This window comes from Vidua chalybeata, chromosome 1 (genome assembly GCF_026979565.1).
Source record: "Vidua chalybeata isolate OUT-0048 chromosome 1, bVidCha1 merged haplotype, whole genome shotgun sequence".
Taxonomy (NCBI): domain Eukaryota; kingdom Metazoa; phylum Chordata; class Aves; order Passeriformes; family Viduidae; genus Vidua; species Vidua chalybeata.
Window position 1 is genome coordinate 47960378 of NC_071530.1, and position 71259 is coordinate 48031636.

General features: G+C 40.5%; 2 protein-coding genes and 1 long non-coding RNA gene across 8 annotated transcripts; 2 read left to right on the forward strand and 1 right to left on the reverse strand.

Annotated features, from left to right (window-relative positions):
- Positions 1 to 3313: 3313 nt before the first annotated feature.
- On the forward strand, positions 3314 to 27149 carry STARD3NL (STARD3 N-terminal like). 5 transcript variants are annotated; one of them, XM_053943177.1, is made up of 9 exons: positions 3314 to 3378; positions 15278 to 15574; positions 18304 to 18381; positions 20192 to 20269; positions 21948 to 22001; positions 22093 to 22210; positions 23748 to 23846; positions 25839 to 25908; positions 26660 to 27149. In XM_053943177.1, the coding sequence occupies exons 2-8, from the start codon at positions 15350 to 15352 to the stop codon at positions 25889 to 25891; spliced, it is 705 nt and encodes a 234-aa protein (XP_053799152.1). In that variant the 5' UTR covers positions 3314 to 3378; positions 15278 to 15349; the 3' UTR covers positions 25892 to 25908; positions 26660 to 27149. The 5 variants fall into 5 exon arrangements, with proteins under 5 accessions (XP_053799152.1, XP_053799167.1, XP_053799175.1 ...); XM_053943184.1 differs by lacking the exon at positions 3314 to 3378 and adding an exon at positions 3782 to 3873; XM_053943192.1 differs by lacking the exon at positions 21948 to 22001.
- A 2453-nt stretch (positions 27150 to 29602) lies between these two features.
- On the reverse strand, positions 29603 to 47504 carry MLH1 (mutL homolog 1). 2 transcript variants are annotated; one of them, XM_053943161.1, is made up of 19 exons: positions 47363 to 47504; positions 46008 to 46098; positions 45771 to 45869; positions 44595 to 44668; positions 43415 to 43487; positions 43052 to 43143; positions 41686 to 41728; positions 40946 to 41034; positions 38611 to 38723; positions 37965 to 38058; positions 37285 to 37438; positions 36210 to 36568; positions 35284 to 35432; positions 33749 to 33857; positions 32838 to 32901; positions 32127 to 32291; positions 31035 to 31127; positions 30549 to 30662; positions 29603 to 30029 (listed from the first exon to the last, which is right to left on the reverse strand). In XM_053943161.1, exons 1-19 carry the CDS (start codon positions 47467 to 47469, stop codon positions 29862 to 29864), a joined length of 2250 nt encoding a protein of 749 aa, XP_053799136.1. In that variant the 5' UTR covers positions 47470 to 47504; the 3' UTR covers positions 29603 to 29861. The 2 variants fall into 2 exon arrangements, with proteins under 2 accessions (XP_053799136.1, XP_053799144.1); XM_053943169.1 differs by lacking the exons at positions 37965 to 38058; positions 40946 to 41034; positions 41686 to 41728; ... (4 more) ...; positions 46008 to 46098; positions 47363 to 47504 and having other exon boundaries at positions 38611 to 38719.
- A 6846-nt stretch (positions 47505 to 54350) lies between these two features.
- Positions 54351 to 57620, forward strand: LOC128801471 (uncharacterized). The gene is made up of 2 exons (XR_008435192.1): positions 54351 to 55143; positions 57305 to 57620. It is a non-coding gene; the product is annotated as an uncharacterized LOC128801471 (long non-coding RNA).
- Positions 57621 to 71259: the final 13639 nt, after the last annotated feature.

A 71259-nucleotide genomic window follows, 5' to 3' on the forward strand; every position in this document is an offset into this window, starting at 1 on the left:
CTAAGGTGGGGGCATGGCCAGGACAGATGACCTGAACTGGCCAAAAGGATATTCCATACTATAGAACATCTTGGTTAATATTTAAACTCAGGGGAGTTGGCTGGGAGCTGCCAATTGCTGCTTGATGATGGGCTGGGCATTAGTCAGCAGGTGGTGAGCAATTGAAGTGAGCATCAGTTTTTTCTCTATTTTTTTATTTATCCTTTTACTTTTTCCTGTTGTTAAACTGCCCTTGTTTCAGCCCATGGGTTTTACATTTTTCCATTTCTCCTCTCTATCCCACTGGTTTGGAGGGTCTAGTGAAGAAGCAGCTGCATGGTACATAGTTGCCAACTGGAGCTAAACCACAACAGCGCTATTGAAGAAACTGTAGAGTCCTTCCTTACATGACCTAACCTTGTCTGTCCTTCCCTGTGTTCAGAACCACTGACAGTTAGGGAAATACCTCTACACAGTCTGGAAAAGATAGTCCATTAGTCCATGCTCAGCTCATTTTTTTCAAGTCTGCACTGCTAAACGTCCTCTCTTTGGACAGCATTACAAACACAAGATTACCTGTGCAAATTTCTTCAGAAGGACTTTCAAAGCCAACTTCTACATAATTTAATCTGTCTGAAGTCATGTCCTGAGTGGTTACTGAATGTAAATCCCCAAATCTCTCCATTCCCTATCCAAAAGCAGAAGATTACCAGCTTCCAAAATTAAGTTGTTGTTTAGTTCACTATTATGATCTGAAATTAGGGCACCTAGCAATAATACACTGTGTTATATGCAATGATATATTTTGATTCTCAAAGTTCTTAGTAGATTAGAAAACATAGCCTTAGCTTATTGTGCTAAGCACTTTAATTACTGACTGGGTTTAGTACAGCTTAATAAAGTCTTCTCAGCAAACCCTACTTGAATTTCCTTGATTAATGTAAGATGTGATGCTGTTGCAGTAGGGAGTGAAACAGTTCTTTACCCATCAGGTTCCCCTCCATACACCCTGTAGAACAGCAAAAGCAGAACACTTTTTTTTTTCTCCCCAGTGAGATTCTGTAAGACAGTATTTTGACAAAGCTAGCACAGGAGAGGAGATAGGCCATCCAGAAGGAGGTAGCAAACATTAGGCCAAACAGAAGTAGACTCAAACATTAATCTGACAGGTCTTAAACTATTAGTTCTTTATCTGAAGACAGATATTTCTAATCTCTGCTAGATTTTACCCAGGATCCCTTTCCCCCCTCCCTTCCATAGTTTTGTCATGCCTTTCCCTCAAAGCTGATAGTTCCTTTTCCAGAGTGGGCAGCCTCTAAATTGTGGCATATGAACTGTAACAACACTATTACAACATGGACTACAAACTGGCTGAAACTCCCACCAAAACCAACCTAAGGGGATGTAAAAATGATCACATAGCAATCACTTGGTAAAAAAACAATGAAAGGTGACAATACCACAGCCCCAATACGGCTGCTGCTCCAGACTGTCACATGATGGATAGAGAGATTACATTGTAAGGGTGTATTTGCCCAGGGATTTTTTTTCCCATGGTCCCTCTTTTCAGGCACTTGGCTGGAGCTACCAGGTATCATAACTGGTTGGTGCCAATAAACCTATCTAATGGAGATGAGAACCCGATGTGAAAAAATTCTATTACACCTAGATTTTAAGGAAATTAGATTTGGGGATTTTTTTGCTCTTCTTCTAATCCTGTGTCTATTGTAGCATAACTCCAAAACGGAAGAGCTACAATCTAATTGCCTTTTCTTGCAGTCAGATCTCTCTTTTCCCACTAACCAGCAGTCTGGCTGGTTCTGTGAGCATGCATGGCTATCATATCTGATAGCCACATTTTATTGAGATATGAGCCTCAGTTAGTTATAATTATCAAATATATAATATTTTTTAAATTGGATTATAACAAATCATTCAGTCAGGAACATGCAGGAATACTCAGGGTTTTGCTTTCCTCGTGATGTTAGTGGTTACACACAACCTGCACAGGCTTTAGTTATCTGAAATCTATCCTCTATTTATTGGCTATATTTCTAAGACATAACACTCATCTTTATATATAATTTCAACTACAGATGAGGCCTAAATAACAGTGGCTGTTCATGTGTTATCACAAATTATGCTCCTAACCTGTTCAGCTAAATTTCAACCACATTTTATTCCAAGCTATGTTTATTTCAAAACATGCTGTGGCAGAGGATTGCTGCCTTTGGTTTGCAATGTGTTAAACATCTTGTATCAAACCTATTTGGTGATAGGTAATTCAAACACAGACTGCCAACTGAGATCCAAGTCTTTCTCTTTGGACTTGCATGAAAAACAACAGTAATAAGTAAAAACAGTTACCTACTCTGCATGAATATCCCTGAAGACGCTGGGCTCTAGTGGAGTGAGCAAGGCAGGGTGGAGCGAGTGACCTTTATCTTGTTATTTCCTGGACCTATATTTTCACCTTTCTTCCTCTGTTTCCCTGCTACACATATTTCTTGTTAAAAGAGGTGGATCTAGCCTGCAGCACTGAACTACAGACAAACCTTACGACATATGTAAACATTCGACAAGCTCTAGGCTTCAATAAGGTTGGATACTGTGCTTCCCAAGGAATGGACGGCTTCCTACAGTGGCTGGTTGATTTATTCTCTGTTGTATTTTCACAATGACAGCAATCATGCCTAGATCCCTTCTCTGTGGTGACCAGTGGCAAGACCCAAGGGAATGACCTGAAGCTGTCAGGTTCAGGCAACGAGTAAAACCGAGAAGGTTTAGGTTGGATATAAAAAAAAAGGTTCTTTATCCAGAGTGTGGGGTTTGGTCACTGGAACAGGCTCTCCAGGGAAGTGGTCACAGCACCAAGCCTGATAGGGTTCAAGAAGCATTTGGACAATGCTCTTGGGCACACTGCGTGACTCTTGGGGTGTCCAGCACAGTGAGTTGGCGTTGGGAGTTGGGACTCGATGATCCTTGAGGATCGCTTCCAACTCTGCAATTTTGTGATTTTCTGGTGTTAATCCCTGCAAAGATAAGGACTGTGCTATGACAAGACACAAGTGGAATCCGGGCGAACGACAGCGAACCAGTCCCTCCGCTCGTTCCGACGGCTCCACTACAACTTGGGGGTGTTGAGGCTCAGAGATAAGAGCCTTATCTACCGGCCGCTCCCGCTGCCTCCGCCGGGGCTCTGCACCCACTGCCTTCTGCTCCCCGAGCCCTCGCAGCGGGGGCGGGCCGGGTGGCGGTGCCGCCGGTCCCGCGCTCCATGAGGCAGCGGGAGGCCGAGCCGGGCCCGCCCCCTGCCGCCGGGCCCCGCCCGTTCCTGCGGCCTGCGGCGCTGCCCGGTGCGGCGGGGCCGTCTCTGCGGGGCCGGAGCGGCGCGCCAGGGTGAGCTCGCTGCTCCCTCGCCCGGAGCGAGGGGAACGCAGCGGGGAATAGGCCGGGAGGGATGCGGGGCGTGTTGCTGGCAGAGGGGCGGCGGGGCCGCCGGTGCGGGCCGGCTCGGCCCTTCTTCCCTTCCTTCCTTTCCCTTCCCTCCCCTTTTCCCACTTCCTCCGGTGCCGGAGCCGCCGCTTTCTCCGGAGAAGGCGCGGGTTTGGCCCCCTCGGTACGCAGCCCGCTGCCCTGCTGGGGCGAGAGGGGGCAGGGAGAGGAAGAGGAGGAAGGCGATCACGTGCCGGGATCGGGCTGAGCTGGGCGGGGGTCCGTTTCTGGGAACGGGATCCCTCTCCGGGAGGCGGGTGCGTGCGGCGCTCGGGGGATGCTCTGTGGGCAAGGCCCCCTCTCCCACATGCCCAGGGTCTCTCCTGCTGGCGCACCCGGAGGAGGTTTGCTTTTCCTCTCTCCTTGCGATTCCAGCCCAGCAAATCCATCCTCACGGAGGTACGGCGACCTGTTTGTCCTGCTGGTAACGGTGTGAGCGAGCCGGGCCCTGCGGCCGCCCGGCTTCCATCGCGGGAAAATGTTGTGCTGAGGGTTAATTTTGGCGTCGGGCTGAATTTAGGCAGCTTCGGAGAGGCACTGGCTGCGTTCAGCGTCCGAATTTAAAGTGGGTCATACATTGCTGAAGTGCAGCGTTTTTAATCCGTGTTGAGGGTGACGCTGGTAGGTCTGCAGAGAGAATGGTTAAACCCGCAGCGTTCGGTCTCCAGCAGCAGTTCAAGTTACTCATTGATGGAGCGCTAACACTCAGCAGTTCCCAATTCACTGTGGTCAGGTATCAGTAGACACAGTGGTCGACTTTAACCTGAAAAATATTCACCACAAATACTAAACTTGGTTAAAGAGGTTGTTTGATTGTTTTAAAATTGTTTTAGTGTGCTTAAAGGCGTAAGACCATCACTGTATTTTTGCACAACGTTGTCAATACTTTTTACTGTGCAAGTTCATCATCTTGGCTTATATAATATCTATGTATTATATATATTGGATTGAATATTAATTGCTATGAGAACTGTCATTTTCTGCTGGAAATCATAGTGTTTTGGGGTATTGTTAGTGAATTCAACATTGCGAGAAGACTCATTTCTATTTATAAGTCCGTAGTGGCGCTACTATTTTTAGTATATGTTTTTCATCAGCTTTGCAGTTTTAAGTAGGCCAGATGCAGAGTGATTTGGGTTTTGTTTGTTTGTTTGTTGATGGTGTTCAGGGCCAGTTACTTTGCATAAAATGCACTAGTGATCCTCTTATTGTGGCACAAATCCATAATTTTTAAGTATTTTTTTTTATTCACGTGTTAAACTTTTACAGGATGAATGTTGCTTTCTATAGACTTGGTATGTTGAGAAAGATATATATGACCTTTTAGCAGTGCTGGAATTTATGAAGTAGTAAACTCTGTTCAGCTGGATTAGGCATTTGTTTTGGTGCGTTTGGGCTTGATTGTGGTTGTCTTGATGCAATGTGATCTAATTTTCATAAATTCTCAAGTGTTTAGCCATGATTTTTTCAAAATGAGTTTAGCACAATTGTTCTAGGCCTTCATTCATGAGAAAGAATATATTTAGACTTTACAATTTTAAACTTTGTCAGACCATCCTAGCTAAACATACAGTTATTAAAACATCTTTGTTAAAATGTTCTACGGGGCCAAACCTAGTTTTCTCATAAGCACGGCTAATGGATTTCACTCAGTGAATTAAGTCAGCATGAACAATATTACCAGTGATTTTGCAGAAGGTATTGATGGCATGATAATGGTAAATCACACTTATGATCAAAATCACAGCAGGGACTGTGATTTCTTGTGGTTAGGCAGCAGCATCCAGCAACTCAGATGAGTCATTTTGAAGGATCACAGATTTGTTGCTTGTTAAACATTCTCTAATTTAACTGTATGTGCTAAACATCTGTTCTTAATTTAGAATCATTAGCAACTGTGTTAAAAGACAGCTTGTACATTACCTCTCTGCCTTGCTGTCTTAAGTTCAGCTAGGAGTAGAATTAAAAATGAACAGTTGAAAAAAAGTAGTCTTAGAACTAAAAAGAATCAACTGAATATCTTCTAATGTCATTATGCTCTTCATATTAAGTTCAGCTACTCAGCATCCTAAAATTGCATCACTTCAGACATCAGAAGTTAATTTCCATCTTGCACTGACAGAAAAATTAGATAAATTATACGGAGATGTGTTAAAATAGGTATTTTCTCCTTAATGTTCAGATGTAGGTCTTTTCTAGAACTTGTTACTGCTTGGACTAGGTAATTGTTTCCTTACAATGTCCTTTAAGAAGAAAAGTAGAGCTAAAATGTGAAACCTGAAACTTCCTTTTGTTTTGAAGCACCTTCAAGAGCTGTACAAGAGGACTTATGAGTGAAAAAAATCTTATAAAAATTTATCCCATTTTGAAATGCATGTCAGTTTCTTGAAATGCTGTTTTCTTTAAGAGCTCTGAAGAATTTTCAGGGGTTGTTTGCCTGGAATAAACTTTTGCACCATTTTGTGGAATAGTTCTTGAGGGAGTGACAGAATCCTGAGTGTTTCTCACTAATACATAAAATGCCTGAGCTATTTCAGGAAGAGTCCCACAGTTCTGTGCTAGCAAAAGAATAGCTTTTCTTGTCCAAGTAGTAACTGGCTAGCAGCCTTGGGGCATATTTTTGTTGTTGATTTGGGAAAAAAAACAAATAAACATGTAGGAGTAGTCAGTGTTATAAACCAGTATCATACTTGATGTTTGAGGCAATCAGTGAGGTGTCTGGCATCTTTAAAAAATTGTGGTTTGTACTTAGAGAAATGCAGACATTATAAAATAGATGTGCTTTTGATATCTAAATGGTTTCTTTGTCTCACAGTTAACTCTGAGAAACTGAATGGATATTAAGCCCTTATTACTTATTTAGTGTTTAATGGAGAAAGTTTGCCATGAAATCTTCATTTCTGTGAGTTGGTGTTGGGTAGGCTACAAAATCAGCTTCAGAGAGCACATAACAGATGTGAAGAAGAGTTAGTACCAGATTCATTGGAGGTTTTTTAACTGTCTTTCCCTTATTTTTGTATCAGTTCCCCTTTATGCCCACCTCTCCCTCCCTGCTCTTGCAAGAAATAATTAGGGGTTTTTTTTTCTTCTTTTCTTTATATTTTTTTTATTACATGCAGATATTTCTTATGACTGGAATGTGTATGTATACATACAACATACAAAAATACTGTATGCATGTGTTAATACAACTGTGAGGAGCTGACTGTATTAAACCTTAAAATCCTTCAGGTCTTTGGCAAGATTAGTCCACAACATTTAAACCAAAAGAAAGGGATATGTTATTTTTAAGAAAATTACAGTTTTGGTTTGATAATTAATTAATTAAGAGTTGGAACTGGGTGATCTTCAAGGTCCATTCCAATCCATAGCATTCTCTGATTCTATGAAGTGAGTACTGTCGGTTGGAATGTATAGATTCTAAATGGGATGATGTATTGTCAGTTCTATAACTGGGATAATTTCTCTCTCTGTGTTCTAAGGACCTAACAATGATAATATGCACATGATTCAGTTTTGTAGTTTGCAATGTTTAAGTATCTTCAGTGCAGCTGAGATCTGAGGCAGATCTTTGGAACATGGTTATGTTGGTTACACCATGGTTATGGTGCATCCGTTTTGTTAGTTTTTAGTATTTTCTTAAAACAGGATATAGTTGCATATTAGCTCAGATGTTTAGAGCACTGTTCTAATAATGCCAGGGCACAGGTTTGAGCCCTGTATGGGCCATTTATTCTGGTTTGAGCTCATTTTAAAAGTAAAAGTCTGGGATATGCTCTTAAGAAGGACTCCAGAGGGGAAAAGACTATGGAAATGAAAGGGAGGGAGGAAGGACAATGCTGATGCCAAATTTACAAGCTGTTTACTCTGCCATTTTTCTCAGCTCTTGTAGAATAAAAAAGGAAGTGTTTGGAAAAGGACAATAGTGTTTTGCAGGACATGGCTCAGTAACAGGGATTCTTCCTCTGCAGGGAAAACTAGTCCAAGGTTGGAGCACTTTAATTTGACTTTCTGAATCTATGAGTTTCACTCTTGGGATGGAGAAAGGTGACACTGCTGTTTCCTCAGATGCTCTACTAATCTAAAAAATTTATTTCTTTTTTTTTCTTTCTCTTTTTCACCTTCTATCAAAGGTCTGAGAAAAATATTATTCAGTACATTTGTGGGCAATTGCTCTGTTACTTTTGCTAGGTCACCATTGGAGCATAGGAACTTGGGGAAACATTTTTCTGAAGGAAAATAGTGGTTTGTTGTTTTGGTTTTGTTCTTACAGGGACAAGTTACCTATGGTAAGAGCTGCTATTTCAGGGTAAAGCAGAGCTACTCGAGTTCTGAACACTCAGATAAAGCCAAACTCTTTGTAAGGAGTTCTCTCCTGTATGCTGGTTAATCTTGCCCTGCTCCTCCAGTGGGAAACCTTCCCAGTCCTTAAATGTGTTACATATTTGTAACTTGTAATTCCTGCTGTGTTGCCTAATTGAGAAGCTAGAGTATTGCCAAAGCACTCTGCAGTATCTTCTGCTTATGTTCGGGGAATTTTGTGGGGGTGCATCAGTTTGAATTTTTCATTCTTACTTTGATTAAAGTGTCTGGCCCAGGTTTGTTTTTGGTTGGTTTTTTTTGGTTGTTTTTTTCCTTTAATATCCCTTCATGTTCAGTAAAGGAACATTTGTTTTGAACAGAACAGTGCTTCAAACGGTGTTTTTAAAGGCATTCAAACATTAAAATGTTTCTGAGGCAATGATGTGTTGCAGCTAGAGACAAAATGAGTGCAGCTTGGAAGGGATTTAAGTGTCCTTAAGGAACAGGAGCAGTGACTATCAGGAGGTCACTAGTAATGTATCCACTGCAAGCAGATTTCAGGAAAATTAGTTCTTGCGGTTATATAAACAGAAGTGGAACAGTGTATGTCAGCAGAGTGGGTTTCATTCATTTATAGTGGAAAACTGTAAAAAATGTGTCTGGGTAAGCTTTGGAGACAGTCTCCAGCTCTTGGATTTTTTCATCACCCTGATTTATAGTCAGGATTACTTCATAGGTATTGGTTTTATCTGTGTTGTCTCTTAATCAGGGTGTGTGCTGATACTGTCAGAAAATACACTGAGAGTATTCTGCTAATACTCCTGCAGGTTAATACAGCTTCATCCCAGAAGTTTATTTGACTTCCAGTATGAAGTCTTTACAGATAATTGTATATTCTGTCCAAGGTGTTGGCTAGGGCAATTTGTGTCTGTTCCTAGATAAAGAATGGGGTGAAGCTTCATGATGGGGACAGAGCAAACAATGGTTCGAGACCATTTTCCTTGAGATATGTATCAATTACTGTATTTAGCTCTGTTCTTGTGAGAAATTTTGGGTTTATCTGTGCCGTGTAGTGTGCTCCTACAGAATAGCAGGTAGTGTAAGCAGCAATGTCAGCCCTTTTAGTAGAAAACAACTGCTTTAGTAAAGAACTGTCATGTTTTATTTTTCTCCCTATGAGGAAAGTTTTTAGCAAGGAAATGTGCTTTTTTTTGTTGTTTTGTTGAGGTTTTTTGGTTTGGTTCTTTTTTGTTATGAGTGAAAATTGCTGTTCTTTGGATGTCAGCTTTTCAGTAGAAAACTACCCTGTAGTTTTCATAGTACTTGAGCATCTTGGCCACTATACTGGCCATGTCATCCTATTTTACTCATTGGAAAGAAGAAACATTTTTAGATTTTTTTTTTAACATTCACAGAAAAGCTGTTTATGGTGGGAATGTTTGGGCCATATTTAGTGTTGTCCAGACATATATAAGTATTCTAGGTGTTCAGTATGTTTCAACAGCAGTTGTGACACAATGTTACATTGTGTGACTAGTTACTTTATGCAAACGTGACTTCTTTGATATTTTAACGTAACTTAGCATTGGCTTTTCCAAATTGCCTCCATGTGGCACTTTAATTTTTGATTTTGCTGAGCTGCTGATAGCCTTTGAGTAATCCTTTTTTTTTTAATTTTTAATCATGTCTTTTATCTCTTTGCAGTTAAGTTCTGCTGTGTGTTTTTTTTCCTTTTGAAAGAAAAATGTATCATATATAGTGCTATTGCTCATGTATGCTACAGTAATATAGTAAACAAAAATAATTTAAACCAAGGACAATAAACTGGAAGAATAGGGGTAGAATAGTGATAGAAAAGAGAAGTAGCATTCTGATGTTGCATCTCTAAGATATGTGTAAAATTGACACATGCTTCTGCTTCTGTCAATATGAATGAAAATAATGATGTTAATTGTAAATGTAGCTTGAAATCATGGGCAAGCTCTCACCGTGTATTGCTAAAGTCTTTATTAGTCTTTGAGGGCAGGGAAGGACTGCACTCCTAAGCTTGATAATTTTGATTCCTTTACTTTTCACTTATTATACTAGTTAAAACTATTAATAAGTGTAAAATCTGTATTTCACTAGAAAGCTTGAGAATTTAATTCTCTGTTTGGAAGCTTGGGTTACGGGCATAACGATTAGGTATTTAAAAAAAAAAAGCAAAACACACGCCTTTAATTTAAATAGATACGAACTTTGGAGGCTTTCTTTCAAGGAAAAATATGCCACTTTTGTCTATGACTTTGAATAGATCAGCATAGAAAATTTACTTAGTGGTATTTTAGTGGTATTTGAGTGAATATATGCAGTTATGAAGAAAACAAAAAAGCCCCATTAGAATCTTACATCTTTTGAAATCAATGGAAGTGAGAAGACGATATATCACAAATATTCTAATGTGGATTCTTATTTCAGAAGTTTTATTTTCCTCTTAAATATTTTGACACTTCAATAAGTTTGTAGATTCTGTCATTTCATCTGCCTAGTAGATGGAGGAAAGGTGGTGAATATAGTTTTCCTGGATTTTATTAAGGCGTTTGATACTGTACCTCCCAGCATCCTTCTGGACAAGTCTGACTGTGAAGTGAGCAGGTTGCTGGAAGAACTGGCTAAGGGCAGGGCTCAAAGGGTTGTAGAGAGTGGGGCTACACCTGGCTGGAGACCAGTCACCAGTGGTGTTCCTCAGGGCTCAGTCCCCGAGGCCTGTTCTGTTCAAAGTTTTTATCAGGGATCTGGAGGCAGAAGTCAAATACACTATTAGCAAGTTTGCTGATGATGCTAAAGTAGGAGGTGCTGTTGACACTCTCAAGGGACAAGAGGCCTTGCAGAGGGGTGTGGATGGATTGGAGTGCTGAGCAATCATCAATAGCATGAAACTGAACAAGGACAAATGCCAGACTCTGCACCTGGGATAGAGCATACCTTCCACAAGTACAAATTTCAAGAGTGGCTGGGAAGCAGCGCCACAGAAATGGGTCTGGGGATGCTGGCTTGACAGCAGGCTCAAAGTCAGCAGTAGCAAACCTTCAAATACAGCACAACCGTCTGGTCAAAAGGAGTGATCATCCCACTCTATTTAGCACTCTATTATGCTGCAACTTCATTTTGAGTACTCTGTGCATTTCTGGGCCCCAAAATTTAAAAGGGATGTGAAGGTCCTTAAATGTGTGCAAGAGGAGGGCACTGAAGCTGGTTGAAGAGCTAGAAGTAATGCCCTGTAAGAAGCATCTGAAGACAGGGTTCATCTTGTCTGGAGAGAAGGAGGCTGAGGGGTGGCCACACTGTTTTTTGCAGCTTTCTGAGGTGGTGGAGAGGGAAGTTGCTGATCTCTTCTCAGTAGTACCTAGTGCTAGGGTATGTGGGAATGGCTGGAAGCTGCATCCATCAGGGCAGGTTCAGACTTGATAGGAGGAAATATTTCTTTACCAATAGCATTGTCAAACCATGGAAAAGTTTTCTTTGAGAAGGGGTTGATGCCCCAAGCCTGTCTGGGCATTGCCCCTAATGCCATACTTAAACTTTTGGTCAGCCCTGAAGTGGTCAGGCAGATGGATAAGGTGACTGTGGATAAGGTGACTGTGTCCCTTTCAACTGAATATTCTATTCTGCACTCACGATGAGTCAAATTACAATCAGACTGTTATTTGCCTGAAATGCCAGGGATTTTTTTACCTTTGAAAACACTTTCAAAAACATGTAACACAAGAGATACAGGAAACAGGATTTTATATTTCTAACTCTTTCAGCACAGATGTTCACAAGCATTATCACAATGTGCAAGTGTAGCCAGGAGCAGATTGATGCAATTTAGCTTGAAAAACCATCACTTGAAGTCTGGCAAAGGAAAGTCAGAGTGCTACAGAACATTGCAAATCCCCTACATTTTGTGGAGAGCCATTTGCTTGTGGGACTGTGTGGGGAGAACAGATTTCTGTGTCACTCACATGTCTCTTGTGGCAAGAAGTTAATGGCACGATTTGTATCCAACACAGTTGCTATGAACTCTACGTCTTCAGGCAAGTTTGCCTTTAGAGTTTCTTGGAATATTCTGAATTATGGGCTGTTTATCTTCCTGATGATGAGTGTCTTGCACCCAGGCTGTGCAGAAAATTAACAAGCTGGTCTCTAAACATCACTTCTTCATAGGCTGTGTTTGTTTTGACCACACATCCTTCCTGAACCCTGCCGTATAGAATAACTTAAACAATGGAACTGCCTGGAGCCAAAAGAAGTGGTGCCAGGTGAACCCAGTTTCCTTCAAATCAGAGACCCAGACACTGGGTCAAGCCACAGATGATAAAGCAGTCTTGAAAATATGTAACTGATATTGTAAAAACACACTAAAAATCTAAAATATTAACATTTACCAGAAACAGGAAAGTAGATAACTGACTCATGCACAAAGGCTCTTTCAAGGAAAAAAACCTCAAAAGTTGTAAGAATACAATTTTCTCTCTTTATTTGATAATGATTTTTTTTCTGGCTGAATTTGCATTTTAGCTTTCAAAAACCCAAACCCCAGACATCCTCACACCCAATTTATAATAATTTTTTTTCTGTTTTTAAGTTATTTTGGTTTTTAAAAAGTACAATAACCATGCCAATAGAACAATAACAATTACATGTATCACTTCAGATGCAAAAACTCAAGTAATCTGGCAGAATGAATTCAGGCCAAGCAGTGCCTGCTTCCTGAATAGCAAGAGTAAGTTACATGCAAAAGAATTGTGTGGTGTTTTCAAAAGTGTGACACATCTCAAGGACAAGCACACCTTTTTTGCCTTCCTAAACTTGTTCCACCACTAAGTTTCTTGGCCAGAGATACATGAAAAGCACTCCTGTGCCTGCCTGGTTCTTGTATTGCCCACATGGAGTGCTGAAAAGTGGCAGCTCCTCATGGGGCTGCAAGCCTGCAGCCCTTCCAAATACAGGCTGTTTTGCGCGAGCAAGAACCCCTGGAGAAATGGAGCCAAGGGCTCACTCCCACTGCAAAATTGTGATGGGAGAGAGCTAGGGCATGATTGGTGCTTTGGAAGTGCAAGGGAGGAGAAATGTTGTTACTGGTAGTGCTAAGATGGGAAGGAAAGTGTCTGGCCAAGTCACCATCCATCACTAAAAGGGAAATGCTGCTTTTTAATAGTCCTCATGTGCCTGTAAGACAGCTGCCAAGAAGAATTTAAGATTTTTTTTTGTGCACCCACCTGAAACCATCTGAGAATGCTGGTGTGATAAAATGACTGATTATGTCATTCAGGTACAAAGGAGCTTTTTATTTTAATTAATGAGAGAAACTATGGGAAACAATCTTTAGCACATACTTTGTGATTAAACAGTTTGCAGAGCTGTTGCAATGAGTGCAAAAAACTGCCAAGCTGTGTCTGTTCAGTTAAAGAATCATAACATTTTGATGCCAGCTTAGTGTGACGAGAGAGGCCCTGCCATGTGTCCAAACACGGATCTGATGGATCAGCAGGCAGAGCAAGACTAGAGAGAAATCCCCCTACTGTGAGTATCCCCTGTCTAGAGGGCTTTGAGGCAAAAAAAAAGTCTGTCAGTAGTAAGGATTTCAGAGTGCATGGGATTTATAAGCTGAATCTGATGTTTTGAGTCATGCTTGAAAACAAACTAGTAGCCAGTGCATTTTAAAACCATGCTTTTCTCTTTGCAAAGAGCCCCACAAGGCAAATGGATGCTGAACTAGCGCATTCTGAAACAATTCACTCTGGCTGTACTAATTGCATTACCATCCTGTGCTGTATCTAGCAATAATCCAGACTGGAAGTAACAACTTCCTATATAATTGGCACTGAGTTCCACATCAAAATAAAATAAATATTTTAGCCAATGTAAATGGAAGTTTTTTTGGTGTTTCAAGTGTTCCTTAACTTTTTTTTTTTTTCCTTTTTATTTTGAAATATAACCATTGATGGCCTGATGTGAGATTTATGTCTCATCCCAAACATTTTGCTATGGGCTGCTGTTACATAGCAGGGCACTTCAGTGTGAGTTTTTAAGTACAAAGCAAGTGCTGTTTACAGCACTGGAGTGCCGTGATTCTGCTCACACCCTTGGGTTCAGGTGGCCCAAAGTTCACTGTAGTGCTCAAGGCACCTGACCAAACACACACCATGTATGTCTCCCTCCTCTAGAGCCCTTTGCCAGCCATGTTTCAGGCAGCTGCTGTGGAAACAAAGGAGGAAGATATAAAGGTGCATTATTCTTGTCCACCCATGCCTGGTGCTTTGAATTCCCTAAAGGCTGTTCTGTGTGGCTTGACCTAGACATTGACCATTCCTGGCTGGCCTCTTTCTTTCTCAGCTGTGATGTGTGTGCTCTGGCAGCTCCCCACACCACCTTTACTGTTTCCCTATGTCCTTGTATCCTCCCTTGTGTTTGCTTACTGGTGTGTTACAGATGCCCTGTTGAGGTTTGACTGACTGTGTTCTTGCAGCTTTGGAATTGACAGGAAAAGAGTTGTTTGAAAGACAGGAGTGGGAAGAATTTCTCAATCTCTTGCCATTTACTGAAAGATAATCCACCCAGGAGGAGGCAAAGTTTTGTTCTTGAATTTAAAAAAGCTATTCCCTCAGTATTACAAAAACTTGTCTGATGTGGTTTGTACTGCAGGATGTATAGCTTAATCATCTGAGCATTTTGAGTAAAATTAAATTTTCTTTGTGTTTTCATGAAACTTTTGTGACCTTCTGAGTCTGCCCTTTCTAGAAGCTTTAATTGGACAAATGTTCTCATGGAGGATTTAAGTGGATCATGCATCAAACTGTTCCAGTTTTATAGGAAATTCAGCCTGAAAGTCTTTCAAAAGCCTTGTAGTCAGAAGAGACTTAGGTAATTGCATTACCTTTAACCACTAGTTACACACCCTTTTTTCATGGAGAAACTGTCTGGCAATGTAAGTTGCTATAGCAGCTGAATTTACAGAGCAAATAGCAGTGTACATGCTTTATAGAATGATTACTACACTATTCAGGGATTTTAATGGACTTTTCATCTTTTGTTTGTGTCAGCTCTGGATGTGCTATTAACTAACACTGCTATTTTTAAGGAATTGTACGTGGACATTCCTTTAGGTTGTCTTCCTGTTTATTGAGAGCATTTAAGTCAGTATTTAAAACCTTAAAGGATGCACAGCATCATGCTTTTTATTCATTGTATTCAATGATCTCACTCTAGCAGCATGGAGAAATGACCCTTCTAAATCTAGACAGTGCTCCCTTATTTCAAATGGCCTAATTGAACATTAATTCTCTTGCTTCACAAATCCTCTGAGAGATGAAGAGGATACTCGGTACTGTGTTAGAAACAATTTCTAGGGCCTACTTGCCTAATTCTCTTAGTCATCAGTTTAGCAAAAAGAGAACTGACATTGTAAGATGAAAATACCTCTTGGAATTATGGGGGTTTGTTGACTAATGTGGTTTGGTTTTGTTTGTTTGTTTAGAAATTCTTCCTGTATGGATCAGCCTTCTAGTGATGGTGAAACTGGGAGAAGACCACTCTAAGCAAACACAGGATGATTCGGGTCCCAGCTGATGCAGAAAATGCTCACAGTAGCAGTGTGGAATCTTGTCCTTCCTTGCGGGATGTCCACTCCATCAACCCAACACAGCTGATGGCAAGGATTGAATCATATGAAGGCAGGGAGAAGAAAGGCATATCAGATGTCAGAAGGACTTTCTGTTTGTTTGTTACATTTGATCTCTTATTCATAACCTTACTGTGGATAATAGAATTAAATGTGAGTTGTCTTTTCAGTACCTACCCTTAGACAGTATATTAAGGTTTTATTCACTACAGAGATGGTTAATAAGTTGCTCCTTTCTAGCCAAAATTATGTTATTTGTATCTATTTAAGTTTAAGCAGCTTATTTAAGCTTCCATGAACACAGTCCTACTCAACTGCATCTACTTTGATGAATTAAGATATGTGTTTATCTTCTTATTATGAAACCTTTAGATGTTACTGTAGTCTGTGAACCATGCTGAAATAAACATTGGAAATCCAGTGTGGTCTTCAGGCATCAAATACAGAAATGTTACTGTATGTCTTTGAATTTAGGGAGAAGTGTGAATTTTAACCAGATTCAAGACTCTGCCTTCTGAGTAACTTTAAGTCAGTGATATTTCACTGAAGTGTTAGTCCCTGAAAAGACTTCTAATGGCCAAAGCTTTTCTTTTGTTGTATTTTCTTTGATGTAAACTTGGTGCATCATGGCAGGGTTCATTTAAACAACTAAATAAACTCCCACAGTTGCCACTTTTTAACTCCAGCATTTGTAATCTGGAAAATGAGACTGTTCTAAAATTTCCAGAAAGGAACAGGATAGCTCATTTGTTGTTATTTCATAAGTAGCATCTTAGTTCTTGAGCTAGGTATTAAGCTATATACTGGTTTGCATTTAAGAAAGGACACATTAGGGAGCAATTCCTTTTCTAGAAAGAACCATCTGGAGTAAATATGTTTTATCAGTATTTCTTTACTAGATAAATAACCTTGGTTATTAATTTACATTATGAAGCTTCAGGAGCTGACTGTTCAATAGTTCACTGATACTGTGAAAAATACTCGTTCTGATGTAATTTGAGAGAGCAGATTTTGCTTGCCTGAATGATGTAATTTTGGGACTAGACTTTCTGTTTCTCTCTAGGTGGAGAAACGATTGTAGCATAGTGTTCTGATGCAATTCTTTTTTTAGGCCAGTTTCTCAACAGCTTGTACAACTAAGAGGAACAGAGTGGGTTTATATCTCTTGTTGAGGTTTCAGAGTACAGATTTTCACATGAGTGCTCTCAGAATATTGAAGATTCTGCATAGAAAATGCTACCAACTCATGATATCATGATGTTTCCTTTTGAATGCTACAGTATCAAGGGATCACAGGATCACAGCAGTTTTCTTTGTAAAAAGTTGTATTTTCAGGACAATATATTATGAACTGGTGTCCTATACTGCCACATGTCAGCAAGAATAAAAAACAGGTTTTTGTCATTAGAAGTCAATGATATGAGAAGCTAAAATTTGATATCTAGGATTTGGCACATGCTTAGGTTTTTTGTTCTGTTTTTCTTTGAATTGCTTTGTTTGCTGAGAAGTCATATAGCGTTGTGTTAGGACCCTGTGTTATTGGTGCATAAGTAATGGGTCAGAATTGCTATGAGAGTTCTATAAACATTGTTTTCACTTCGTTGCTGTTATCCAGTTTCCTTAGGTGTAGTGTAGTTTATTGTTAAGTGCTATGGGGAGTAGCTCCATGGCATTTTGAGCAAAAATCAAGGCTTTCATGGTTCTCTGTTTATCCTTATTTTAACATGGTGCTCACACAGCCACATAGTGATGAGCAGATTGGAGTATGGGAAGTTGATCTTCCTTATTTATTCTGGAAATAGATAATCACACTTGATGCAGGAGAACAACCAAGGGAAAGCTGTATTTTGAAAGTGGTTTGTTAGGTAGACATAGAGGGGAGGGAGAAGAGAAGAAATAGAAGAAATTCAGAGTTGGAGTGACTAGTCTCAGGAAAACACTGTCCAGCAGTGTAGTTGGAAAAGTGTGGAAGTGTGTAGACTGCATTGCTTTGAGACAGTGAGCGTATGTTGTTGGTGTGCTTTGGTAACTCCCTTCCTTAAAAAGATGACAGTAGTCCAACTCAATATTAAAGCCTTCTGTTGGTGTTGTTTTACATAACTATTTCATGCAGTGCTTAATTATGGAATTTCATATTAAAAACAATAGGAAATGGACACTGAGGTTTTTAGATTTCAACTAAGATAGATTCTCCTTTCATTGTCTGAGCCAATGCACATTAAATTATTTTCTTACAAGGCCAGTTGGAACAGTAGAATCCTTTCACTCGAAAGAAACGTGATGGCTGAGGAAGATATAATTCTGAATCTCATCAGCAAATGGAAGAATTAAACTTGAATGTTAGTTATTTGTGCAAGATTAGTCTAATAGTTTCAGCTTCTGCTTTTTTTACTGTGGATCTTTTGGCTCAGCTCTCTTAACAAATCATGTGAGGGCTGATAAGGAAGAGATCTGAAGTATGAATTCAGTTTCTGTTCTCTTCCCTGTTTGCTAACATGTGACTAACTAGAACTGGATTATGGTTGGCTTTTTGATCAGCTGTTTTGATCCTCCTTATAAGAGGTAAAACGCTTTGTGAGTTTGTGTAACAGACCTTAACATTTAATCATTTATTCCTCCCTCAATAATTTGTTTGTTTTTATTTTGAGACAGCCTGAAATGTTGCTTGCCTAGGCCAGATGACAATCTTAAATGTTTTCACTTTGAAAAATCTTGAAAAACAAATAACAGGATTAGTCTTGTCTGCCAAGAATGATAATGTCAGCTCTTCTGTATGTAGGTTAATGGTCTTTTTGTATATCAGCAGGGAGTTATTAGTTTTACTCTTCATATTTGTGTGTATTTTGTTTTCTGAAGCTGTGTGTGTTGTTGTTGCTTTGTAGGTAAAAGGAGGCATTGAGACTACCTTAGAGAAAGAAGTTCTACATTATGACTACTCTTCTTCATATTTTGATATATTTGTAAGTGTTCTTAAAAAAAGAAAAAGAAGCAGCAAAAGTATAGTTTTACCATTCCTCCTTCCAGTTTGAGTCTTGTGAAAGGGTTGATCTTTTCTTGATAATTTAAACCAGAAGGGCCAAGTTTCACCCATCTAGGGTTTACCCAATCCTGCTCTGGCAGCAGGCTCATGGAGCCTTTGGATAGAAATGCTTAGGGCCAATCGATTTGCATCTTTGGCTTTGGGGTGTGTGGAAAAGCATATGGAAAACCCAGTCAAGAAGTGCCTTTGATGTGACGTAAGGTAATTCATTAAGAGGACAAGACCCATAGCCTTCCACTCTAAAATCATTTTGCTTAAACTGATGTTTTTGTCCTTCATTGGGCACAAGATGGCTGTGGTGAGGAGAGATTTGTGCCCAGGGTGGCCTGCACAGGGCAGGTTTTTCAGAGTTCTTGTTTTAACTCAAACAGTAAAAAGAGATGACATGATGATGCTCCCTTACTATGTATATGTACCTTGGGCACGTAAGAGGAACTCAACTGCATTAGGAAATTTCTTTCTTTAAGCAAAGCTGTAGCTCTGTAGTAGCATGCATTTTGCACTGCACGGCCCAAGTAAAAGCTTTTTTTTTGCAGTTCTTCTAAAGGGCAAGATTGTTAATTCTACCAGATCTTCTTTGCCTTGCAGAGATGACTTGGTTTGGTATCAGTCATTTTGTACTGATGACCATATCCAGAATCTCTCTTTGAAACTGGTGTAAAAACCCATCCTTACTTCTGCATTGGACATTTTCTTTGTCAAATGAATTTAAGTACTAGATTGAAAAAATTTATAAGCTAGCAAACTATGCTCCTTCTCCCTTTTCCATTGTTTTGCTGGCAGGGTCTCCATGATATACCATGCTGCAGAAGGCAAAAAATGTTATCTGTAACATTGATGCTCTGGAAATTACTTTATCCTGTAGGTGAACCAACTTCTCAAAATAATGCAAAATAATAGACTTTTATTCCTTGGGAAGGGACTAGAACTTTAAATTTTGCAAAATTATTTGTGGGTTTTTACAGGATTTCCTCTGTTTCTACTATACATTTGCATAAGATTAAATGGGTTTATCATACCTCAGGCCATGGCTGTCTTTGATTTCTCTTAATTTTTAAGCATTTGTTTCACACTTTTTTGATTCTGAACACATACTTTAAAACAAGTTGGAGATAATCTACTGTCAAAAAATAAACAGGGAAATTGAAGCTCGGGGTCCCTGATTCAGAGATCTTGTCTGTCTGCTATTGATTTAATTTTCTGGCCTACAAATACCATAATTTACATTTCTCTACTGCCAAAGAGAATGACTTGCTATTATGGGCAGCTACATAAAGAATAATTGTTTGTTGCAATATTAATATTTCACAAAATACTAGAAATATAGTAGCATACTGCTAAGATCAGTGAGATGCACAGTGATGTGCAAGATATTTGCTGGATTAACTGCATCCAGCTGTTAATCTGGATTAATATAACTGTTTAGATTCCAGTCAGGTAAAATGTTCATAAAGACACTTTTGTATAGTTTTCTTATGTTTCTTAGTGGAATGGCACATGCTTGCATATTTGAGCCTGTGTAGGCAGGTGGATGTTGTCATTTGCTTTACAAATGGGAAATTACTTTCTATTTTTGTTTTATAACGACACATTCAAATTTGTTTCTTGGTAACAGAACTTAGACCATCCTAAGTTTCTTTGTAAGTACTTAGTATTTTCGGTGAGTTGAGACTATTGTGGTTCTTCTGTGTTCTGAATTAACCAACCAATATTTTTTCCTCTCTCTATAGCTACTGGCAGTCTTTCGGTTTAAGGTGTTAATACTTGCATATGCAATGTGCAGACTGCGCCATTGGTGGGCAATAGCTGTGAGTAGTAGCCAAGCATAATGGAGTTTTTCCTAGAACGGATGAAGCAGACAAAACTTTAGATGCCTCTTAACGCTTGTGTGTTAAGAATCATCTTGATGGTGTATATATAAAAATTTGTCATACAGTAACAGATTAAAAACTTGGTTTTTTCAGCCTAAAGGCAAGAATTTAATAGCACAGTGGATGTGGTTCTCATTAGGTATCCTGTTAATACAAATTGAAGGTTTATTTTTCATCCAGTATGGATGGTTAGTCATCCATAACTGCTTGTTACGTCTGAGACTTGTTAATCAATTTTGGAAATATATTTGCATTTGTAATAGTGAACCTTCTTCAAAAACAAGAATTGGCATTATTGTGCTAGAGATCCAAGTGCCCATTAAGTCCCACATTCTTATGTTAAAAAGTTTTAGGTGCCACCCATTGAACATTAGCACCTGTATTGCTTCATGCTCCAATACAAAAGGTTGAATATGCATCCCTTCTTAAAAAGGAAGTTCTCAAGAACTGTAGGCAGCCACGGTGGATTGGAGCCAATATCGTTAATGCAGCTGTATGGTGTGAATGACAAAGAATGCAAAATTTGGTGAAAAAGTCATGCTTCCACCAGTCAATACTGTAGGTTGTAATACAATAGGTGTATTGCTGGCTTAGTGCTTTGTAAATCACTTTTTTTTCCTTACACTATGGTAGGTGCATGTAGAACAAGTTCATGTCTAACTTTCTTCAAGTGAGTAGCATGCAGTTTGCTTAGTGCTCTGAGACTACATGCCATGATTTTTACAGATTGTGTTACTAGCATGGCACAAGATGGTGCTTATATTTAAATGCATGCTTCTTAAAAGGCCTTGCTCTTAGTTGTGTAGCTGTAGAGTAATTCTTAATCCTCCAGCTTGATGCCTTTGCTTGTGAAGGGGTGAGAGTGAACCCATCATGGTAGCAAGTAATTAGATACATAAAGCTTTGCTGAAGGTTTTGCCAAAGCCTTGAATCTTAACATCCTACCTGTGATTGACAGAAGTTGATTCTGCTATTTTTTAAAGAATTGCTGGACCCAAATGCACTAGAAGATATAGAGGCCTTGCTTATGTGAACAGTATTTGTTCACTGCTTTTTCAGATTTTGGGGTTTTTTTAGATACTTTATCCAGCATGCTGATTATTTTAAATATATCAGGTAGTGTCAAGTCTTCAAAAAAAATTTTTTTTTCAAAATACCACTTCATGAATTAAAATATTTATTCCAATTTACTCCCACAAAGATGTTTTGTTGTTTGAAATGGATATTTTGATTTGAATGGTAGTGAAAAGCATTTGCAACAACTGCTGTTTGCTTTTATCCCAAGTATGTAAGTACTTGGGGTTTTTTTAAGGGACTTGATGAATAAAGTACACTATCTTTATTATACAGTAAGATCACAATTTGCATAACTCAGGCAGTTTAGATTCTACACAATGCTATGTGGAAATCAATGTTTGGAGGTGTTTGTATTTAAAATTACCTTTTATAAGGTTATTTTAGTAACACTTTAAGTTAATTGTATCATGCTTGTTACATTTTGTTAGTTTATGTGATCTTGCTGTTGTCCGTAAATATTTGAAGTTGGAACTAATAGATAATGGCAGAAATAAGAAACTAAATCCATTCATTAGTTTATCTGTTCTGTCTCTTTCAGTTTACAACAGCAGTGACCAGTGCCTTTTTATTAGCAAAAGTAATTATTTCACAGGTATATATTCTAATCAAATGTTTGTTTTACTTTGTTTTCTTAAAAGCAAGATTCCTTAGAGTAATTTTTGTAATGTTTTCTTTCCTTCTAGCTGTTCTCACAGGGTGCTTTTGGCTATGTGCTGCCCATCATATCCTTCATACTTGCCTGGATTGAAACTTGGTTCCTGGACTTTAAGGTGTTACCACAAGAAGCTGAAGAAGAAAATAGTAAGCTTATGTTATTTCCCTTCAGTCACTGCAGTTGGCAACACTTAGTCCCATGTTAACTGGCAGAAGAATGCTTCTTTCAACTTCTCAAAATTTGAAGAGCTGTGGAAAAAAATTAAATCAAATGTCATGATTTTTTCCTCTTTGGGAAAGGGGAACATATGCCTTCAAAGAAGAGAGGTGTTAATTAATTTAGGGAGGCATAGTTAAAAGTCAGAAGGGGGCAAAGTTAAAAGTCAGAAGGGCCAGATCAGCAGTTTGTCAAGCACTTGGGAATGCATTTAATTTTGTATGTTTGATATATAAAAATTTAACTGACTTGGGCTTGTAAAACTTTATTTTTTGGATAATGCATAAAGTGTCTGGCTCCTGTTTTAGGAAGAGTCGATACAATAACTAATTTGATGTCACTAACTCTTCTTTTGAGGGGAAAGCAAAGAAGTGTTGTGGAGAGTCTGTTTCATGCACAGGCAGAATGAGACCAGAACAAGTATGAATTTCAGCCTTTGAGATGAGGCACCAGCTCATCTGACACTCAATATATTCAACTAAATGGAGGAAATCCACTGTTTCAGTTGAAAGAGAATACTGCTTGAGTGGTGAGGGAAGGAAAGCTTACAGATACTCGTGAGTTTCAACAACAGGAGAGTAATGATACAGCCAACCTGTTACTTATGCATCATTACCTGAAATACAGTCTGAAATTCTATTGGAAAGGCATGTTTATCTGCTAGGTAAATAAAAAAAACTGTACATGGGCATGGATGCCTTCATTTTTATGTGCTCCGAATGCAGTCTTCCTACTTTGATCCCTTCCCTCTTCTTTTTCACTGGTCTGAGAAAGAAGTTGATTATGAGAACAATAGAAGTTGAAATGAGAACAATAGGGTTTACCTGGAGAAAAAGAAACTTAGAGTAATTTTTTTTTATCTAATAAGGGGATGAGGAAATACAGCTGCATCACATTGTTATCTAAATAGATAAGAAATCTAACCAGTTTGGAGACTTCTGCATTTTTTCATATTGAATATTCACAGACAAAATATTCCATACATATACGTGCAAATAGCTCATGAAAGTTGCAGAAACTGAGTATGGTGGGACACATAGGTGAAAGCAAGCCATTAGTGAAGGGTCATAGCGGCAGAGAGAGAAAATAATTTATTTGGTTTTGCATGGCACCTCAGTGATCATTAAAAATATATTTCAGAAGTTTTAGTTAGCCACTGAATATTGATGAATTTACATATGGCAACCTAATAATATAATCACACATAGTAGAAGGAAAAATTCCTTAATTAATGTGTGCGATATCTCTGTTTTGCTAGTGTATGTCACCTTGGTTGACAGCATTTAAATAGAAAACATACGTGTTAAGTTAATTGTTGATGCTTTTTAAAAATATATTTATTTAAAGAAGTAACTAGTTAGGAGTACTAATATAATACATCGGTCTTCAAGATTCTTCATCAGTATTTGATATTTAAGATTTTATGTGTTACCACTAAGGAATTATTTTTGGGGTTTTTTCTTTTAGGATTTTTGATAGCACAGGATGCTTCAGAACGAGCAGCTCTTCTTCACCCGGGAGTCCTCTCTGACGGGCAGTTCTATTCTCCTCCTGAGTCTGTAGCAGGTAGTCACATTTCCTTAGCGAAAGATTTTTCATATTCACTTTACACTCCTGCATATTTCATGCCCTTCAAGAGGGGAAGGGGAAAAATATATTTTTGTTTTTAAATGAAATCTGTATTTATCATTCTAAAATGCAAGATTCTTTTTTGTTCAGTAATTCAGTTTAGTTGCTATCTACCACATGAGTTCAAAGGTTGATTAATGTATTTTAAGTAATGTTCTGACTAAAAGCAAGGTAAGTTTGAAATAAAATGGCACCACAACTGAAAGGAGTTATGGTTTGCTTCCCTTCCAGCCTGAGATGTTCTGTGACTCTGTGGTCTCTTATCTGCCAGCAATAGCATTTATGCAGCAATGCACAATTTAATCCAGCCTAAATTTGGAGATTTATACTGTCTTAGGATAGACAATGAATCTGAAACTGCTATAAGGCAAACTGAAATTTGAATCAGAGCTTCTTTTCTTTTTTCATAACAAAAAGAAAAAGTCTTCTCTCTATGAAAAGGTTCACCTGTCTGGGTAAATCAGTGGGTAGTGTTGTTAAGTACATCTTAACTCTGCATATCATTTGCTTTCTCTAGTTGAGATATGAGTTGATTAAATCAAAAATAAATGTAAATAATGCAAGATTCAAGAATTTGTCTCAAGCATTTCAAGGAAAAAAGTAATTTCTTAATGGATCAAATCAATTTGAGTTACCTGAGAATGCAGTGGGGACCCCCAACTCCTATATCAGTCTTTTTCCCCTAGAATATAAACTTCCTTTGCAAAGCTGTGCTGTATAATGCAATATAATTAAAATAATATCTTCTAGTTGCTACAGGTAAGTTTGCATCTCTTGCAGTATAGAATTATACATGTTGGTGATATTTTTCATTTTAATGTCTGACTCTGTTTTCTCTCTGCTAAGTGTCTTGGCTTAGTGAATGACTTCGAGCTCCATCTAGGGGTCACTGAGCATTAGTGTCGAGTATAACCAGTGATTCAAAGTGAAAATGGATTTTAAATAAAACTATGGGTCTGCTTTGAGGAATAGTGGAAGTATTGTACTGGACTCAGCTGTTCAGCCTGGGTTTTGTGGGGTTTTTTTAAGCAACAGAATACACAGTGTGAGAGGAAGTGTAAGTGAAGCTAACATGTTTTTCTAGACATTGTGGCTGGGTCAGTGTTGCTTGTGCAGTGAAATGTTGTGTTTCAGCATGCATGTATTGACTGTAGGTGTGCCATTACTTTCAGCTTGTCTTGTGGGATTCAGTAACAGCTCAGGTGCCTTTTCTTCGTCTGCCCTGACTGCCAGGTACATTTTAAGCACCCTTTATGGGTGTGAGACACAGAAGAAACAGACAGATTAATATATTTGAACTAACACACACTGGTAGTCACAGAGTGAAACTGCTGGATAATGTAAAGTAAAAATAGCTCATGATTAAAATTTTTCTTCAAAAATCTGCATTTCTTTCTGAGACGATAAATTATGGATTGTTCTAAGAGAGCAGTTTTTGATCACTTTGCTATACATACTGATTTGACAAATATTTAGAGATAAACTATCCCCTGTGATCATGCAGCAGGGAATAAACATCTCTGCTGATATGGAAACATTTTTTAAAACAAATCTTTGCTTTTAGGAGGTAACATATAAAATGAGCTCTCTTGGAATTTTCAGCATATTTGTCTCTTTTTGTCTTTTTTGAAGCTACACATGTCCAGGGACATGCCCTGGAGCCACTTCTTTATATGGGGTGACCCTTCATCTTCGACATTAGTTACTTGGTAACCAAGTCTATTCTGGAGGTAGCAAGTAGAAAATCAGCCTGAAAAGAGTAAATTTATTCAGTTTCTGTATAATTTGAGCTTCAATACGCAGCCAATGTGCTATTCCAAGAAATGAAAGACATTCAGACTAATTTGTCCAAAAAAAGAAAAAGCTTAACACTCTTATGTCTTTTAACTTCTTTTAACGAATCTACAGCATTCTTGTCTTCCTTTTCAGGTTCTGATGAAGATTCTGAAGAAAAACAAGACAGTGAAAAACCAATTGTATAGCAAATAAGAACAAGCAGGTACGTTCCTTTGCATAGAACCTGAATATTCCTAAATATATGCTTTCTCTTCCTAGTTCCTTTCCAAACAAAATAAATGGTGTATTAACTCTTAAGAGTTCATAATTTTTGAACTCAGTCTGTCTCTCATAGCAGCCTTCAAGAAGGAAATCCTGCAAAGCTCTTGAGAGCCTAGAGGAGGTCCCTTTGCATTTATATTTTGGCTCTCTTGGAAAGGACAATTGTGAACCAGATGTGTCAAAGCTCCTTTTTTTTGGCAGCAAAGAGATACATTTCTTTGGAGATGAAAGCACAAGAATGCTAGGAAAAGATTTTATTTGGTTTAAATCTAGGATTTGGTTTAAATCAAGGACATTTGGTTTAAATCTAGGACAGGTATGCCTGAAGATTTCATGGGCAAACCTGCTTTGCTATTTCCCCTCCTGTTTAAAACTACAAATGGATTACACTGGAGCAGCCTCATCTTAACATTTTTGTAGTGTACTTTGTTTAAATATGAGATTACTTCCTTATTTTGGAAATGACTTACTTCTGGAATTTTTGTGCCCCATGCTTTCACTTCACTGCTTACACAGCAAAGTGCAAGCTGGGGGAGGTATTAAATGTTCTTGAGAAGGGGAAACTTCTGATTTGAAGCCTCCTAGTGCTCACCTGAAGAGTGGATGACCTTTTCTTTTCAGCCTACCTGTTTACAGTATCTGTTTTCTTTACTCCCATCTTCATTTATCCTGACTTGTGTGATCTGTTGCAGAAAGAAAATCTCTGCATGAAGTTGTTGGGGTTTGGAAACTGGTGACAGAATCTGTGGCTGACTTGCTGGCAGAGCTGCTGACAGGAGAGTGTACTCATTAGAAAGTAAAGGGAACAGTTCCCATGTACTGTAATACCTCATGAAGATGTACTTTGTTGACATATGTATATTAGGTTGCCTCCCAGGTGGTATGAAAGTATTTGTCCACAATGTATTTTATTATTCAGTGATTCCTGAAGTTGATCTTCTAATGACTAGGTAATTACTGGAAAGTGTTGTCTTGTGTACCTAATCAAGAGACTGGTAATATAATGAAGTAAAACTTCTCTGTGGTGGAAGTGTATTTAACAATTGTTGGGTCTCACTAGATAAAATTATTTTATATTATTGCAGTTTGTCATTAGTTTATGTTTACTTTTTTTAACTCCATGCATTTTCTTTTTTTTTAATGGATATGTTCACTTTCTAAAATAAAAATGTTAAAACATGAGTAATGCATTATGATATATCATTGCTTTGTAATTGGAAAAATCTGTATTTACCACTCCTATATATGTGGGCAATAAGGACTCCAGTTTGCCTAGAATTTGTGCAAAATCTGTTATAATACTATTTGGTTCTCCCTACATGGCCTGTAGGGAGGCCATCTTAGTGGTAGTGGCACATCACTTCTTTGTTGCATTGGCTTCAGTATGCTCTTCCTAAAGTTCTCTTCTGTAATTGGTGAATGAAAATATAAGCCAGGACCAAGGTTATCCCTTACATTGCTTCAGAATAGCCAAGATCTGTTTCAGAGGATGCAGATAAAAATAAACTATTAGAAGAAAGAGAAATTCAAACCCTGTCATTTAACAATGTTGGAATGTTCCTAACCAAGGATCTGGAGTATCTGAGGAGAGACTGCAGAAGCTGGACATGTTTAGTCTAGGGAAGACTGAGAGGGAATCTCATTAATGCAGGTAAATATCTCTCAGGTGCCAAGAGGATGGTGCCAGACTCTTTGGTGGTGCCCAGCAACAGGACAACGAGCAATGACTGTAACCTAAAACACCAGAAGTGTCACCTCAACAGGAGGAAGAACTTTACATTGAGAGTGGCAAAGCACTGAACAGCTGCCCAGAGAGTTCATGGAGTTTCCCTCTCTGGAGACATTCCAACCCCACCTGTATGCATTCCTGTGTCACTTGCTCTAGGTGACCATGCCTTGGCAGGTTGGACCAGATGATGTCCAGATGTCCAATCCAACCCTAACGATTCTGTGATTAAATTCAGTAGAAAAACACATCTGGGATAGGAGATCAAAGGTTCCATTAAACCTATGAACTTCACCTAGTCACACAACTCCCGACTTTACTTGAACATCCTCTTCAATCTGAATATGAAATTCCTCTGCATATCTAAGAAATTCAACCTATTCTCGGTGCCTGCTTCCTCCTTCAGTTCAGTACTTGGAAAAAAGGGAATTAATATAAAAACTGCAAAGCAGAACAAGCCATATGCACTGGTGATAGAAAATCATTGGGCTGGGTGTATTCTGTTACACCAGACATGAATAGTTATATTTGGTAGATGTCAGATAAAGATTTTGCAAGCCTCTCCTAAATAAGCATCTTATGATTTTGGGGGTTGTTAGTTTTGTTGGGGTTCAGGTACCCACGCAGCAGTGTGATGAGGAGCTGGCATTTGTTACATGGCATGAGAGTGCAGACCAGACTGGTGCCACACTTAACATGTAAGGTAAGCCTGTAGTATCTAAAGACATTTCTCACATGTATGTCAGAGTCCAGAGAGTCCAGGTTCTTTTGGATGTTCCACAGAGGGAGCTTTTCATATTCAATATCAAATTTACTTGCTTGATCTATTGGGCATTACATGTGAAGAGTGATACAGCAGTATGCTGAAATCACAAGCACACTAGCAAGGGCAAGATATAATGAAATCACAATACAAATACAATTTCCATTAGTAGTTCCTGTATTTTCCACAATTTCCATGCCAGAAGTAATATGTGGGCTGAGGCCAGCTAAAGCCAGTTTCTCACTTGAAATTTCATTTCCTTGGCTGGCTTAGGAAGACATGATTCTCCAGTAGTTAATCCATTGCCAGGATTGTCATCAAAGAGAGGGAACAGAAAGAAGATGCTTTCTGGAACTATGTGGTTTTCTACTATTGAGAACTCCCACTCTTTTGAAGCTGGGACATCACAGGTGAAAAATTCAGCATCTGCACTTGGCGCCCCTGAAATAAATGAAGTTACACAGCCCCCATGTAACACTTAACTTGAGGCCAGCAGATGCCCATCTGAGAGGACTTGTCTTTTTGGACTCTGATATCAAACTGCTGCCCTTCATGAGTATTTCTCAGTGTAAGTCAGGGTTTGGGACCTCAGCAATCCAAGAGAATTAATGCTTCTGCTTGTACCAGCTGCTTTCAAATGGAATGGAAAAAATTTTACAGTGCAAAAATGAAGCTTGCTTTCCTTTCTAGTTTGGATGCTAGATGCCTCTTGGACTTAGAAAAATGTTTTCCTGGTTGGGACACAGCCTTGAAAGCAGCAGATCTCCCAAACCCTACTCATTAAACTAGAAACAGTATTATGTGTGCATGCTTATTTACTATCTGCCAGAACATTCCCATTTCTATTCTCTGACTCCTTGATTAAAAGGGAAAGGATTTGCCTTATTTCTGCAAGGACCCTGAAATATTACAAGACTAACTCTTGCAGTAGTAGGTGATTTTAAGTGCTTTGCATGTACACTCATATTGCAGGTACTGTCAGACAAACTTCATGCTTGAAACAAAGGAATGCAGGTAACCTAGTTTGATTTCCAGGGTCAAGCAAAGTTAAAGCATTCACATTTCAACTAAATTAAGCTCCATCTTCTTGCACAATCACTTAACCCAGTATATTTTCTTCAGTAGAAGTGTTAGCAGACCGGTTAATAGGGAAACTCAGAGTGTAAGTGGAGATTTTATTTTAGGGATTTTCCTTGGGTTTAGACACAGCAAAAATTATTTTTTTTTACACTTTGATCTACAGAAGGAAAATAGACAATTTACTGTCATGTTAGCAGTTTAGTAGGGTACTAAATCCCTTTTTTCTTTCCTCCATCAAGATTCCAGCTCCATCTTCTACTAAGTGAAACTGAAGGTAACGTGAATGGTGTCTATCTAAAATAACAAGTCTTTAATAACTACTTGCTCAACATCTTTCAAAAACTTTATACAAGTCAGGCAGGTTAACAAGCTGCAAAATATTGCCATCTTCTGCAAAGTGTTTAGGAGGTAAAAGATGAGTCCTAAAAGCTTTGTAAAGTACATGTTCCACAGTCCATTTCCATGTTGTTGAACCAGACTCAGATTCTTCATTCTGAAATACAGGAAAACAAGGACAAACAGAGGTTCTGTTTAACTAGAAGAGGGCATGCCTTAAAAACTTTACTATGTAATACCACAGAAATTGTAAAATTCTGTTGGTATTAGAAAAGTTCATTCTATACAGTCAATTCTAAGCTCTGTAAAGTCACTTGCAGAATGGATGAGCTTAACTGATCGATTAGGCAGATATTTAGACACAATCAGGTTGTACTTGTAATTTATTTGCATCCTTATTCTTCTATAGAAATACAGCATAAAAAATACATTCCCAACTCAGAGGCCGAGGGGGCTTGTAATAGTACTAAGTACACTGCAATGCCCAAACTTAAAAGGTTCCCTCAATGCCTATACTTCAGAGAATTTAAGCCACATTCTTTCAGAATCTTGCCACACTGCTACTTGATTCAGTTCCTTGAAAGGGCTGGGATTAGAAGTCTACATCTGGAAGAGCAGAAGTTTCCTGTATGTTGTTAGTTCTTTGCTCACAGGACTAGTTACAGTATTCTAGTACCTGAGAGTTTGTTGGGTTGGATTCTTCTATTATATACTGCTTTCTGATGGAGTAGAACATGGCTAGTTCTTTACTCAGGCTTTCAAAACACTCCTTTTCTTCATCCCAGTTTACCTATTACAATAGAAAAAAAAGTCATTTTAGAGAATCTGGGTAGCAGTCAGAGACTTCATATGGAAAATTATATAATATAGAGATTTTTAATATGGAAAATTTATATTAATGTGTTGGCCATTTTTGTCCTGGTAAGGTAAAGGTATAGAAGGAAAAAAGAGGGTAGGAATGCAGACTTTTAAATCAAAATAGAGGCTCAGTCAGTCGTAGTAATGAATACAAAGGCAAAGCATAACTAATCAGTAACCACAGAACAGCATCTGGAACATGTAACAGTACATTTAAGCTGTGCCAGAAATTGAAAAGGCAGGTTGGAATTGCCTAAAGTAAAAAAAGTAATGGTGCGTTAATAAAATCATTGAGAGACTATACCTCTGTGGCCAAGCGCAGGATAAACATAGGCAGTCCTTCCAATGGTGGGACATAGTTGTCTATTAGAAGTGGTAACCCAGTAAGATTTCCTTCCTGCAAGGCAAGATTGCTGCTTCAGTAAAAAAAAAAACAAACAAAAGAAAAACAAAAAAAAAAAAAAAAAAAAAAACAAAACAAACAAAAAAAAAACCAACAAAACAAAACAAAAAAAAAACACCAAAAAAAAAAAAAAAGAAGTTCTTTTTTGCAGTTAATGCACCAAAACTCTTATGTATTTTAAGACTGATTCTTACCAAACTGAGTAAAAACTTACAAGTTTTTAAAGCCTGATGCCAGGCAGATGCTGCATGAAGAGAGTTATTGGCAGTGTTTAATTTCACAAGGCATGAATTAAACCACTCAGCTCAGGGAGTGGCTGAATTCAACCTTCTCCTCTAGCTCCAGGTTACACAGATACCACTTCCCAGGCAAATATCCAAATGAAGTGCCTGGGCTTGATGAAGCTGTTTATTTTTGTATAAAGTAAGGGATGCCTTAAACCACACAAAAAAGACACACTGAGAGCACAGTGGTGCTGCAGCCCTGTCTGACTTGAGGGCTGGTTAAGATGCACACCTTGTTGGTTAAGAGATCTGCATTCTAGTTACAGAAGCAATGACTGAATTATGGATTGCTCACAGAGGCTGTGGAGTCTTCCTCATTGGAGGTATTCAAGAACCATCTGGACACAAACCCATGCCATGTGCTCCAGGATGACCCTGCCAGAGCAAGGACCCACTGTGGTCCCTGCCAACCCAATCCATTCTGTGACTTAGTAACTAATTAAATAGAAACTTTGTGTAGCACTGTCCTTAAAAGCAGCGTAAATCCTGAGCATTTTAAATGAAAGGGTTATGCCACCTAAAATCTTACTGGAACTAGTTCTTAGTGATGGTAAGCACTGCAAGCAAACTACTGTAGTTATCTGTCACCAAAATGTAGTATTACGGAATCACTTAGGTTGGAAAAGACCTTTAAGATCTAATCCAACCGTAAACCTAACACTGCCAAGTCCACCATTCATTTACTATCAGAGGTAATAGCTGCAGTCACCTCATCAATTTCAAGAGAGAAATAATCTTTCAACATTTCAGTCTTCTTTTTCAAAAACTCCACAATGTACTCAGCAAGCCCTTCTTTTGGGCCATCTTCTTCTGTCCAGCCACATTCAGGATCCTCTAAAGCAAGCACTGAAAGCTCATATAAAGGAGCTGGCTCCTAAAAATAAAGAAGGCAAAACTTTGGTTAATGATGAGCACACTCTACTGGAAAGCTATAACTTCTTCCTTCACATACTAATTAATTGTAATACACTATTTCTGGCCTGCAGAACTAACAGTTCTGTTTATCATAACCAGGCTAAAAAGGTATGAATTTCTTTCTTCTTTCTCTGCAGTCCACAATCCCACCGAGCACTCTGATATTTTACAGGATAAACACTGGCAATCAACACTGTATTTCTGCAGATTGTATATTCAAATTAATTATTTGTCCCAATGTAATGAGCAACAACAAAACTTGGTGTATAACTACAACTGACACTAATAACAAGAAGCCAGGATGACAATTTAACAGTAGCAGCTACAAAATTACTATGTTTTCTACATTCTGTTCTTACTGAGAAACAAAACAACATTCCTGTAGTGGACAAAAGCCAACCTGACTGTACAACCAAAATTATGCATTTGTCTGAAAGGACAGACATATTGTAAATACATTTTTTAAAAAAAATTTCTATAAGATATAACGTAAAATTATACTTACAGACAACCTTAAGACTCCAAAGTTTGCAAAGTCATAAATAAGTATCTGGTAGAAGAGTTCTTGGCTAAATTGAAGCACAAAAATTAATTATATGGACAGGATTGCATATCTCCAAGTTACTATAATGAAGAGGGGAAAGTAAGGATCATCCTGTAAACATCAGATATCCATATCTAGTCCTATCAATAAAGATCTTACTTTAAGTTAAGAGTTTAGAGGTTCACCTGCATTATCTAGATATTTACAATTAAATCTAGTCCTTGGTTTCTGACATCATCAGCTACACTGGTGCAGAAAGGTTACATACTCAAGTATCCAATCGCTATGAATTTATTCCCTGATAATTTATATTTCAACTTCTTTACTCCTTTACTGCACTGTAAGAAATGCAAAGGAACTGGCAAATTAATAGACATGTCTATCTCAAGTCTATTCTCTGACTTGTTACAAAAATTTATGTAGCTGGGCTTGTAAGGCTGCACATTACAAATTTCGTGTTACAATCATGTCCTGCCGATACTCTTAACCCAACTGGATACAATGTTTTCCAGGACTTTTCTGAAGCCTCTGCTTTATACAATGTGCTGTATATGATACTGCAGCAAATCATTTTGATGATCATAGATCATCTAGATCACCATGAAGCAAGAAAAAGTCTCTCCCTTCCCACTGTCTGTGAGCACACAATACAGTAGGTGGCATTTTAATGACACTGATTCCTTGCAACTTTTCCCAAGCGTGCCAGACTTGTTTCCACTGTTCTGAATGGACCGCTTAATCTTTAACCTCATGACTTTTCATATAGGCAACAAGAGAACAATGTTGTTCTCCCTGTCATTTCCTTCCTTCTTCTAATTAGCTTCACAATTAGTACTTATTTCAGTTGCCAACAGGTCTAACAACTCTTTTACCTGAGTTTTGTCGTATTGAGAAGGTACAGTTTTGTCTGGTACTGGGCCAGAGCCCACTGAGGACTCACACAACCAACAAATGAGTGCTCATGTAGCATCTCCTGGAGTTCTGGAACAACAGAGAGGTGGGGAAGAAATAAAAGAATGTCATTTCATAGTTGCAACCCTGCCTTCATTTCTTTAGTTGAGTGGTTTGTGTCTTTTTAGCATGAAAGTCTGAGATTACTGTTCAGTCATTCTTATACCCTGCTTCTTCTTATATCCTTGTATGACCAATTACTCACAAGTTTTGAAATATTAATAATTTTAATGCATAGTCATACTATTAAAGTGTAAGTGAGAAGAGTTATTTAACATTTAAACTACAAATGCAGATTAGAAAAAAATAAAGTTCCTGTGTTTGAATAGCCTTCCAAAATTAATTTCCAGCCACAGGAGATTGGTGAGGAGCACATACATACTTCAAAAACTGCAGGTGTAAACCAGCTTTGCAACACAATCTAGGTATTATCAAACTGAATTCTAAAGGTGTGATAGAATAGGTCCATAATATTTTTTTTCGTAATTTCTTTTTTTTTCTCTCACAAAGTAACTTTTTAAGAAAATATATCTATGAGTGAGAAGGCTGGGAAAGGTATAAGAAGTCAGACTTCATAAAAGAAGTTCATTGTAGACATTCCACAAAAAAAAATCACTAGTTGCCATCCTTGGGAGAAGATTTTTTACAGATGTTTGGCACTGCAGTCACAGCATGTACAGAGCACTACACTCATTTCACTAATTCCACTGCTATGTTTTCTAAAGGAATGTAACAGTCTGAGAAAAGATTTCTCTCTTTCCAAAGTCTCTTTTAGGTATTTCTTACAGATGTGAAGATGAGACACAACCCGAGACAGCTTCACAAATTTTATTGTGAATTTTGAGACATTTTTGGGTATTTTAACATTCAGGGACAACTCTTTGATTTCAGTATTTAAACAGTGACAGTCAGATACGGAATTACTGGGTCAGAATTACCAGTCTTCTGCAAAATGTTTAGTGGAGCACAAGTAAAGTAAAAGTTCATGCTCTCTTAAGTTTAAGATTCTTATCAATTTATAGAAAAGTTACTTATTACTGATGTTTGTGTGGAGCGTCCCCAATTCTTACAACCAGAAAAATCAAAATAAATCCAACAAAACCTCCAGGATGTGAGATTCCTAACATTTTTAGACATACAAATCATAAGGGTATGAGTCAGTGTAAGTTGCCTTCAGAGGCAACTGAGTTAAGAGGGAAACACCATAAAAAGATTCACAAACCTTTTACCTTTGTCTAAAACAACTCTTAACAAAAAAAGAGAGTATTTCATAAGTCTCATCATTTCATAAAAGTGGGATAGATACAAATAAAAATGGAAAGCAAAAGCTTTTATTAAAAACTTGCTTAGCAGCACAGTAAGCTCACTGGGCCTCCTTTTAAATACCTTTTCCCACTTCAAACAGTCATATTTAGTGGTAGAATAACCGTAATTTTGAGAAATGAGTCATGCTTACTTGCATGTGCCTGGTTACTGATTTCCTCCTGGAGAGTCAACACACTAGTCAAGTTGATAATTCTTCTTCTAGGGGTGCAGGCAGCAGTCATGTCATTTCTGGTGTCATCTTTCTCCAATTCTACGTCCATGTCTTCCCGTGCTCTCTTCCTACAATACCAAAACAAAAGGAATTATGTTCAATTCTCCTATCACTTAGGCCAAACACAGCAACAGATAAGATGCTCAATTCACATGCTGTATGTTAACACATGAAATGCAGACAGTTTCCCAGAAAGACAGTTTTATTTTGCTTCTGAGGAATAATTTGTTAGGAAAGGGTACTTCAGAATTTTAAGAGAATTTGTGACACTAATATCAATCCCGTTAGGCAACTGTTGCTTAAGCACCAAGCAAATTTGGCTCTTTTTGACACATCAAAAATGTTCCTATTTCAAACAGTTTTCTTTTCCATACCCATTTTTCTGTAATACTGGGAGAGGGAATCAGATACCCTCAGAAGACTATGGCCTCTTGTAACAGCTCCTGCAGGAGCTATAAAAAATTTATAGCAATTTAGCCTTTAATAGGGTAATGCCTGTCAAATTCAGTGATATAGTTTCTATCCCTCACAAAAGGGGAGGCCTCCAGAAAGAGACAGACCAGTATGACCTCCCTAAACTAATGCCATGATTTATACTGCTTCCTGCCTTTCAGTTTGCATAGAAACGCTATTCCAGTCATAAAATTTATCACGTTACATAATTTACAGTTCACAGATTAGGTTTAATTTCTCAATAAAATGTCATGAAAAGATATTCTTGATAATTTTTCCCTTCTGGAAAAGCAGAAACCCTAAGAGATCAGAAAAAATTACAGTTTCAGGGCTATGCCATGAAATAAATAAGTAGCCTTGCACTTATTTAGTTCAGGAAAGGTGGGACTTACCGAGAAGGCATAGTCTCAGGAGACAAGTGTCCACTCTCGCTTGGCCCCCCAGGCTTCACTGTATTCTCCTGAACATCAGCCATTTCAACCAGGTCACTGACTTCTTCCATTTCAGCATCCTGGGGTCTGTCTGCACCCTCTGGAGGTCCTGCATTAACCCCTTTCATCACTTCAGTGGGGCCTGCACTTAGGGGGTTGTTCACTGGCTGAAGAAAAGCATCCAATTTCTGCTCTCGGGAATCAGTGCGGACCATCTGATGCGCATACACTTTATCACTGCTTCCCTTGGTAACCACAGAAGAGTTTGCTGCTGATTTTACTACCTCATTGGAAGAGCAGTCAGCCCCTGGAAGCAATGTCTTCATTCACACATGAGGAAGCAAAGAGAAGAGATTGAACAACAAGAAAAGAAGAAGCAGAAAGAGTAGTCACACTTCTCACAGTATCTTACTGCTCAGAGGCAAATTTGAAACCCCCAGCAACACAGTGTCAACTACTTAAAAGGCCACTAGCTTTGCACTTGCTGTCCACATAGAGTGAATGTTGTCATCTCGGCAATTAAAACCAATACTTTGTCTCAAAAGAAAAAATCTTTAAGGTAAAAAAATAACAAGGAAATTAGTTTGTACAAAAATTGTAGTAATTATTATACTATGCTTTACATAAAGAGAGGGAGGAGAGTATCTTCCTGACTTTTTTTTTTCTGGTAAGATTAAATCCAAAGTGTTATCAAATACACAGAACAGTTTCCTCAATCCCATCTTCTTCACACCAACCGGGGCAGAATAAAAAAACAGTTCAATACATGTGAAGGCTAACACACTTATAAAATCAAGACAACTAATCAGGTATGTGACAGAAATGTACTTAAAATGTTCTCATACTTTTTTTTCTCTCTTTTGTCATATTGTTAACACTGGTACATTAAAGTAACTTGAAACAGAGCAAAGATCTAAGGGTCCTGGTACAAAACTGGTAAGTGCCATATCTGCAAAGATTTTACTATTGAACAGAGTAAATTATCCCTGATCATTAAAATAATGCAGAATTGCCATCACTTCATAGATTGTCTCACCTGAGTGAAGTACATCCTTGAGGAATTAGAGCCCAATAACTTGCTCTCTACGTGTTGTTGCACACGCTCCAGAATACTGTCTTCATGAAGAAAATGGACCTCGTGTTTTGTAGGATGCACATTCACATCTACATTCTGGGGGGCTATTTCCAGGCTGGAAAATGTTTTAAAATAAGTTAACCTAAAATATCCCATGGATGGCAGAGAAATCAAAAATTGGCTCAAATTTGACAAAATTTGTCAGGCCTGGGGATGTTATTCCATACAAAGAAGTCTAAAAGATCCTGAAACCTAAAGTTATTTATTTACAGTCAGACTTGTTTAGATAATTAAAAAATAATCCAAAATCACTCACCAAAATGAGCTTACATTGGTAAGCTTAAACCAAACTCTCCATTGAACAACTACAAAAACCCACTTTTAGAAATATCTTTTACTTGCAGTGTCTCATGAATTAATAGGAAAGAACTTCAGTTGAAATTACAGATACTCACTACTTCTAAAAATAAGGTCTGTCTTTTTAAGATTTCCTTAATGTTATTTAATTATCTCCTGCCTGGCAGTTAATTACCTCAGTGCAGTGCTTAACACTATCATGAGGAACAGAAATGTCCTTCTAAACTTACCCTAGCTGTATCCTACAAGACAGTATTAAAAGGCTATTCTTCCTATTACTTTACCTTAAGTATAGGAATGGGTGCGTGCTTTTTGGCAAATAAGCAGCGTACACAGTTTCTATGGCTTTGCGCATAGCGGCTGACTCTACCAACCGATCTGAAACACAGAACACAGCGCTGTTTCCAAAGAGCTACAATGCACTGAACACTGCCCAGCTCCTCCTGCAGTCAAACATCTACATGCTTTTTATGTCTTCAGAGGGAATCTGTTATACCCACTTCCCCCCAAGACCTATTTAATCTTCATATAAAACCAGGAATAAAAAGTATTTTTCTCAGCATGTTTTACATTTAGAGGTATTTTTTTCCCACAAATACTGAAATAACCAGGCTATCTTTCATTATTTCATACAGTCAACAGTGTTGCTACAGAAGAGAGATCAATCTGTGTAAGCTGGCAGGACACAGCCATAACCTCACTACACCAAAGTTTCTTTAGGTCCAGTCTTAGCTGTTTTCCACTAAATACAGTGCCAAATGTGATGCACATTACAAATCGAAAAACGCTTTAAGATTTACAATTAACTGTAATACTTATTCTTAAAAATATTTTAAAGAATACTTATGCACTTTGTAGGTCTTCAGAATGTTTTGTTTTTCTGATTATGTAAGCAACATATGACAAAATGCTGTTTTTTTTTTAACTTACGGTTTATGAAGAGTAAAAATATACATTTCTTCACAGAGTAGTTTGCATTCGTGATGTAACCTTTCATTTTAAAGGCCAGATTTGCATCTTCACAGCCCACTTCTATGAGTTCCCTATTAAGTTTGACAAACATGAACAAAAAATTAATTCTTCCATTGATGCAAATTTTGAACAGTACTCACAAGCAATGATATTCTGTTTTGCCAGTTGGCAGGGTGAGCACAAAAGACACAGGCACCAACTTTAAGGGATAAGTGTAATTAACTACAGTTCAAAACAGCAAAGAATTACAAAAGGATAATATAAGTAATGCACCTAATCATTACTACAAAAGATTGCCTACAGTGATTAAGAAAATATATTACCAGTTAACCTAACTCTTTACCATCCTCCGGATCCACACATCAGCTGAGGAGCCCCAGTCACAGCAAAGGACTAGAGAACCACTCCTGGTAACTGGGAAATCCTACACAGTGTGTCCACACATAGGTGAAGACTTCACCTTTGCTGGGAAAGGGTCCAGCTTTTATACTCTTGAATAAAAAAGATCACATAATTCTAATGGAGAAACATCTGGTTTCATTCTCCTCTTGGGTTCCACCCAAAGCCTGGCCGGGGCTCAAGCCAAGGGAGTTGGCTTTGACCACATACCTCCAAACAAGGTCAGATGTCTGACTTCATGACCTTGTCCATCCTCTAAATATGGAAAGATAAATATGTTCTTATCACACTACATATTTTGCTGATGATCATGTGTATTTTGCTAATGAGCAGATACAAATATCATATAACATATGGTTGGAAGGTTCATCTAAAGGTCAACTTTTGCTCAAGTCTCACTACTTCATATACTGATCTATCTTCTATCATAGTTAATTAAAACATTAGAATTATTTCAGAGTTCAAACAGTGATTGCTGGGACATGGTAATTATTTAGCCTCAACTGCATAATTTCCTCTTCTTAAGTGTAAACTGGTAATCTTGTATGGTTGGAATCTGTAAAATTACCCCATTATCTTTTTAATACTGTAACATATCACAGGATCCACAGCATTATAATCTAGTGATAATTCTAATATGTATTTCATTGTTTAAGTCATTGACAGTGATTGACAAGAACACTTCAAAATTGCCTGCAGCCAAGGAAGAACAAACACTTTTTTTTTTGGACTACTTTGTCCACTTTTATCTCTTGGTGGTCTGTTAAGAAGTCATTAAAATGTAAAAATTTCTCTCTTGCTCATGCACATAAATCCTAACATTAACTATTTTCATAACAGTTTTAATAATTTTTTTAATTCATTAGTCAAGGAAAATCCACTTCAGTAGTTTGTGAGTACAGCTCTCTAGGAAGGTGTTATGCCAACTTCTAAAGTTAACACAGAGCAGACTTAAGGGCTACTTATTTCCAATTCAACCTCAATATATACCAAGTGCCATTTTTATTTGTGTTCAGTTTTCAACACCATCTTGAACTGGATAAATTATTGTTTGAAAGAAATTATCAAAACATTTACTTTGAAATGGACAATTTATCCTGAACCGTACAGAGGAAAAATTCTTACCAAATGAGCATCCATAGTAGAAATAAATGAATGCATAGCAAAGAAATACATGTAATACTGCAAACCTCATTACTTTGCAGCCTCTCTATTTTGCTGTGCTTCCTAAAGGTGTTTTCGTGAATCAGAAGTTACATTCATTAAATGTGAAGCTTGACTTCAGTCAGTAACAGAACAGAATCAAAGTGACACCCAAATATTCATGGGACAAATACATACAATGGATTCTTCACAACTGAAAACTAAGTCTCATAAAGAGAATTTTTCCTAAAATGGCAGATACATCTTCAAAAAGATGATATTGGTTTTTTAACTTTTCTATCTGATTTACACTGCTTCAGCTAATGTAGCTTTTGTCAAAATAAGAAACCATAAGATTTCAGAAAAAAACAATGAGTAGCTTCAAAATTTATCAGGTAGCAGACAGTAAGAAGAGGTAAGATTTTCATGGTATAGGAAGAGACCAGCAACTTGTAAAGAACATAGGTTCAGCTTGCTGTTTTTACATGAGGACACAAAAAGTTACAAGTAGATAGTTCCTTTCAGTGCATTAAGGGAATAATTTTGTAACTTTCCTCTTCCCTTTGGTACACAAAAAAAGTCACACATTCTGAAAAGAGGGAAGAGCTCTCTAATTGCAGCACTCCCTCTTTTCTGAAATTAACTATGAAGGAAGCAAGAAAAGTTATCATAGCCCATGGTCTTTAAAGAGAAAAGGGAGGGTGATTCACTGGAAAGCTTCATATCAAAAGGAAATCTGACATTAATGTACCTGCTAACAGCATTTCCGAAGATGGCCCTGATGTTGTCCACTGTTGAGGCATTGGATAAGGTTCTAACATCTGACACGGTGTCACCTTGCTAAAGAGAGCAGGAAGGAGTATCAATCAATTCACCTCTCTGGATGAATTTTTAGAAATACTTTAAATTAAATAATAACATTTAAAAAAAAAAAAAAAAAAAAACACAGGGAACGACATAACATCATTATATTGTTTTGTATTATTTACTTATTCAGGTTCAAAAAAGCAATGTATGGTAAATGGCACATGTTTACAATATCAGCTAGAGCACATCAGACCCACTGCGGCTAGGAACTCCACTCTGGAAAGTGAGGAACACTATTTACTGAACTCAGTTCAGTAAATAATTATCAAGAATGGCACAGAACAAAAATAATCTACCCCAGCCTCTTTCATACAGCACTTAGTAACCACGCTCTCCAGAGAAGCTGAAACAACCCATAAAGCTAAACCAAATAGACCACAGACCACACAGAATCCTCCAGACTCCTGACAAATGTATTTTTGTATTGTTTACTTCTAACTGATGTGCTTTCTATCCAAACTGCACCAACATACCCTTCAACATTTCAGTATAAGGGCAGGCTCTCTGTGCTGCTCCTGCTGCAAGACAGTGCAAATTTTCTGGCATTTTCAGATATACACATTATGTATATATATACAGGCACATACAGACACACTGTGAATTACAAAAATTTTATCTACACACCTTTTTAACTGAAAAGCTGATGCCTGAGTTATGGATGGCATACCTGAAAAACAGATAAATGTAAGTCTGCAGTATGTGGAACAAAAGGTAATTGTTTCCCTTGACTGGTGAAAAGCAGCTAATAATGGGGACAAGTAATTTCACTTCCTGTTAGACAGTAATGCAATTTGAGCCAAGCTGAGCTTTTGCAGACTGAACAGCTTAAAAAAAAAAAAAAAAGTGTGTATTTAGAACTCAATTGTAACCAAAGGAAATTCAAGGATCAGTTTCTATAGACCTGTTTTTTCGGTTTCACTGTACAAGTTTAACTAAAAAACCCACCAAAGCACCCTCAACAGAATCAAGTCTTAATTGCTATGGAAAAGCATCTGAATAATGGCTGGCCCACCCTTCTAACTTCCCCTACCCAGACAATTCAGCTATCTGTGATCCCACAGCTGAGATCTGATACACTACAGCTGTGTAATCTTGGCTCAAAATTCTAGGGAAATTACTGCACTGTGAGAAAAACACACCATAGAACCTCGCAACATGAGATGTGAAAATGCAGACAAATATTAGACTACTGTGACTGTGAACTCAAAAATTCAAGAGGGAAAAAACCCCCAAAATTAAGTAGTAGAAAAATCCTAATGAAAAAGAACAACCAATAAGCTGGAAGGCTGTAACTCAGCAAGACTTCACATCATCCTGTTTGACAGAGCAGCAGGATCTGACCCTCCACCTTCTGGCTGAAGTCTACCTGACCCAGTAGAGACTCTTGAATAGTACATTTAGGGAATAGGCTAAACCTTCGTATACAGTCTTGCTTCTCTTTGCTACCTTTTGTGTCTTCTGAAAGCGTAAAGCAGTTCTTTTGCTTAAATTGTGCAGATCCTGCTTGCAAGACCTCTGCACACTATGGAAGACTACAGAAGTAGCAAAAGAGGCAACAAAGGGGCCCAGGAAGGGAACGTCCAATAGCTAAAATGATATTACTCCTTTTTGGGGATGTGAAAGTTGCCATTCAGCTTTTCTGTATTCAGCCAAATCTCAATGCTCCTGAGCAGTTTTTACATTAATTCTATTCAGCCCAGGTACATTTAAAGTTCACTCAATCAAGTCCATCACCATTTCTTTGCTGGAATTCTTACAAATTATTAATAGCTACAGACAGAATACACTACTTCCTATCTGGATTTTTCACATCAAATTGGACAGACTGTTATTTGACACTGCACACTAACAAATAGTTCAAAAAAACCATACCAAAATCATCACCACCAACAACAAAATGACACCAAACACACAGTTGCCAGTCACCCTGAAGAACCCCAGTACTCCCCATGGTAGTATATAAAATTGGGAGCTTCCTATTTTAATTTACCTGCTAACAACTTCTAGTATTTTTGCATATTCTTCATTTGGATTCTTTAAAGCCTTCCTCCTTGTATTTACATTGTAAAAAAGATCTTCAACCTACAGAGAGAAAGTTCACAATTAAAAACAATTTTAAAAATTCTCTCTTACAATAGAATTAATCTAAATCCATCTTGTTAATTTTTAATTTATATATAAATTTTCTGAGAATACTTTGGTTTATGAAAAATCAACTTTCAGTTTATTCCTTAAGTCCCTAGGTTCACCTAACAAACTGCAACTTCAGAGATGATACTGTTATGTACCTTACAATGTAATTGGTGCAAGGGGAACAGAAAAGGAACAAGAGAGAATGGGCACAAAAACCTACTGTGATCTGAGTTCCTTGGTTTCCAGCACAGGGCTTTGGAGGGGCTTTGATTTTTCCATCACTGTAAGTAGCTCTAGGAGGAAAATAAAAAGTTGTCAGTCATCCAGATTTACAGGAGGGCAGACATGGATAGACAACAACAAAGGATAAAAACAAAAGAAATCCCATCATTGACACACTCCTCCCAGCAAAGAATTTGGAACACCGAGAATTAGCTTCTTCCACTTTTCTGCTAGAGTAAAACTGTCTTCATTGATTGTAAGAGCCAGAGGGGAAGTGGGGGAAAGGGAATAATAGCAAAGGAAAGGAGGCAGATCATGGCATATGCATTTTGAAATTGTGTTACTGAGACTTTCCCTCTAAAGGCAGGCTTACTGCATTTTTTTCTTTCTTTAATAGCTAGACAATAACAATTGTCCCACTAGACTTTATATTTCAATTAGGCTAACAAGAAATTCTTGACTTTAGTCTAAGATCTGTTTCCTTTGACAGTAACAGGATTTTGAGCATAAGAGATTTCTGACCCACATAGGTCTTACAGCTAAGAAAGTTATAGAGATGCATAAATTCAAAGGATAGACTTTTTCTTTCCCTCTAACATACCCTGTATGTTTAATGCACGAAAGACCATAACCACACAATCTTTTGCAAAACCAAGATTCAGAACATCTCTTTTTTTCCCCCTCCCTTTTCTTAAAGGTAGTTAAGAAATTAATGGATAAGCTTATAATTTAGCTTAAGTTTTCAAAAGAATATTCAAAACACTTTTTGGATAGGATAAAGCACCTGTTGTATCATAAAGATATGATAAAAAACTAAGCTGTAAGTTCCTGTGCTGAGACTTGTGAAATTTGCTAGACATGGTGCCCATAATATATATGCAACTTTCTATTCTGAAATAGAGAAAAAGACAAATGCTTAACTTACTTTAGCTACTAAAATATAAGTTCTTTCAAGATTTCCTGCCTCCCCACTCCACCTCCACCAATTTTAAAATACATTATTAAGCTAAAGCTTACCTTTAAAAATACATTACCTTGAAAAAATACATTTTTCTCACATTCCAACTCTTTTTGATACCTGCCCTTACCATACCCTCCTCTGTAATAGGAGCTCTGAAATTGATACATCTGTTTGTTATTGCATACAGCAGAAGTCACTTGGATAATAGGCAGCATACCTGAATGCACACTTTGCGTCAGCCGTTTTAGTTGTTACTGTAACATGGGCAACATGACTGATGCTAGCCAAGGCCTAGGTAAAGAGAAAGCATCTTTGTAAACCTTGCTCTGGACAATGCTGAGGCATGTCCACACTTTAAACACTATCACTAAATTTCAATATACCACTTACAAGCAGTAAATAAAAATCCTTACAAGGAAATTGCAGGTCAATAAAGCATAAACAATTTTTAGTATCTATAATACTAAACTTCCAGTTATTTTATCCAGGAAATTGTTCTGGCTGCCCTAATATTTTGTTATCTCTGACAATGCAAGTGGTTAACCATGTAGCATAACTAAAAGAATTTTGCAAAATTATTACAGTTGTGCCTCTTTCTTTTATGTGTTAACTAGAAAGCAGCTGGAAGATTTTAGCTGCTATTCTCTCACTCCTGCCAGTTCTTCTCTTGACTGTAAGTAATATTACAATGTTAGGTGACAATGGTTTTCCTGGAAAACTCAATGGACATGTCTACACAGATGAAACCAGCCTCAGGATCCGACTCCACTGGCTGTGGAGATGATTATGTTGAAAGTGTGTGAGGAGCGGACCCAAGCAGTCTACTCTCTGGAGCATGTGAGCATCTATGTATCTGAGCACAGGACAAACACTTATATATCTTGTTCATCCAGAGGGAAAAGCTAAACTCATCCTTGACTGTTCTTCCAGAGTTTAGATACAGTCTATGAGAGTATGAAGAACCAGTATATCTGATGGGTCCGAGATACTAACCTTGTCTAACAGCAAACACAAAGGAAGACCACAGTACATTTTGCACATTTAGTTTTAAGCATGGTATTTAGACAAATGTCTGACATAGAAGATTCACCTCCTACTCAAATCTTCCACTGTCTTTTACCTGTAGGTTCTTGAATTGTCATTTAAGAAGACAGACTTTGCTTGAATTAAAGAAAAAATCTTATTCCAGAAAGCAAAAAGAATATATACCTCCCTATAGGCATCCACCTAATCTTGAAAGACACTGAAATGTATTTTGAACTATATTCACATAGCAGACTCTCTCAGAAAACAGAAGTTTCTGTAAAGAGTACTGGGAATGTGACACTATGTACAACCCACTACAACAGAATAACAGCAATGAACAGCTTCAAAACCCTGATGAAGAGCTTACCTCACCCCTAAAACCATATGTAGAAATACTAGCCAAGTCTTCAAATTTTTGCAGTTTACTCGTAGTAAATCTCTCACATACGATGTCGAGATCTTCTTTCTATGTGAAAGGGACAAGCAACAGTCACTTTCCGAGTTTGTTCCAGATCAGAAACACTTCTAAACTTATAAAACACTTATAAATTTTTAAAAGGTTGTATCAAACAGCAGCATACACCTGTCAACTTTGTTTACTTACTCTGATACCACAGCCGTTATCTTGAACCTGGATGAACTTCAGACCACCTTCTTTAACTACTACCTGGATACTCGTAGATTTAGCATCCAAACTGCAGAAACCAAGAAACCAAGAAAGCAATTTCAATCCCAGAGCTCTGTTTAATATCTTTATCCATGACCTGGATGAGGGGATTGAGCGTAGCCTTATTCAGTTTGCGGATGACACCAAGTTGGGCAGAAGCATTGATCTGCTGGAGGGTAGGAAGGCTCTGCAGAGGGATCTGGACAGGCCAGACTGATGGGCTGAGGCAAGTGGTATGAGGGTCAACAAGATAAAGTGCCGGGTCCTGCCCTTGGGTGACAATAACCCCACGCAGTGCTACAGGCTGAGAGAAGAGTGGCTGGAAAGCTGCCATGTAGAAAAGGACCTGGGGGTGCTGCTCTAACAGCTGTCTGAACATGAGCCAGTGTGTGCCCAGGTGGCCAAAAAGGCCAATGGCATCCTGTATCAGCAGTAGTGCGGCCAGCAGGACCAGGGCAGTGATTGTCTCCCTGTACTCAGCACTGGTGAGGCCACACCTCAAATCCTGTGTTGTTTTAGGCCCCTCTCTACAAGAGAGACATTGAGGGGCTGGAGCGCGTCCAGAGAAGGGAGATGGAGCTGGGGAAGGGTCCAGAGCACAAGGCTGATGAGGAAAGGCTGAGGGAGCTGGGGTGTTTACCCAAGAGAAAAGGAGGCTCAGGGGTGACATTATTGCTCTCACCTCCCTGAAAAGAGGTTGCACCAAGGTGGGGGCTGGCCTCTTCTCCCAAGGAACAAGTCAAGAGGAAATGGCCTCGACTTGTGCCAGGAGAGGTTTTGACTGGATATTAGGATACATATCTTCACAGAGGATATGTATGACAGGTGGTCAAGCATAGAGGAGGCTGCCAATGGAAGTGTTTGCGTCGCTGTCTCTGGAGGTATTTAAAATATCTGAAGATGTTGTGCTTAGGGATATGGCTTAGCGGTAGATTTGGAGTGGTGGGTTAATGGTTGGACTTGGCGATCTTGGAGTTCTTTTCCAACCTAAATCATTCTATGAATTATTAGCCTGACACCGAAAGCAAACAATTCATAAGTTTCTCAAACAATAACAAAACCAGCCGAAACACAAACGCAGACAGAAACGCGGCTTTCCAAGCGGAGCTGCTTCCCGGGCGCTCCATAGGAGCACACACAGGTACCGCCCCTCCTCGGCACCCGGGCTCCCGCTCGCCCCTCGCTGCACGCCGGGGCCGGGACGCGGGGCCGGGACGCGTTGTCGGCCCCGGCAGAGCCCCCTCGCCCCACGCAGCGCGGCCGGGGTGCACGAGGGGCGGTCCCCGCGTTACCAGTTCTCGATCATCTCCTTGATGGCGTTGGCCGGCCTCTGGATGACCTCGCCGGCGGCGATGCGGTTCACCACGGCTTCATCCAGCCGCCGGATCGCGCCGGCCATGGGCGCCGCCGGCCAGGGAGCTGCGCTCGCGCCAACGCCGGGCGGGAAGCGGGGCGCGCGCACGCCGCCGGGGAGGGGCGCGCCCCCTGGCGGCGGGAGGCCGCGCTGCGGAGGCGGTGAAGGAGGGGAGGCCGGGCGGGACCCGCAAAGGCGCCCCGGCTGTGTCCGACCCGGCTGTGTCCGACCCGGCTGTGTCCGACCCGGCTGTGTCCGACCCGGCTGTGTCCGACCCGGCTGTGTCCTACCCGGGCGTCCCGGGGCACAGCAGGCTGTGCCTGAGTCAGCAGGGCCCTTGCGGCCTAGAAGCCCAGTGATATCCTGGGGTACATTGCCAGCAGGTCGAGGGAGGTGACCTTGCCCCTCTATTCAGCCCTGGTGAGGCCACATCGAGAGTGCTGTGTCCAGTTCTGGGTTCATCAGTACGAGTGAGGCATGGAGCTCCTGGAGCAGGTCCAGCAGAGGGCAACAATGTTGACCGGGCGACTGGACCATCTCTCTTACAAGGACAGGCAAGAGCTGAGCCTGTTCAGCCTTGAGATGAGATGACTGAGATTGGACCTCATTAATGTCTATAAATACCTAAAGGGTGTGTGCCAAGGAGATGGAGTCAGGTCCTTCTTGGTGCAGCCAAGCACCAAGAGGTATTTGGAAAGGGTAAGAAAGGCAATGGGCAGAAACTGATGCACTGGAAATGATGCACACCTGTATATGAGGAAGAACTTCTTCACTGTGTGGGTGACCAAGCACTGGAACAGATTGCCTGAAGAGGTCGTGGAAGTCTCCCTCACTGGAGATATTCAGGAACCATCTGGATGCAATCCTGTGCCATGTGCTCCAGGGTGACCATGCCTGAGTAGGGAGGTTGAACTGGATGACCCAGCATGGTCCCTTCCAACCTAACCCACTCTGTGATTCTGTGAACTGCTGTGAGCACTGTGGCATCCATCAAGGCTGAGCTCTGTGCCTATGACAGCAGGACTTGCACTGGCTGTGTGACTGCCACTACACTTCTCCAATCACAGAATGCTTTCCAGTGTCCCTGTATCCACTGTGATATATGTCTCTGCAATCGCAGTACATGTTATTACTCAGTAATTACTCAAAAATATAAAGCAGATCCTTACTTGTGCAACAGCTAAAACTTGGCAGCAACTCCCAAGCTTTGGGGTCTCTTGAGGTTTGGAGACGTTTGTTGAGCAGAGCTCTTGCTTTCTCTGCCAGTGCAAATAGAAGGGGTGGCTAAGTATTAGAATGGATTGCCCAGGGAGGTGGTGGAGTCAGCATCCCTGGTGGTGTTCAGGAAACTACTGGTTGTGGCACTTGGTGCCATGGTCTAGTTGACAAGGTGGTGATCAGTCAAAGGTTGAACTAGATGATCTTTTCAGCCCTGAATGATTCTGTGATTCTGTCATTCTGTACAACCTCATGCATTGTTCTAGAACTTGTGGTTGGAGCATGAGCAGTGTACAGGAGAAGGGAAGCTGTTCCTTTCCTTGCGGCACAGAAGAGACTATAGCCATGATGCAATGAAAACTGTTGGTCTCATGGTGGTCCTGACCAGAAGGATTGCAAACAAAGGAGTCAGTGGAACACACATGAATTAAACTGCTGCACACCCAGCATGGCTTTGGGCCTGTGTTATGCTGCACAAACTCCTTCCCCCCACAGAAGAACCTCAGCCTCATTGTAAAGGAGAAAGCTGCTGGCAGCTCCCCCTCCATACCAGCAATTACACCACCTGTGAGGCCTTTCCCTTATCTACAAATGCAGCAAGGAGTTCTCATGTGAACATCCTTTCTGTTTGACAGCAGAAACGACAAATGGATTTTCTTTCATGCAAGAAAATCCTACAACCACTTGAACAACCAAAATGAGGTAGCCCCTTCTGCAAACAGGGTCTGCATGGTGCAGTACACTTGCACTGGAAGCCCATTCAAGACTTCACAACTTAAGGCTCCCAGTATGAAAAGGGATGTAAGATTATCTGTACTATTGTCTCTTCCTTTATTTTTCCATCTCAAATAAGAGATGGTACTGGGATGGTAGCAGTCCAGCATGTCCTGGTGCAAAACAGCTCTTCACTGCATTTCCCTAAGAACAGTAACCACCGCTGCTCTCAGGCAAGCTGTAAATGGGGCTTCAGAGAAGTAAAATTTTCTCCAGAATGGCAGTGTCACTGCACTGCCTTGTCAGGGTGATGTAGCAAGTGTATTGCTGTGTAAAACACCAGAGTATATCCATGGGGTTTATGTCTTGCTTGTAGCTGCAGCATCAAGAAATGGACATCATTCCACTTGAATATGCTCTACAACTGGCATCTCTTAATCTACTGTAATGTAATTTCAGCTTCTTCTCATCCTCTTCATAAACACCTGTCTTCATCTTTGAAATTGTACGTTAATTGTAAAATGCTGACAGCAATAAACAAAGCAGTTTTCACTTTGCAGAAAGGAAAAGGATAAAAACCTAACCTGAGAAATACCCCTTCACAGGTGTCATTTTAAACAAGATGATCCGAGCCAAAGGCATGAAGAAGATACAGTCCCTCTGAGGAACATGTAGAGCAAGAAGCAAAACCACTTCTGTGATTGTTAGGGACTAAATATGTGAAACTGAACTGGTGGGACCTTGCTGTAAGGTGTTTTGCCTTCCAAGGACATTTTGTCCTCAGCACTGTCTGGGATGGTTGTGACAAAGTTTCACTCTCTAATTCCCGTTGATATGTACAGATGCCTGCAGTGCCCCTAAGCATGACAGCTCTCCACAAAAGCCCCTTTTGAGGCTGACTTCAGGTTCCCCAGTTTTTGACCTTGGTAGAAATACCTGGGTGGAAGACACCCATCCTGCCCTCCCACCTCCCTGCCTGTGGCTTCCTGAACCTCCAGGCTGCAGTGACAGCTATCTTGGCCATGGTGCACTTTTGTTTTGACTTTCAGGAAAAGATTCAGGAGCTGTTAGGATGAGTGGGACAGGAGGGAAAGGGTTAATAGGGACAAAGAGAGGGTGACCTACTATACACTCAACTTGACTGTGTACTGACGTGGGAAGGAGTGTGGGAAGCACTGAACTTCAGATCCATTGAATCTGACTCTGCTCCAGGATCTGAACTTAAGAGGAGGAATCTGTTTTCAGTGGCCTTGGACAAGCATTACTCAGAGCAGCTGGAAATGGGAGTAGGAATCTGCTGGATCTCAGCATTTGATATGGGACAGAAGACATTTTCTCCAACTCTCCCTTGTCCATGCTGTTGCTGACAGCTATATGCACTGTCAGTATCTGCCCTGGACCAGCCTGTAGGAAAATCTTCACATTTGTTCCTTATACCTGTGCCAAAGTTTGTATCACAGAGATGCAGCTCATTTTACTGGATGTCACTTGCATGCAGTTTTAAAATTTTTATATTGTCTGTGCCAAAACCCTAATTTCTGTGTGGAAGCAGGTGTGAAAAAGTCTATTTCTCTAGCTGCAAGCAGTCATCAAAAGATTTCTTCGTATTTACACTGCAACTGCTCCAAGTTTGGATTGTTTTCTGTGACATTGTGTTAAAAAAAAGATTTTTTTTTTTAATTAAAGCAAATAAACCCCAAATTATATAGATTCCATTTTAAATAATTTAGGAAGATATAACCGGTGTATTTTGGTGCCAGAGCACAGAAGTGGTGTTAGAGCAAAAGAAACGGTGAAGAATGAATGGAAAGAGCCTTGGAATCTTAATGCTTTTTAAGATCCCAGAGAGGAAAGTTGATGTATTTAGCAATCAATGGTATGAAATTTCAGAAGGCAAGAATTAGTTTCTTAGAAAGACATGAAACTGAAACAGTCCCACAGTCATCAGAGAAGTGTAGTGAGTTTTTTCCCCTTGAGACACAGAGGATCATGTAATTAAAAAAAAAAAAAAAAAAGCAATAGAAGAGCTGTAATCTTACAAAAATCTTACTTGTTCTGGGAAAAGGTGGCCTAAGAGCCAGTAAACAATATGGATTTTAAATGCTTTGTTTTTTACTAGAAAATTTATTTTCTTAAATGCAAAGATCTATCTAGTTTGGGATCTGATAATATTAATCTAATACATTTTTTTAGACATAAGAAATATTTTTTTTTATGAGGGTGGTAAAAGAATGGAACAGGTTGTGCAGGGAGGTAGCGGCAGCCCGATCCCTGTAAACATTCAAGATCAGGTTGGACGGGGCTCTGAGGAACCTGGTCTAGTTGAAGATGTCTCTGCTCATTGCAGGGGGGGTTGGGCTAAATTATTTTTAAAGGTCCTTTCCAATCCAAACTGTTCTGATTCTATGATACTTTATACCATTTTGAAGTCCTAGCCACTCATTGCCTGCAGCATGTCCTTACTATTCCAACTCAAATACATTGGGAACTCCAGAAAACATATTTGAAACTTATTTGTAAGTAGTTATTGACCCCTTCAAAGTCAACATTGCTTTATTTGCCTTGAGCGGTTAAAAGAGAGTATTAAGAAATAGTAAATAAGGTTTAAGAAAGAATTGTAGCATGGGATTGTAGCACGGGGAAGCAAATAAAGCCTGGCTGGTTAGGTATCAGGCACAACACTGTCTTCTGTGTGAAATTAGAACTCAATACTACATTCTGAAACATGAGACATGGCTAAAAAAAGGCAGAGATCTGCTACACTGAAGAAAGGACTGAAGATTGATTAAATCAATTTGAAAGCTTTGGGTTTGATACTGCAGCTTAAGCAGAATAGGAGGTTAAAAGATGATGATTGCTTGAACAAAAAAAAAAAAAGCCTGATTTTCTGTTTGTTTTTAAAGAGAAGCAAGTTGAGCAGCATTCTAATACATTACCACTTTAACAGAATTCCTTGTAAAAAACAGCTGCGTTTTTTTTTTTTAGGTGACATGCCTGTATTTGGAAATGTCTTCTCATTTGCCCTTGAATAAGTTCCCATGATGTGCATGTTAGTGGAAAATGGTATCTTTTACCCTTCTTACAGTTTTTAATGCCAAACTGCAGCATAGTTTATGACAGTTTCTCAAAAAATGTCTCCAGTTGCCAAGGAAGAGATAACTGAAAGAATGCAAACAAATAATCTTGATTCACAGACCTCTGCTTCTTTTCAGCTTGTCTTGACAGGCACCCAGAGTATCCAGGCAGTTCTTTTAACCCTTATCATTGCAGAATACAGACCCACTCTTCTTGCAGTGAATTTCTTGCATCTTTAGGATGTAGAATAAAACATTAACACAAAATTTGTGTGACAAAGGTTGGCTGTATATTAACAGCAGAAGAAATAGTACTGGCAGTACTGATGCATTACTAAACCTATTTACAGAGAAGGAGCTGCTTTGAGTTGATGCAGACCTAACCTCCACCACACAACCCCCCCATCTCATGACAGAAAAAAAGGTCTCAGACTCGTGTTCCACTGAAATCAGATTATCCCATATATAATTCAGGACAGTACCTGACACAGGATCACTTGTTTAGCCACAGTAGTTTTATTCTGAGTTGGTCACTCGTGGCCCAGGGTTTGGTGAAAACGTGCTTCTAGGAATAGAACAGCTGCTCCAGACTACATGTCAAATGCCATTATACAAAGCTTCAGGCATTTGCATGAAGCAAGAGGCGTTTCTGCTGGATAATATTGCCCCAATAAAATTTTTTTCACCCTAGTTTATAGTGCATTTTTATGAGTTCTGAAGGAAAGCATGTTCTGGAAGCTCATGATGAGAAAATAACTTTGAAGTATTTACATCCCCTCATCACACCCAGTGTATGCAGTCCTGTCAGGTAAGGAGCTATTATTAAATCCACTTGAGATGGCCCTGGAGCACTCAGGTGAACAGCATGATTTGTGCAAGATCCTATAGGACATGCCTGATAGAATTTGGAATAATTCTTTTTTGTCAGTATGTTAACCATAATATCACTTCTCTACCTAGAATATGGACATTTATTTCTATGAACCTTAAAACACTCATAGTTGCATTTCCTATGATATTTTGGGTTTCAGCTTTCTATTTTTTTTTTTTTTTTGATTTTTTTTTTTTTTTTTTGATTTTGTGGGTCTGGGTTTCATATAAGGGGATAGTAAGGTGTGGGTTTTCATATACAGGGATATTAAGCTCTCTTCATAGAGTAGGTAGACACAACAATTCCTTCTCTAGCCGGGGACCCAAGGACAACTGGTCTGGATCTCAGGCCCAAGAGTATAAACAACGTGGATTGAAGAGAGAAAAACAAGAAGGATGGAACGTCATGGACTGGGGCTGTAACTGGACAATTAGCTCCAATATGCTATTGGACCAAAACTTAAAAAATGTGAGATCTTGTGACCAAGCCCTCTTTTGCTTCCATCTTGGAGCCATCTGGGCAGAGCCAAAGCCATGGTGGCTCTGGTACTGCCAGGGTGTGGCCTTTGAAGGCCCTTCAATAAATTTCCTTTTATTCCCCTTAACTCTGTCTAGCCTCTGTTCCAGCTGTTTAAGGTAGCAGTTCTGGCACCCCAGATGGGACCGTGACGCATCTGGAAAACCCTTGGACCCTGCATTCTGGGGGAGATCCAGCTGAGGTTCAGAGGGATCAGAGCCAAGAACCCTTGGAACAGAGGCACTTGAGTGACCAAATAAAGGGATATTCTGTTTAGCATCTGGGTTAGGTGCTAAGAGGTATTGGCAAATTGCAATTTTGTTCGGGGAACACTAGGGTTCTGGGTGGAACTGTTTTGCTCATTAGGCTGGGGCAAGAAGGGATGCCCTCTGAAAAGCAGAAGTTTAAATTGTAGTAAGGTTGGCCTGAAGCCAAAGGGTGATGCAGCTGAGTAGCTTCTCTGCTGTGGTTCTGAAGGTTTTGAGTTCTAATCTCGATTAGGATTTGTATGTTTTATGCCTCTTTGCTTTTTATTTTTGGGCATCAGAATGGCCTGTGTATCTTCTTGTGAATATGATAACAGTAGTATTCCAAGAGATAGCCCTGGGGTTAATATTGAAGAACTGGGCAAATTTAACCAGAGAAGAGTCTGTGCTTTTAAAATCTGAATTTATTAGACTCTCAGAGAAAATGTGGCCAACATATTAACTAGATAATGGAGAAATATGGCCTAAATTCGTAAGTTTAGACCGAAAATTAGTATCAAGCTTAATATCCTGCATACACATGGCCTGATATTGTGAAGAGTTGCAGTATGCCTGGCTTTTTATGGTGGTAGCATGTGAGCAAAGCCTAGACGACAAGAACATATATTGGTCTTAAAAGGTAAAAAGAAAGAGCTGACCTTCAGTAGCGAATATAAAAACTCAGAAGAGACAGAGATAGACCTGATTACACCAACCACGACGGCGGAGGGGGCCCAGGATGGCGACACACAGCCCGTCCCCGCCACCACCTCCATCACGGCCGCGAAGGCGGGCCGGGGGAGCTGCGGCTCGGGCGGGGCCCCGGTCAGTAAAGGAGGAGAAAGGCAGGTCTTGCGATGGACACCGCCCCTGCCACCGCCTTCTTCACCGCCCCGAGAGGAGGGGCGGGGGAGCAGAGCCTGTTACAAAGAGGGCGGAAAGGGAACATCCCAGAGGGGGGGTGGTGTCTCCTCTGTTCTCAAGCCTGTGAGTTACCATAGCGACCTCGAAGGCCTGGGAGCTGCCTCAGGAGATGACATCATCAAAGATGGTAAACACACAGCCCAAGAGCTGCGTCAGAGTAGGTCCCCTATGAAGGAAATCCCATTTTTGGTTCTTTTACCTTTAATTTTGTTCTAGGAGAAGAGAGAACACAGTCAACAGAAAATAATTTCTGCTGTCAAAATCCCCTAAAGGGAGCCTAAACCCAACCCGACCACTGAGTGGTTGCCATCACTGCTAAAATCAACCAGAATCAGCTTGGGCTGACATAACCCAGACAAGTGCTGAGACCCCGGCCTGTCAAGCTGATGCAAATTCTTCAGGCTTTCATTTGTATTAGCAGAAATGGTCTTTACTTGATGGCAGATGAAGCCCTGATTCTTAGAGAGGACATTGCTGTAGGCAAGGCAGCTTGTATTTGTCTTTGCAAGTGTACCAGAACATTACTTGTTATCTCTTTGTCTGGCATTAAAAGCTGTCACAAGCAGAACGCTTATGCAAATTAATCATGTCACTATGAAGGCAGCATTTTCCTATATGAACCATGGTCCTAAAATGGTATAAAGATGGAATTTTTGACACCAAATGTATGCCAACTTTTCCACCGATTACAATAACAGCATCATTCCACAGCATTTAGATTTTTCCAAGCTACTGTTCATGATGATGGTCGTTTTTTTTTATATCCTACTTATATTTTCCTTTGAAACAAAACATCTTCTGGACCAGTCAGGAAGTATGAAACAAAAGGACTGTTTTATTCCTTTGGTTTTGTAACTTACTTTCTGTGTGACTGTGTATTCTTCAGCATGTAAGAGTTACTTTTATGAAGTATTTTGTGAGGTCCTAATGGTGTAATACTTTTGTATAACATTGTATGTATTCCGTTACTGTTTTTTTTTCCTCAGGGATTTTGTATATTCTGAAAGATCAGGTTTTTGGCATGTTGTCAGAGGAAGCTTAATATGGACTTAAAAGTACTATACTAACTATATAGAATTATACATTACTGGAAAAATTTTAGAGAAAAAAATGATTTATATACAGGTGTCTTCATCTTGAGACATAAGAAAGAAATTTTTTACAGTCAGAACAATCAATCAGTGGAAAAACCTCCTCAAGCTTGCAGAGGACCCCCCCATCACTGGTCCAAGGTGCAACTGGACACAGTGCTAGATAATGTCATCATGGCTCCCTTTCCCACCAAAAATTGGACCGGGTGAACTTCGGAGGCCCCTTCCAACCTGAGCTCTTCTATGGTTCTGTGTTTATTGCATAACTGGACTGCAGGGGAAAAAAAAAATGTTTTCTAATATTTCCATTACCAGTAAATACTGGCAGTGTTTTAACCTAATTTTTACTGTGATTTGAGTCCCGTTTTGATTTTGCTCTTTAAGTCCAATACATTACAAGAATGGACAAAATACATGTGCCGAAGTTTCAGTACCTTGGCCTTTCCTGTAATAGTTGAACTAGCTCTTGAGAGACATCTGAGTCTTGGGCTAAGAAATCTCCAAATACTTCCATTTTACTGAACTTCTGAGGTAAAATAAATGGAAAAAAAAAAAAAAAAAAAAAAAAAAAAAGCTTTATTTCCAGAAAGAAGTGCAGTGGGGGATAAGCCATACTTTTTCACAGCCAGTCAGTGATCTGCATGCTCTAAAATGTACAAGTCACATTTTAGGACATAGGTGATTCAGATACTGGGCAATGTCTGGAAAATTTTTACCACCACTCTTCTCAGGGTATTTAATGTCTTTTCAATGGACATCAAGAGTAGCAAAAGCACCACGAACTTCAGTCAGCTCTGCTAAATTTTCACTTTTGTGTTTCTCTTGTATGGAGACACCACGCTCCAATAACAAGAAAGCCTAAAGCAAATAGCTACAAACCCAAACAGAGGGAAATCCCTTACTGCAATATGGGCTATATTCCATAACTGTAAGAACACCATGACCTCCAGATTCACATAAAATTTGTGTCATATTCTCCAGAAATTTCTGGGGATTTTAGATAATATTATCTGCAGCATGTAATTCAGAGTTGGTTGCCTGCTTGTGCTCTAATGAAAAATATAATGAAACCATTTTGTAAGCCTGTAGGAGTTAAAAGAGCTAAAAGGAGTTAAAAGAAATTTTTCTGAGACCTTTGAATAAGTAGTCTTCAGATGCTAAGCTAAAAGATCCCTGCTATTTTTGAAGGTAATCAGAGTATATCACAGCTATATTGTCTTCCTCTAGTGTTGAGGGATTTCTGCAGGAAAACGGATATACGGACAATCCAGTCTTCATTGAGACTGAATAGAAGGTCACAATGCCCTTGAAGGACACGAAAGAGGAAGAACACACTCAGCAGCAGATGGTTCAGGATGTAAAGGCAGACAAGAAAACCGCAGTGAGACACATGAAGAAGAAAAACTAACTAAATTAACTGAAAGCTTAAAATGCATGCACAGAAGGATTTATCCAATCATGTATTAGTTTGAGGCACGTGAACAAAGGAACACAGTATAAATACAGCTTACTTTCTGCAATAAATCGGCTTCACTTGATCACACTGATCATGGCATGATGTCCCATTTCTGATCCTCCACACTGTAGTGGTATGACAGTAACTGTGTAAAACAGATGTGCCTTTTTTCAGACAAAGATATTTTTTGACAAACTAGAATGGTCACATAAGCAATTTTTTCAGCACTTCCTATGTGAGTGAGAGGGTTGGGTGTAGTGCTTGGTAAAAGAAGAGTAAATCCTGTCAGCATCTCCATAACAAGACAAAAGTTTAGATACAGACCAAATAAACAGTCCTACAGCTGGAGGAAACATCCCGCACAGATGCTCAGTTGTACAGGAATGGCCATGTCAGCCATGCTGTACCCCTGGGGTAGAGGGGATCACGTTGGCTCCATTGGAAGGTCCTGGAGGATGGGTGGCAGAACGTGTCCTTTTTGTAGTATCTGTCATGGGTTGGTTTTGAGAGCCTGAATCACAAAAGGGGACAAGAGAAATTTGTAAAACCTGTTTGCACTTCTGAACCCATGGTGGTGCCCACTGTAGTCATTAAAAACAAATACCTCCTGCTTAAAACTTGACACGTACTCATTACAAAAACAAACACAGAAAATCCTGCCAATCTTTCCTGGTGTGCTGCCAGAAGTATGCTAATGCTAAGATCTGGATTGGAACGTATTTGAATAAGTTGTCCTAGTAAACCTGCACAGATTCTTTATTTATTTCTTGATATATAAACATCTCCTGACCTTTGGTCATCTCTTCCTAGGAGCAATCATCTTCCTTTTTGTCACCAAGACCGTCACCTCTGTTTCTCATGAAGTAAAGTTCAATGCCACTCTCTCTTGCTAAAATCCTGTCCAGTCCTTGGTGTTGTAGATGGCATGTTCTTTACTGGTTAAAACTTGGTTGTCATGCTCCAAAATACCTGATAACCCTCTGCTACTGTTATTTTCACAATTGGCTTCATACAGTCTTAGTGATCTCAGGGAGGTCACATATTACACCATTGTGAGAAACTGAACTGTTAAGGGATAATGACTCAAAACATCCCCCCATTTGCAGAGAAGCCAGGGTGCTTTGCTGAAATGGAAGAGGCGAGCTTTTGGGTGTGTAATGGCTGATCTCTGATCTGATAAGACAGAGGGTGAATGACGGGCTATGAGTGAGTTAGGAGACAATCCTTGGAGACTGGATGATGCCTCTTGTCACGCTATATTGTCCTCCCTTGCACAAACCACTGGGTTATAGGGCTCCTTCTCCTCCTTGGATTTTCCACGGGATTCTTCCCCACCATTACTTTGGGACTTCTGCCCCCACCCAATGGATCTGGTCTGCAACCACCGATTCAAACAAGACTGTGCAGCAACCAAGTCTTGTCCCTGGGCCTACAAGTCCTGAGATCTTTACCCTCTCGTCCTTTCTCTCTCCTTATTTCTTTCTTTTCCCTTGTGCATGTCCATGGGTGATGTTGTTGCACATTCATATTGCAATGTTTCCATGTTGTTATATAACTGTAAATAATAATAACAACCAAAATTGCTACATACCTGTTTTTCTTTGCAACCAAATTGTACTATAATAAACCCTACATATGTATATTTATAAACACCAATAATTTTGTGTTTTCACTCCAATCCACCCCAAGGGATCTATTAACAAGAACTTGGTTTACCCTTGCCTTCTGCAGCCATTGTAACAATCACACATGGGTGTCTGCACCCCATTAGAACATACAGGGATGGAAGCAACAAGGACATGAGTTTGAGTTATTGACCCAAAATTACCTAACAAGAACTGGGGAAAATTATGTATCTAATTCAAAACAAAACTGTACAAACACACCTTTGCTTTATTATTATTTCAAGTTTCTTCCAGGAGGACTCATCTCTGACCACAAGCCTCATGCTTCTGTTTCTTCTGCTGCTGCCAGCTGTTGCTTGCCCATTCTCCAGATTCCTTCAGGTGGCAGTACTGGGAAGAAGATTTGCCAGTCCCAGCCCTACCAATGAGCCTCAAGAAATGGCTTTCCTTAAACTTTCATCATCCCCTCTCATCTCCCCTTTTCTCTTTCTTCTTTTGCCCCCACTCCTCCTTGCTCAGCTCTTTTGCCTTCAAAACAAACAGGTTGAGGTGACAGGTACAGAAGGAGCATGTTTCTTTGCCCTGGTCACACTGCTCTCCTTGCCCATTCTTTGTCCCTTGCTTGGCTCTGTAAGATTACTTGAACTGCTCCCACAGGAGTGACTACACTTCCTATAAGCAGTCTTGAACTGGCTAGGTAATTCCAAATTGTTTAGCAGCCAGAAATAAAAATAGGAAAGGAAGGTAACTTTTTTTGTGATACTAAGTGACTTTTATGCTTGTGCAGTTTTAATGCTACTATCAATAGCTGGGTTAAAGCCTAGCTAAGAGACATTGCTAGAGCAGTCTTGCCATGCACAACAGATTATATTGCTTTCCTAACAGGATACACAGTGCTTGCTGTCACAGGACTCCAGTCCCCACTCAGGACATACTGTACTACAACTGTTTTAAGTGTGTAAAGAATCACACTGGAGAATGGCTATGTTGGTAGCAGACATAAGAGGAACAAAAAGAGGAAAGAGGACCAGAGACTGTGTGTGCATCACTGAAAACTGTACAATCATACAGACTTCTTCATGGGAGACAAGTAGTCTTCAGATGGTTTACGAGTGCACTGGCTACATGATGCTGGGACAGGCGTGGTTAAGCAGTCAGGCTTTAAGGAAAAGGAGTAACAGAAAAGGATAATATGGAAGAAGCATTAGACAGGAGAGATGTAAAGGAATTTTTCAGCATTAGGGCAACTAGCAGCAAGATAACAAATTAGGCATGTATTTGCCGTTGGTTGTACTGTCCTTTAATTATTATGTGCTTAATTAAAAGTTCTTTTAAAGCTCTTATTCTGAAGCACCTGATTTCTCTGACCTGTTTCTTGACTCAGAAATAAAGCAGGGCAAACAGAAGTCAGTCACCAGTATTACTACATCAGTTGGAGATAGGCTTTTAAAGTCAATTAAACATCCTGAAATAATCACGCTGATGGAAGCTGCAGCTTTTCACAAAACCACACCTACATCACAAACTTTTGCCCTCATAGCTGTAATAGCTGGAGTTATTGTTTATGGCCAGCATATTTTTGTTGCTTAGCTGTCTCGTGTGGGGCAGTTATACCAGGAAATGAATGGTTTTCTGTGTATGGTATCAGGGAGCAGCAGGGGCCAATTCCCTTCCCAAGGGCTGGGACACACGGAGAGCCCCAGGAGACAGGCCAAGCAGAGGCTTCCCCTGCCAGGGTTCATTCTGCTGCCTTCAGTGAGGGAGCCGGCAGGATGGGAGGAAGCCAGACACAGCCCTTAGCTCAGGGCATTGGGTAGCCCTGTGGGGATGGGGATGGGGATGGGCTGAGGCCAGTCTGGGATGTGTGCTTGCTGGTATGGGTCAGAAACAAGCTTGGTGAGGGGAACTAGAGTCAGATTCAGCCCTGTGATTGACAGGCCCATGTGTTACCTAACCTCTGAAAACGAGAATAGCACCAATTTTAGTACTAACTGTGTTAAAGAGAGCATCATTTTTTTAAGGGCCTGGAAGGCATGGGGGATCACTCCTCCTAACATCCCCCCGATAGTTACAAGCGAGTTGCTGATATACAGTCACTACATGCATATTATGATTTGCCTATTACCATAAAAACTCTCCCCATGTCCCCCAGGTTCCCAAAGTTAGTCCTGGTTTTGGCTGTAGCTGTATTCCTCAGCCAGATGTCCCCTCTTTATCTTCTAACATCCTTGCATGGGGAATAATTTCTGCATGCCTTGCTTCTCTGCTAAAGGCCTGCAGACACAGCGTCTTCTCTGCTAAAAGTTCACAGTCACAGTGTCTTTCTACTAAAAGCTCACAGTTACAATAGGAATTGAATTAACCTTTTTGGAATCACAGGGGCTGAAGGGTGCCCCAGGTGAGATTGGTCAGGGCTCTTAAGGATGGTGGATGTCCCCAGGCCCTGATGTATGGTGTAGTTTGTCCTCAGGGGAGAGGGAGTGATGTTTGTTCCCCATTTCCAGTTGTGCTGGTGTCAGGCACATGTTGCCACTGCAACAGATGCACTGCCTTCAGGGCTGAGTCTGCCTCGCAGCAGGTGCAGGTCTGTGGTAAGATGCAGCAATATCTGACACAGGCTTGGCATTGTACTCTCAGGAGCCAGGAGATGCTGACTGCACAGGAGAGCGAGAGCTGTTGGTGGAGTAGCTCTTTCAAGCTCAACATGACCCAAGACCTGTGACATGCACTGCAATTCACTTTCCTGGATGTGTTAGGAAGGCTGTTCTTCCCCTCAAAGTGAGATTTTCCCATCGTTGAAAAAGAAGCAGAGATAAAAAGAAGGACTGCTAGCACCAAGACTCATCCCTTCCATGCAATGGATGTACCTGCATCATGAGCTCTGATGTGCAGGTACATGTGTTGAGTGACACGGAATTTGACAGATCTATTACTGAATCTGCCTTGCAGAAGAAATGTTCTCCCTTTGAAATGTATCCACACAGACACTTCTATAGCCACAACAGAAGCGATTTAGGAGCTATGTATAAATGGCTTTATACATCATTTTCTGCTGCCTTACTGGGCTTTATGAGCACCTCCTCCTAGTGCTCTTTGTCCTTTATGAGCACCCCATATCAACCAGTACAGATAACTCCTTACTGCTTACAAACTGCTGCCTCTCCAAGTGGGTCCACCCTTTCCAGTTTCTGCTGCTTCTGCACTCATACAGATCAGGAAATGCAATAATTTGCAGACTCAGTGATTCACTGGCAATACATGTGACACGTTGCATGAGAAGGAAACACCCTGCTGCACAGCAGAGAGAGGCTTGCAAGCTGCCAAGTTTCATTTTCACAGCTGAGTTATTAAAAATACCCCTAGTTTTGTTTTCTGTCTCATGACTGTTTTGACAAACACACCCATAGCATGCCAACAGATGTAGCAAAATAGATTGTTGTGCCAGTGACACAGGTCAGAGTCCCTCCTGAGTCAAAAAGAAGTGAGTTTCACTTTCTGCATTGGTACTCTGTGCTGCACTGAAACATCCCTAAATAACAATGATGGGGAGTTTGGACATGTCAGAGACTGTAAAGATTGATGTCTCGAGACATTTTGTGGTGCATGTATATGGGGGAAGGGGCAGGTCAGGCCTTGTCCTGGTGAGGAGGTACACTGTCCTGTACACTCCCCCTGCCCTAGAGCCTGTATCCAGCCTGGCAGTGGCTGCCAGTCCCTGGCACACCAGAGGCAGTATTCCACACCGACCTCTGGAGCCCCTAACCAAGTTCCTGAGTGGCCAAATGACCAGAAGTCCCACTTGGGGGAATGAACCAGGAAGGCCAAGGTGTATTTAAGGCTGAACATGAGACAAGCATATGCCTTGACCCTATCTCCTCTTGGAACTTTTACCTGAACACTGCTGGAATCCAGTAGTGGGTAGCTGTACGTATCCTTTTCTGTATCTTTTCTGTCTTTCTCTCTTTTTCCTTCTAATTTCCTCTTCTTGGAATTTTTGAGTAACTTAAAACTGAATGGATATACTGTTTGCTAAGTTGAATGGACCAAGTTAATGCTTTGGGAAGTGTTTCATGTTGATTGAATGTTGCTCTAAACATTTTGCTAAAGTTCTCTGATTTTCTAAAGATGCTGATAAAATATTTTTTTGTTGTTTTGACCTTTTGAGCATATCTTGTCAGTATTTCTCTCATTCCCCTAACTCAAGAATGCATGAGCAACCATAAGCCCTTCTAAAAGTCTAGCAAGCAAGTTTTTTTGGGGGCCTTGCAGGAGGTCACATGAAATTCCAGATATATTAGTATCCATCAGCCACTCATTCCTCTCAACCTTTATATCATGTTGATTCACTCAGGCACTTTTGCCTGAATAAGAACTCCAAAATCCCACCCATGTACTTTGATATCTTCAAGTCACTCAGGAAACAAGATTACACTGTATTTCCCCACCTCATGTGGATGCAACTACAAAATAATTGCGGTTGTATTTTGACTACTTTCTTTAAAAGCAGCTTTGCCTATTATTTTAATGCACTCCACTAGGAGCCAAGTGATATAAAACCATATGTGCCAAGGTAAGTATTACTTTGTTTCTCTAGTCCCTAAATGGGTAACAGTATAATTTATGTGAAAACTCAGCACAGAAGATGGATGCTTAGTGGAAATCCATTTTTTATGAGAATGGGATGGGTTGACACCAGGTGACCATCAAAGCCACTCTATCAGTCCTCAGCAGCAATGGAGTGGGGGAATAAAGTGGGAAAAAACCCTCATGGGTCAAGACAAAGGCAGTTTAATAAAGCAAAAACAAAGGCTGAGTGCAGAAGCAAAGGAAAACAAAAGATTTGTTTTCTATATTCAAGCAGGCAATATCCAGACACTTCCTGGGAAGTAGAGTTTTAACATGCATAGTGGTTGCTCTGCCTCCAACACAGACAATTCTTGGCACCCCTCTGTCACCGAAAATATCCAGATATGTTCCACACCCCTGCAGCCTGATGGCACCAGAATACACCAGTGTCTGCCATGGCTTTTTACTTCTGTGGGTCTGATGCACCAGGCAATTGAATCCACGTGGTCCAGTAAGCCTGGCCATCCCTTTTCTCCTCCTGGTCACACAGAAAAAAACAAAGTGTGCCATGCAGCACATGCCTGGGGCTCCCTTTCCCTCCAACCAGGGCAGGAGAAGATGAATTTCTTGGGGCATGTCCAACTGCCAAAGCACTGACCCATAAGGATGAAGATGTACAGAGATGGTCTTCAAAGTTTTGGAAAAGACTTCAAAAATGGAGGTGTTGATATCTGGCAATACATTACTGCCCAACTGTTAGAATATGAAACTGGAGCACTTCCTCCACATGGCCTATGTGCACAGGATATCCTTTGGATCTTTGGAGACCTTGTAATTGTTTAGATCACTGTAGATGACTTTCACCACTACCAATTCTCTCAGAATGATGCCTTTGTCTGTGCTAGGTACACATTCCTGTCAGGTTCACAAGATCTTCCTTGAATGGGTACTTTGCTCTCACACTTGAGAGGAAACATCTCCAGAGACTGTAAGTTGCTAACTTTATTCCACTCTCTCAACTCTCCGGTTTCTCACAAAGGATCCCAGCTGTTGGATTTCCTTACTCTCCAGCTGCTGACTGCTGCTCTGTTATCCCAGCACTGGAGCAGTGTAAGAGACGGTCCAAAGATCCATCTGCCTCACGACCACCATCAAGAACGGAAATTGAAGCCCCCCCCGCAAGGACTGAGACTGAGACCCTTAAAATTCTAACACAGGGGCGCTGGCTTGACTGAAGCGAGATGTCTGCCAAGTGTTGCCTGCAGGTGTGTTCGCTGGACCAAGACTGGTTTCCCATGGGAACCAGTCCTAAAACAATGGGTCCTGCTCACTAATGGGACTGGTTTGTCCTGTTCAGAACTGGACTGTCTGTACTTGTTCTCAACGGACTTATTCTCCACTGTCATGTACCTGTTCCCTCAACATACCATCCTGTTCCCCACTCCGGTGGAAGACTATAAAAGACCCCTGAATTAACCAAAGACTTTGAGATTCTCCCCGACGTGACAAGACGGATCTATTGGCCAGACCACGAGGATTTTGTCTCTTCGTTGGTAGCTATTCTTTTTCTCTCTCTCTCTATCCTTTATCTCCTTGCTAATCCTTCTATTGCATTTGCTGTGGGCACTCAATAAAAGGTGCATTTGTTTTGATTAACACTGAAATCCCTTGCTATGTGTCTTTCGCACTCTGAGATCGGTAAAACAAACCATCACAACCGCTCTTGTACTTGCAGATCGTGACAAGTAGCCTGGCAAAAATCTGCTCAATTTTCTGGTGGCTGTGATCTTCCCACATATCTCAAAATTCTGATGAAGTCAGGGACTGGGTAGTTTCTGCTTCCTGTACAAATTCTATGACTCCTTTCTCCAATTTGTGTGCAGAAAAGGCATGCTGTGAAAAGCCAGTGTCCACAAAGAAAACAGAGGAGCCTTGCAATTTTATATAAATAAAGGGAGAGTGTCCACCGGTCCATACTCCCTGGGCTCTCTCTTGAGGTATTGAAGGCGCAGCCTCTTCTAATCCTAAACTCCGAACCACGTTGCCTTCTTCTTTTGCCCATTGGCTGAAGTACAGCCTTCCCGAACCACCTACTACATATTCCCCCCCCTTGAACTTGTATCATCATTTTCCCTTAAAGTTTGGAGGTTCAGATCATTTGGGTTCTGCAGACCCATCAAAGGCTCAAACTGTTGGGATCTGCAAGACTTGTTGCAGACCCATTTCTCCTATTACCCTAAAGTTCAGAAGTTCAAGCTGGATCAAACTGCCTGGGTTCTGTAATAAATTCTCAGGGCTTGACGTTCGTAGAGGTGTTAGACCCATTTTGAAGCTGTTAACACCCGCTTCTCCTAAAGACCCCCACAGCTGTTCTTCCAACACCTGATTGGTTTTTTCAGACCTAGGCCTTAGTGAAGACATTAAAACCCATGTCTCCTACCATTAGTGAAGAGCCCAAACCCCATCTTCCAGATAGAGTCATTTGTGAAGACATTAACACCCGTTTTTCTATCATTTCTCAAAGAACCAGCTTCTTGCTCAGACCTTTCCTCTTCTTCTTCCTCCTCCTTTACTAATTGACAATATGGATCCATTGTTTTCTTCATCCACTGTTTCTTTCTCAGTACTGGGAGAATTGTTGTAGCTGTTGTTTGTGCTCCTGTCTCAACCACGTTCCTCTGAGAGTACTGAACTGAGGCTCCATAGGCACAGGCCAGGACCCAGTACAGTACAAGAACCTGCTGGTTTTCCCTGGGATAGGCACGGCACCTTTATATCAGTTTGTTACATGCCAGTTTGCCAGGGTAAGCTGCCTCTTCAGGTGTGAATTTCCAGGATTTGGTAGATGATAACTGCCCCAGGAACTTGCCCAAATCTTCCACACACCCTGCCACTCCAGGACCAGCTGTCCCAGGGCACATTTCAGTATCACCTCATCCAAAAATTGTCTTCTAGATCAGGATGACACTGGATTCCACAAACCCCATAAAATGCTAACAGTGTTAATAAGTAGTATTAAACAATTCATGTAAGGATGAACAAGGATATCTGAAGCCTGCATAATAAAACCATCGGCATTATTCCCAGGTATGGAGATGATATGTATTTCCTCATGCTCACCATAAGATACTGCCTCCAGAAGAGCAAGGCCAGAAATCCCAGGAAAAAGGACAGAGCCATTGTTTTTATTAACACGTTCTCAAGCTTAACTAAATAAAAAGCTAAGCAGTGCAGCCAACAATCTCTGTGACCTGTGTAGGAGCTTGATGCTGAATAGCCACTATAGCTATAGCACACTTCATACAAACTCTTGTTATCTCGTGCCCCATACTAGCCATCAAAAAGACAGTGGTGGGTTCACCTTGTCTGGAAATCCAGAGGCCATCAAGCTGCTGTCACTCCCCTCCTCAGCAGGATGGAGGGAGAAGGAACTAAGATGGAAAAAACCCTCATGGGTCAAGATAAAGGCAGTTTAATAAAACAGAAGCTCAAGCAACGGTAAGAAACCCCAAAAGATTGCTCTCTACCTCCCATCAGCAAGCAACATCTGGCCATGACCTGGGAAGCAGGGCTTCAGCATATGTACTGATTGCACTGGAAGGCAAATGTAAATAATGAATGCTGCACCTTCCTACTCCTTTCTATTAGCTTTTATATTTGAATAGGTGTCACATGTTCTGGAATATCCTTTTGGCCAGTTTAGGCCAGCTGTCCTGGCTGTGCCCTCTCCCAGGATCTTGCCCACCCCCAGCCTACTGGTGAAAGAAGAATGTTGGTTTTAGCTCCCAAAGCAAAGCACAGCACACTGGGGGCTGCTGGCAGTGAAATTAACTCCATCCCAGCCAGCCCGGATACAGAGGAAGGCGTCCAGGCAATAATACTCAATGCCAGAGAAAAACTTGGTTAGAAACGTGGTTCACAGAGGGGTAAATTATTGGACTGTGAAGTATTTATCATTGACTTATTGATCCACTTTTTACGGTGTGAAAAGCCTATGGGAAACGATAAATTAGCAAACAATTGCATCGCAGGAGAAGCCTTCATTCCCCAGGTGATCCTTGCCCAGACCAAAGGAGCCACAGTTTCCTCGGAGCGGGGGCTGCCCTGAGAAGCCAGAGGGACAGCACGGCGCCTCGGGACGCGGGGGTGCCCCTGGCGCGCACGAACACTGGGTTTCCAAGTATCCTGAAGGCACCGCTACGTCATTTTAAAAAATGGCACTCTATACGCTTCCTGCCGCGGAGGGAGCCCAGAGCCATCCCAGAGCCACTTCCCGAACGTTCCGGCGGGCAGACGGACGCCTGACACCTCCCACCCACAGCACACTCCCTGCTGCGGGTAAGGACGAGGGGGACACATCCCCCACGGGCGGGGCGGTCTCGTTTCGATTGCCGGAGCGCCGTGGATTTGTTTCGATTCCCCAACTCCCACTCCCACAGTGACGCGGGCGGCGGGGGCGGGACGCGGGGCGGAGAGTTTAAGGGCGACAAGCGGAGCGCGCCCCGGCGGCGGCGGCGGGGGACGGGCAGGCAGGTAAATGCGATTCCTCGGCCACCCCTTGTACCCCCCCCCCCCCCCCCCCACCCTCCCCGGTAAGGGCAGTCGGCCGCCCGCCGCTCCGTGCGGGATGCCGGAGCGCGGCGGACTGAGCTGCCCGCGCCCCCTGCGCTGCTCCATCGGTGCTTGATGCAGCGCGGGGGCAGCCGCGGCCTCTTGAGGGTGGCTTGCCATCTCTGTGGAGCTGTTGGGAGCTTCCTGCATGTGGGAGCAGTTCTGGAGAGGGGACGTACTGCCCCGACGAGGAGCGTGGGTGCGGGATTTGGAGTGTGGGCAGCGGGGGTGGCTGTGCTGGTTGGGAAGCCTGCCAGGGAATGTGTGGGGTGGTTGAAGGAAAAGGAGAAGAGTGCATTTTTTCCCCGGCCAGGCATCTGGGAGTGTGTGTTGGCCTGGTATGGTTTGCGAGGAGGAGCTGGGGGAGATGGGATGCCGTGTCCGTGCTTGAAAAGAAGAGGGAGAACTACTTTAGCATAGCCCGGAGCGAAGCATTGTTTTCAGTGGTTTTGGATCCTTTCCCTGAAAAGCAAAACTCTTGTACAAGGTCGTGGAGTGGTCACTTAACAAAACAGACTTTTTCAACTGGAAAGGAGTTTGAGCACAGTGTGCACTGCAGAAGAATAAATGCAGAAGGATCTCTCACTAGCTTTTGGTGGGTTTTTTTAGCGATTTACAGAGAATTAACTTCAGATTTATTGTGAATAGGAAGAGGCTTTGCTTTCCCATGAAAACATGCCAGAGGGAGTATTTCCTATCAGTGTTTTTTTACCAACATGCAATTAAGTTTGTCAAGCATTGGCTGTGAACTGTGCAAGCTTGAAAACCTTGATGTTAGGGGGATCTTGGTGTTTTGGTCTTAGGGTGGTTTTCATTTGTTTTTTCCTCATTCCAGAGTGAATACCCTCTGGAGTGAATCTATACAAAGGAAATATGCAGGCTGTTTGTTGCCGTTTCTCTTAGCTGGTCATAGAATCATAGGAAATGCTGAGTTGGAAGAAAGTTATCAGGATCATTGAGTCCAAGTCCCAGCCCCACACAGGACACCCACCCTAATAATCACACCATGTACCTGAGAGCATTGTCCAAATGCTTCTTAACTCAGACAGACTTGGTGCTGTGACCACTTTCCTGGGGAGCCTCTTTCAATATCCAGTGTAAACCTTCCCTGACTCAGCTTAAGTCAATTTCGTTGAGTCCTGTTGCTGGTCAGGAGAGTGAAGAGATCAGTGCCTGCCCCTCCTCTTTCTCTCATGGGGAAGTCACAGACAGCAAAGAGATTTCCCCTCAGTCTCCTTCAGGCTGAATAAACCAAGTGACCTTAGCTGCTCCCCGTACAGGTTCCTCTTCATACCCTTCACCATCCTTGTGGTCTCCTTTGGATGGTCTCTAACAGCTTAACATATTTTTTATTTTGTGGTGCCCAAAACTGCACGTAGTATTCAAGGTGAGGCCACACCAGTGCAAAGAAGAGCAAGACAATGACAGGAACACTGCCAGGCTGAGCAAACAACTGCAGCAGTGTAAACAACTCCCTCTTGGACTTAGTTAGGTCTTGTATGGCTGAGCTGGACTAGGGATTTCAAGACTCTTGTTATTTCAGAGAGAAACAGAAAGATGAGCATTTCCTGCTGTTGTGAGGTTTTGGTGGTTTTTGTGTTGACACAGTAATGACACTGTGCAAACAGAATATTGAACATGATTTTGCATAATTTTTTTGTATATAAAATGGAAAATGCAAGTCTTTTCTTAATTTACTGGAAATCATAGGTATTTGTATGTATAAACAGATGTGTTTCTTGAAAAAGCAACTCCAGACATGGCTCAATCATACGTTTTCTTAGGTATGACTTGTTACTGGAAGGTTGAGGGAAGAATCATTTGAAGCTGAAGGCAAAGAAGCCTGTTTAGTTTCCCGTAACAAAACAGGATGTGCTGGGAGCAAGGCCAGACCTGTTGCTGCTGCAGGCTGTGAAACAGTCTTCAAGGAAGGCTAGTCAAATGTGCTTGGCCTGAACCAAGCTTGCAAGGAAAGGAGGAAGGATGTGTTCTGAGGTGTCATCTGGTTTTGTCTGGGATAGAGTTAATATTCTTCCTAGTAGCTGGTGCAGTGCTGTGCTTTGGATTTATGATGAGAATAATGTTGACAAAACAGTGATGTTTTTGTTGTTGCTAAGCAGTGCTTATCCTAAGCCAAGCGTTTTTCAGCTTGTTGCACCAGTGGGGAGGCTGGATGAGAGCACAGAAAGCTGGGAAGGGCAATTGGGGCAGCTAACCTGAACTGTCCAAAGGGATATTCCATACCATGGAATGTCACATCGGTTTCTATCTTGTCCATGAGTGTGAAACTCTAGTTTCCCAGGGTCTAAAGTAGGTACAGAGCTGGTGTCCTGGGTTGTGTGCACCCACCCCTCTCTTTGTGAAAGGTGTTGTCATGTTCTTGGTGGGGTTCTTCTGATATTCATTTCCTTGCTATGTCACTTCCTTGCCTACTACCTTTCCTGTGTACAAGTGAACCACAAATCTCTTCTCTAAAGATCAGTAACATTTCAATGTCCTCTTCTTGAGGTTTTGCATGGATTTCTGCTTGTCAGCAGGGCTGGCCCAACTTCTGGCTGGGTTTGGGTGCCATTTCTGTAGTCCTGTTTGGTGGTCATGCATCTGAAGAAGAGCTGAGCTGCCAAGCTGTGTCAGCTGTGAGTTTGGTTGGAGACATCAGGTGGCTGGGCTTTGTTATTAGTAATTCCTTTCTGACAGTTTGCACAAACAGAAAGCAACATACAGTGGTAATCTGAAAAAGGAGGACCTTGGGAGGTCGTTCAGGCCAGCTCTGCCCAGAACAGGGCCCTAGCCCAGAGTCTTGTGTGTGTATTCTGCTTATAACCCTTGTTTCATTCAGACCTTGCACAAATCCTCCCTATTTGGTTTGTATGTGGTGTTTGAGGTGTTAATAGGCCTTTGAGACATCTGTGCTAATTGCATCC

What these genes read in the sequence shown, in the direction of transcription:
- MLH1 (XM_053943161.1), bottom strand. Translation starts at nt 47,469, where the DNA reads ATGGCCGGCGCGATCCGGCGGCTGGATGAAGCCGTGGTGAACCGCATC. An exon ending in ATTTTTACTCTTCATAAACC is followed by an intron (nt 38,059 to 38,610) that starts GTAAGTTAAAAA and finishes TCTGTGTTTCAG; the next exon opens with ATCGGTTGGTAGAGTCAGCC. An exon ending in TTGGAGTCTTAAGGTTGTCT is followed by an intron (nt 32,292 to 32,837) that starts GTAAGTATAATT and finishes CTTTATTTTTAG; the next exon opens with GAGCCAGCTCCTTTATATGA.
- STARD3NL (XM_053943177.1), top strand. Translation starts at nt 15,350, where the DNA reads ATGATTCGGGTCCCAGCTGATGCAGAAAATGCTCACAGTAGCAGTGTG. An exon ending in CTTCATATTTTGATATATTT is followed by an intron (nt 18,382 to 20,191) that starts GTAAGTGTTCTT and finishes CTCTCTCTATAG; the next exon opens with CTACTGGCAGTCTTTCGGTT. An exon ending in AGAAGCTGAAGAAGAAAATA is followed by an intron (nt 22,211 to 23,747) that starts GTAAGCTTATGT and finishes TTTTTCTTTTAG; the next exon opens with GATTTTTGATAGCACAGGAT.